This window comes from Pristiophorus japonicus, chromosome 13 (genome assembly GCF_044704955.1).
Source record: "Pristiophorus japonicus isolate sPriJap1 chromosome 13, sPriJap1.hap1, whole genome shotgun sequence".
Classification (NCBI taxonomy): Eukaryota; Metazoa; Chordata; class Chondrichthyes; family Pristiophoridae; genus Pristiophorus; species Pristiophorus japonicus.
Window position 1 is genome coordinate 152,455,204 of NC_091989.1, and position 72,089 is coordinate 152,527,292.

Genomic DNA, 72,089 nt, shown 5'->3' on the forward strand with positions numbered 1-72,089 from the left:
GTAAAGACATTTCTCTTGAATTCCCTATTGGATTTATTCGTGACTAACATATTTATGGCCTCTAGTTTTTGTCTCCCAACAAGTGAAAATATTTTTTCCATGTCTACCCTATCAAACCCTTTCATTATCTTAAAGACCTCTATCAGGCTACCACTCAGCCTTCTCTTTCTAGAGAAAAGCACTCCAGCCTGGTCAGTCATTCCTGATAGTTATACCTCCCATTTCTGTTATCATCCTTGTGCATCTTTTTTGCACCTTCTCCAGTGCCTCTACATCCTTTTTATAATATGGAGACCAGAACTCCAAGTGTGGTCTAACCAAGATTCTACCTCCTGTACACTTGTTACTGACCCTGCATGCTTTCTGCCACGTGTTGAGGTATTGGATAGAGTTGGCAGGAGGGTCTGCATGTATTGGAATCCTATGAGATATCAGCATGATCTGTGCCCATTCAAAACATGCCCCTGCTGCTGGGCACAGCCTCACTCTGCTCATTGAATGGTGTAATCGCACGAATAAGATCAGTGAGTCCCTGCTACACAATTCTGTCTAACTATCCCCAAGCATCTTGAAGCCGGAAGAGATAATGGTTTTCACACTGGAGCCCAGGGCTCAATCCGACCATCTGACTGCTCTTAGACCCTCTGATAGAGGGAAGGAGGTTCAACTGCAATGACCCCTGGAATTGCCACAAGCAAGGTGGACTGCATTGTTGCAACATCATTGTACAATTCTGAGCATTTATGACGAGTGAACTCATTCAACCAAGCCACCACCCTCTGCACAATACTTAACACAGTTCCCAAATGACTGCGTAGAAAGATTCATTAGTCGCATGAGGATGCAGCTGGCCCTCTGGACAGCAGGTTTCTCCTCTGCCACCTCCAGCTGATCCTTCTCATTTGTGAATATCTCACCCAGTGCATCCCTCTGTATCATGTCTAAATCTCAGGTGGATTTATCTCTGCTATCTTCAAATTAAACAATCCTAAAAGACCCAACCTCATTCAAAAAATTCAGATGCATGCCAACTATCTTGGAACTGTACCTCCACTCCCCATCAAACTCCAATAAATGCATTTCCACCCTCCTCCATGCTTGCCGCCAAGTCAAAGGGAACAGGATCTAGGTACCAGGCAGTCTGGAGATCTTTCTAAGCAGTCCCCATGCTCCAGACTATGTCCCAGGTCAGAATGGAACCACAAATTAAAGACTCCTCCCAGCATCCCACACAGTCTGGAAACCCTACCCTGAAGGTAGACAGAATCCTTGATAGTCGCCTAAACTAAACCTCAGCCAAACCCCAGGGGCTTGTGTGTTATTGTCAGTAAATGTGAAGCGGTACATTTTGGTTAAAAAATAAAAGTAATAATTATATTTTTCATTTTTTATTCATTCACAGGATGTGGCCATCACTGGCAAAGCCAGCATTTATTGCCCATCCCTAGTTACCCTTGAGAAATTGGTGGTGAGCTGCCTTCTTTAACTGCTGCAGTCCGTGTGGTGGAGGTACTCACATGGTGCTGTTAGGGAGCGAGTTTCAGGATTTTGACCCAGTGACAATATCAGGATGGTGTGTGCCTTGGAGGGAAGAAGAGTGGGTGATGCAGAAGAATTTGGGGGTTCACTTTCACATGACTTTAAAAGCAGTATCTCAAGTGGATAATGCCATGAAACATAGCTAATGGAATGCTGGGTTTCATGGCAAGAGGTACAGAATATAAAAGTTGAAATGGTATTGTGAATCTATATAAAAGCTCAATAAGCCCACAGTGAGAGCACTCTGTATAGTTTTGGCCACACAATGGGTTGAATATTGAGGCAATGGGAAGTTACATGCAGATTCACTATTATGTTGCCTGATATGAGGAAATACAAATAGAATGAAAGACTTGAAAAATACCATTTTGCTTTTGTTAGATCAGAGACGATTACAGGGTGATTTGATGGAGGTGTATCAGATTATGGCAGGATGCCAAAGGATAGATAGAAACAGATTGTTTCCAGTGATTGGTTGGTCTAGAATGAGGATATAAAGATGTAAGATTAAAGTAAGAAATTCAAGACAGAGAAAACGGGGAAGTTTCTTTACACAGAGGCTGCAAAATGCACTATTGGAGTTAGTGATTAAAGCAAAGGCCATGTCAGTATTTAAGAATAGATCAGATTGAAGGAAAGGGGAATAAAAGGATATTAACATGGACTATTTGGGCCAAAAAGCTTGTCTGAATGTTGCAATGTTTATATAATTCTATGAATCACGAAATAATCCTGACTCTTAAACAATATGTAGTTCCTAACCTTTACACAGACATACGCACAACCCGTTTAAGGCAAATTATGTTTAACCAACTTGACCGAGTTTTTTGATGAGGTAACAGAGAGGGTTGATCAGGACAATGCAGTTGACGTGGTGTACATGTATTTCCAAAAGGTGTTCGACAAAGTAATCTCTTTCAGCCTCACAACCCCACGAGATGTCGGCACTCCTCAAATTCTGCCCTCTTGAACATCCCTGATTGTAACTTCCCAACCATCGGTGGCCATGCCTTCAACTGTTTGGGCCCTAAGCTCTGGAACTCCCTCCCTAAATCTCTGTCTTTCTATCTCTCTTTCCTCCTTTAAGACGCTCCTTAAAACCTATCTCTTTAACCGAGCTTTGGGTCATCTGCTATAATTTCTTCTTATGTGGCTCGGTGACAAATTTATCAGTTTTGTCTTATAACACTGTTGTGAAACACCTTGAGATGTTTTACTACATTAAAGGTGCTATATAAATAAAAGTAGTTGTAAATATACCAATGTATTCATCTGTATATACTGTGTGACAGCGCTGCGCTATGGCTTTACAAAATATCATGTTTGTATTTTAAATTAAAAGGGAGAAAAGAAATGCCTGAATTTTTCTTAAGATACAAACTGTATCTCGGTTTGAAACCTTGAGCTTGAATTGGAAAATTCAGCTGACCTTTGGTGTTGGAATTCTAGGTCTTGTTGCATCATTCTCGGTGAAGGTTTGCATGTGAAAGAGAGATGCATGAAAGGAATTGTTCTCACCCTGCGCAAGTGGAACTATAATAAACAAAGGATATCAGGAAATCTTTGTCTGGGTAGAAAGGGTCAGAGAGTCTGGATCCTGTGACGACATTTTGTGTGCGCAAGAGGGAGAGAGAGTTGCGCAATAGAAGTTGCACTTTTCACTCTTGTGAAACTTCAATACCCAGAGTAACTGTGAGGTATGAGTAACAGGAAAAAAAACATTGTTTTCAGCTTTTATATAGTTTAAGCCATTAAATAAAACAGTCATTAGAAGCATCCAGATAATGGAAAGATACAGTGAAAAGGTCTAAGAATTGGACTTCCCACAGGGAATGCTGCAGAAATGGCCTAACCAGCCGTGTAAGCCTGTATCCATAGGATTTCTGCCAATGCTTTGGTAGGAGATCGGAAGAAACCCCATGGAAATTCTACCTCTAAATCTTTCTTTGTATTCAAATTGTCTTTTCTAGGTAGTTTCCATGCTTAGGGGCTGTCACTGTATCTTTATCATATTTAAATCTTACACTAATAAATAGTGTGCTAGGTAAACTAATGTGACAACTGTGGGCAATAGCACCAGTGGTGTTCCATTATTCGGATAGCCATAGCCAGTTCTGCATTGACTCTGAACCTGTTCAAAAGGAATGGGCTCATCGTTTCCAGGAGAGTTGAATTTAACCTAAAGAAAAAACAAACAGAAACAAATATATATTTTAGCTCCTCCAGTCCATTACCATGTAGAACTTACTCCTTGCTTAAAGTGTAACTCCAAACTAAAATACTAATGGAAACTTTAAAAAATGGTAGCATGTAATTACTTCCAATTGTTATGGTAATAAAATTCAGAGGGTTAACATATTGTATCTTCAATGTTATTGCCAAATTTATGTTGATATTCCTCTATCTTATGGACTGTTCTAGAGGCTATCATACTCATATATTCACAATCCTTTATATTACCCAGTGGGACGTCGAATATAAAAACAAAAAAGCGATATATATTTGACATTAACTTTGGAGGTAAGACTTGGAGTGAAGCAAATGAGTTATCTTGCTTAAAAGCTCTTGTCCATACACAAGCATTATGCTTTGGGGCCTTGACTGGCTGAAAAAATAGCATTTGGAACAGGTCCCATCTAATCAGAAACCAATTGTTGCAATGAGGGATGTTGGCACCTAAGAGACACAGAGAAAAAAATGAGTACATGAAGTTGCTTTAATGAAAGCTAAAGAAAATTAAAACAGGGTACTGAAATTAGAAATATTTGGCCCTGAAATTGCGGCCTCTCCATGTGTACGATGTGCGTACGTGACCGAAGAGGCCCAGCAAGTTCTGGGTTTAGGCGTGCAAAGAGCATGCACCGAAATCCGGCACTTGCGTTCTGTCAACATTTCTTTTGACAGTTCCAATGCATCCTCGGGTGAAGGGCCTTTGTGGGCAGAGATTTGGGCTATTTGCCCAACTCTTTCCCAGCGAATATCTTTAAAACTCTTACACCTGGTAAAAACAGGCATAAGGCTTGCTTCTACATAAGAACATAAGAAATAGGAGCAGGAGTAGGCCATACGGCCCCTCATGTTCCGCCATTCAATAAGATCATGGATGATCTGATCATGGACTCAGCTCCACTTCCCTGCCCGCTCCCCATAACCCCTTATCCCCCTATCGTTTAAGAAACTGTCTATTTCGGTCTTAAATTTATTCAATGTCCCAGCTTCCACAGTTCTCTGAGGCAGCGAATTCCACAGATTTACAACCCTTTGAGAGAAGAAATTTCTCCTCATCTCAGTTTTAAATGGGCAGCCCATTATTCTAAGATCATGTCCTCTAGTTCTAGTCTCCCCCATCAGTGGAAAATCCTCTCTGCATCCACCTTGTCAAGACTGCTCATAATCTTATACATTTTGATAAGATCTTATTCTTCTGAATTCCAATGAGTAGAGGCCCAACCTACTCAACCTTTCCTCATAAGTCAACCCCCTCATCTCCGGAATCAACCTAGTGAACCTTCTCTGAACTACCTCCAAAGCAAGTATACCCTTTCGTAAATATGGAAACAAAAACTGCACGCAGTATTCCAGGTGTGGCCTCACCAATAACCTGTATAGCTGTAGCAAGACTTCCCTGCTTTTATACTCTATCCCCTTTGCAATAAAGGCCAAGATTCCATTGGCCTTCCTGATCACTTGCTGTACCTGCATACTATCCTTTTGTGTTTCATGCACAAGTACCCCCAAGTCCCGCTGTACTGCAGCACTTTGCAATCTTTCTCCATTTACTCTTGCTCTTTGATTTTTTTCTGCCAAAGTGTATGACCTGACACTTTCCAACTCCAGCTGTTAAATTTTTGCCCACTCACTTAGCCTGTCTATGTCCCTTTGCAGAGTTTTAAAAGGCAGAAAAATAAAATGAGCAGTTTTTATATTAAAAGCCCTGTCCATTAAGGTAAGTTTATTTGTTACCCCTATTAAAACATATAAAAAAAACATTAAAAAAAAATAACATTTAGTCTAAATTCTTAAATTTTAAATATGTGAAATGTTTTTCTTATTTATTTAAAATGTTTGTGTTTTTGGGGGTAACCCCATTTATAGAAATGATGATCGAACTCACCATGACTGTGAATGGGGATACGCCATTTTCATTGTTTGGTCCAGCCAACATGATCCCAGGATGTACATACGCTCCTGGAATACGTGGGCTTCTGCGCTGGGCTGTGCATTTGGGCCTCGTAGCGTAAGTCTTCGTTCCTCCGGAACCACCAGGCACATTAATAAATATTTTTGTGGTCAGAAGCATCCGCCCGCGGGACGCCTCCGACTGCAATTCCTAAATAGAATACGGAAGCGAGAATAGGAAAAAGGAAGCCACGGTGAGTAGAAGTAAAGGGGCCGAAATCGGCCTCTTGTGCACCTGCCATTATCACCTCCAGGAGAGTGCCTCCAGGAGGCACTAACGGGACGCAAAATATTTCTCGCCCGGGCGCAGCGATAACAACGCACCCGCGGAATTAGGCGGGGTCTTTGCGGAGGCACTTTGCTGTGCACAGCGATAATGACATCATCACCGTGCGCAGCGCCCCGTTACCACCCTGGAAGTGAAATTCAGCTGCACACCCTCACTTACGACTTGGTGGTGACAACGACAGCTTCAGCTATCGAGTCGGCTGGAGCAGCGCTACTTAAAGGCGGCATCTTGAAAAAAATCTTTGCAGCTTGCTAACACATAGGCAGAGTGGCTGGTGGACAGATCACCGCGATTTTGACTTCAAGGACTGTTCTGTTTCTAAACTATTACCCTGTATCATTCAGGGCAAATGTCAAATCACATTTATCTCATTTCATGGCAATCGATGATCTCCTCGGACGTCACCATCGGAGGTTACTTAGGCAAAGACAAAGGTGGAGCCAAATGCATAGAGAAAGGCATCGAGAAAGACAGAGAGGCACAGGGAAAAGACAGTGAGAAAGGCAGCAAAATATGGACAGAGCAAAAAGTCTAACGGGACTGGCAACAGGAGACCTTAAAGGTGATGGTGTTCCCATGCGCCTGCTGCCCTGATCCTTCTAGGGGTACAGGTCGCGGATTTTTGCGGTGCTGCCGCCACAGTGCGCTGGCAGTGGAGGAAGTGAATGTTGACGGTGGTGGATGTGGTGCCAATCAAGCGGGCTGCTTTGTCCTGGATGGTGTCGAGTTTCTTGAGTGTTGCTGGAGCTGTACTCATCCAGGCAAGTGGGGAGTATTCCATCACACTCCTGACTTGTGCCTTGTGGATGGTGGAAAAGCTTTGGGGAGTCAGGAGGTGAGACACTCGCTGCAGAATACCCAGCCTCTGACCCGCTCTTATTGCCACAGTATTTATCTGACTGGTCCAGTTACATTTCCGGTCAAAATGGCCCCAGGATGTTGATAGTGGGGGATTCGGCAATGGTAATTCCTTTGAATATCAAGGGCAGGTGGTAAGACTTCTGCTTGTTGGTGATGGTCATTGCCTGGCACTTATGTGGCGCAAATGTCACTTGTCACTTATTAGCTCGAGCCGGAATGTCTTCCAGATCTCGCTGCATGTGGGCATGGACTGCTTCATTTTTTGAGGAGTTTCAAATGGAACTGAACATTGTGCAATCATCAGCAAACCATGTGACTGTAAGAGAGAAGCCTGAAATATTTGTGTTTATAAAAAGTTTATAAATGTTTTCAGCCAAAAGTACTGATTGGATGAGCCTAATTGGCCTCATTGCAAAGTTTCCATCATCAAAGGTACCAGTGTCCAACCAATTTGGTTCATTCCACGTGACAAGAAGAAGCAGCTGAGTGCACGAGTCACAGCAAAGAGTTTGAGCCCTGACAACATTCTCGCTGTAGTGCTGAAGACCTCTACAGCAGAGATAGCCAATTCTCTAGCCAAACTGATTCAGTTAAATTATGACAGTGGCATCTATGCAACAAACTGGAATACTGCTCAGTTATATCCTAATCACAAAAAAGATCAATCCCAACCGATCTACTTCCTCCCAATGAACAGCAAAATAATAGAACGAGTCATTAATAGTGCTGTTAAGTATCAAATAACTCCAGGAGGCTAAGTACGGTGAGCTAGTTCAGGCATGACCTTACTCCCGTTTATTTATTCTCAAAGTGAGGATTCAACATGACTGCCAACATTATATACACGGCTTGCACGTGTCTGCCAGTGACCATTAGGACTCCGACAATTGCACCCTCCAGTGGCAGATAAAACCCAGTTACTATACATGACATCATTCCCCCCCAAAGTCCTTGGTATATGTTATATTTACAAGTTGAGACAGTCCGGGGCCTTCCGCTCCCTGGTTGATCTCCTCAGTTCGCACCCAAGCTTGGGTGAGTTAGTGGGACTATTGCTGCATTGCAGAGCAGTCGGCCTGACAGGACTGTCGGGGATGATAGGTTCGAGGGTTAACTGATGGATGGATGTGTGTTGGTTGGTCGATGATGATGTCATCTTCAATTTGTTCTGGGTTGTCTGAATCGCAGTTTGGTTTGGTCGATGTGCCTCTTGCACGTTTGGCCATTTAACAGTTTGACTACAACACCCTGTTCCCCATCTTGGCCAAAACTGTGCCAGCAACCTACTTTGGACCATGACCATAATTCAGGACAAACAGAGGGTCATGAACAGCAATGTCACGTGATACGGCCGCACAATCGTGGTACTATTGCTGCCGTTGCCTTCTGGTTTTGACATGATCATCGAGATCCAGATGTACAAAGGAGAGCCTGGTTTTGAGGCCTCTCTTCATTAACAGCTCGGCAGGAGGGGCCCTGGTGAGCGAGTGGGGTCTTGTCCAGTAACTGAGCAGAATGCGGGACAAGTGGGTCTGTAGGGAGCCGTGGGTCACGTGGTTTAGGCTCTGCTTAATGGTTTGGACAGCCCGCTCCGCTTGACCATTAGACGCGGGTTTGAAAGGGACAGACCTGACATGCTTGATGCCATTACGGATCATAAACTCGTGGAACTCCGAACTGGTGAAACACGGTCCGTTGTCGCTGGGTGGCGAACATGGCCCGGAGGCTTTCAGTAGTGGCTGTGGATGTGCTGGATGACCTGATTACGCATTCAATCCATTTGGAGTAAGCGTCCACTACCACTAAAAATATTTTGCCGAGAAAGGGGCCGGCAAAGTTTATGTGGATCCTTGACCACTGTTTGGATGGCCATGACCACAGACTCAGCGGAGCCTCCACAGGTGCGTTACTCAGTTGCATGCAAGTGTTACACTGATGCATGCATGACTCCAAGTCCGAGTCAATGCCGAGCCATCAAACGTGAGACCTGGCAATGGCCTTCATCATGTAAATTTCGCAGAAAAGTTTCCCAGCCTTCTTTTGGCATAACAACATGATTACCCCACAACAGACAATCAGACTGAATAGACAATTCATCTTTGCGGTGGCTATAAGACTTAATTTCATCCTGCATTTCCCTGGGAATGGCAGACCAATTTCCATTTAGGACACCTTTTTTCGCTTGACAGTACAGGATCCTGGCTGGCCCAGGTCCTAATTTGGCAAGCCGTGACGGGTGACCCTCGCTCTCGAAGGCATCCATGACCAGCAGCAAGTCCATGGGCTGTGGCATTTCCACCCTGGTTGTGGGCAATGGTAGCCGGCTAAGTGCATCAGCACAGTTTTCAGTGCCTGGTCTGTGGCAGATGACATAATCATGCGGATAATGTCAGTGCCCATCTTTGGATGCGGGACGAGGCTTTTGTGTTTATACCTTTGCTCTCAGAAAACAATGAAATGAGCGGCTTGTGATCTGTCTCAAGCTCAAACAGGTATTGGTGCATTTTCCTAACCCCATATACACATGCTTTAAAGCCTCTTTCTCTACCATACTTTAGGCTCTTTCAGCCTTAGACAGACTTCTGGACGCGTATGCAACTGGTTGGAGTTTGGCTGATACATTGGCTTGCTGGAGCACGCAACTGACCCCATATGATGAGGTGTCGCAGGCCAGCATTAACAGCTTACATGGGTCATAGTGTTCCAGTAATTTATTGGAACATAGCAGATTCCTGGCCTTCTCAAAGGCTCTGTCTTGAGATTGTCCCCAAACCCAGTCGTTACCCTTGCTCAGCAACATGTGCAAGGGTTCTAGCAATGTGCTCAAACTGGGTAGAAAGTTACTGAAATAGTTGAGAAGACCCGGGAACGAACACAGCTCCGTCACACTCTGGGGTCTGGGTGCATTCTTGATGGCCTCTGTATTCGAGTCCGTAGGCCTGATGCCGTCTGCTGCAATCTTTCTCCCCAAGAATTCGACTTCTGGTGCCATGAAAACGCACTTGGAGCGTTTTAGCCTGACTCCCATTCTGTCCCGATGATGTAGAGCCTCTTCCAAGTTGTGCAGGTGTTCGGTGACGTCGCAACCGGTGATCAGGATGTCACCTTGGAACACGATGGTTCTCGGGACGGACTTCAGCAAACACTCCATGTTTTTCTGAAATATGGCTGCCGCCAAGCGAATTCCGAAAGGGCATCTGTGGTATATGAACAGTCCTTTGTGCGTGTTGATGCACATCAGTTTTTTCGAAGATTCGACCAGCTCCTGTGTCATGTAAGCGGAGGTCAGGTCCAATTTGGTGAACGACTTCCCCCCTCGCTAGCGTTGCAAACAGGTTGTCAGCCTTGGGTAACAGGTACTGATCCTATATCGGGACTCGGTTGATCGTTACCTTGTAGTCGCCGCAGATCCTGACCGTGCTATCACTTTTCAACACCGAGACAATTGGACTGGCCCATTCGCTGAACTCGACGGGTGATATGATTCCTTCCCATTGAAGTCTATCCAATTCGATCTCGACCTTCTCCCTCATCGTGTACGGAACCGCCCGAGCCTAGTGATGGACGGGTCTTGCATCCGGGCCTAGGTGGATCTGCACCACGAAGAAGATTCTTTTACCAAAAGTCCTCCGATAATGTTGGAAGTTAAATTAAATGGGATTCCAGTATCCATGGAATTGGACATGGGTGCGAGTCAGTCAATAATGAGCCAGAGGGCTTTCGAAAAGCTGTGGAACACTAAGGCAAAAAGACCCAAACTGAGCCCAATCAATGTGAAGCTGTGTACCTACACCAAAGAGCTCATACCAGTCATTGGCAGCGCGGCATAAAGGTATCGTACGATGGAGCTGTGCATGATTTATCGTTGTGGATTGTTCCAGGCAATGGCCCAATGCTGTTCGGCAAGAGTTGGCTTGAGAAAATTAAATGGAACTGGAATGATTTTAAAGCCCTCCAGTGGCAGGTAAAACCCAGTTAACATATATAACAAGTGCCATCAAGCAATAGTTACTCATTAATAATCTACTCATTGACACTCGGTTTAGGCTCCACCAGAACCACTTGGCTCTCGACATCATGACCAGACATAGACACAAAAGCTGAATGCCAGAGGGGAGCTGAGAATAGCTGTCTTTCGTATCAAGGCAGCATTTGACTGAGTACGGTACCGAGGAGCATTAGCAAAACTGAGGCTAATGAGAGTCAAAGGGAAAGTCCTCCAGCGTGACACAAGGGACGATGGCTGCACATTGCCGCAGGATATCGTCAAAAAAAGTGTCCTTGGCCTAACCATCTTCCGTTACTTCATCAAAGAATTTCTCTTCGTCATAATGTTTTAAAATCTAATATATATATAAATGCCAACCTCGAAGCCTACAAAGGTTGATGAGATTCAGTACTACTATCCACTGCCCCGCACTTCTCACGACTGTCAGTGAGTGTATCCTATTTTTTATTAGATAAAAGCTAAATATATATCTTATTTAGGTTGCAAATTATTATTTGATTCTCTCGAACCCTTGATCTACTACTGCAAAATAAATTGTAAGTCAAAAGCTATTATATTCCAAATCAACTGCACACTTTTGGTATCAACATGCTGGATAGTACTAGCACAGTCATGGACTATTGAATAGTTAATTCTCATGTCCTCTTCAAAAGGGTGACACATTGTTGAGAAGAGAATAGAGAGTGAGAAGTGGCTGGATAGGCAAATGAGACTTTTACAATCATCACCCTTGATTCTCTTCACAATCACACGGTTTCTTTAATTTCATCTAGACGTATCCAGCATTTCATCTCCGAGCTACAGGATGTGCTTGTTCATCAGCTCGTTTGCAAATGAGCTCTTTCAATGCAATTTTTGTCTTTGCTACTATTTGCTTTGGTGCATGAACAAATTGTTTTTCTTAATGTCTGGGGTGAAATTATCTATTTGGTTGCCGTACAAAAACAATGGATCTGTTGCTAAAATTTCTGTATTTGCAGTGGTGCTGTTCTTTTGAACTAACTACCATCTAAAATAGCAACCGAGATGAAGATGACAGATTTGCTGGTGTACGGTTTGTGGATGTGACTGACTCAGCTTGTGAAAGCAGCTGCACCAAAGGTGGCAACAAAATAATTGCAAAGTTTGCATGTTATTTCGGTTCTATAGCTCCCATTTTAACTGCAGTCAGCGTGGGCCAAGAGGACAAGCCTGATGCTCAGCCCCAGCTGGCCAACATGAGACTGAGACCATTTTAAAGACAAACTTCTCAAAATAAGGGCCATTAAATCACTTTTTGATATGGCATTTGTAAGGTAACCCTCACCTGTTCCACTTCGCGAAAGACCCGTAGAAAGTTATCTCCAAGAGCTGCTTTCACCTCTATGTCAGTCCAGTTTCTCCTCAATAGTTCAGCTACCAAATCTGGATAGAAGGACACATCATCCAAACCTACAGGAACTCTCCAAAATGAAAAAAATATAAACTGTAACCAGGTTATTTGATGGTGAGGCAGTCCAATCTTGCCCTTACCTGCTGTCCACATACATGTGTCCTTTCCAGAAGGGGCTACAAACAGAGACTCTGGCTGATTCTTCCCCTACCTAACCTGGGGGCTTGATTTTTTCCTACCAAGGTAGTAGAGAGGCAGGCTGCAAACCCGCTCCTGGCCCCACGACTTTCCTCTGATTGGGCTTGTTAAGCCCGCCCTGCAAGGTTCCTGGCCAATTAAAAGGAAGTGGGTCTGATGACGTCATCAGCCAGTTTCCTTAAAGGGACCATACCCACATACATTTTGACACTTGTACTGTCAGTGTGCTGCAGCATTGAGGTGCTGCAAACACTGACAAGCACTGCACAAAGGTGCATGACTGCAGCCAGGCTCTCCCATGACTCCCTCCATATGCTTTGGAGGGAATCAAAGCACACAGGGAGGTTCTGCTCCTTTCTCATGGGCGGACGAGTTCTCCCCAAGATACCCATGCAGCCTGACACAGCCTTGCACAGGAGGACACAAGCAGGGATGTCATCACGAGGACCTGGCTGCAATGGAGCAAACCTTTCAATGATCTCAGCAGATCACAAAACGTTACTGCAAAGCCACACTCAACCTCATCCTGCTGTGCCACTCATTACATCCACATCACTCTGCCTTCGCTACCCTACCCCTGCACATCCTTACACCAACTTACCTTGCACCTCCACCAATCCCTCTCTCTCTATCTGCATTATCACATTCCCATCTCACTAGCCATTCCTCACACTCTCCCTCCATCCTTGCCCAATCATACCAACTAACAACACACAAGGGTAGGCACTTGGGTGTTATCATCAATGCTGATGTAAATTTTCTGTCAATGTGTTGTCAAACATTGAAAGCTTTATTTTCAACACTTTGTGTTCTTGGACAGATCTGTGTGCACCTTTGGAAGTAGCTTAGTGAGTTGCAGTGAATGGTGAGACATAACGGACCCTCCCACCCCCCCCCCCCCCCCACCCCTTCCAATGGTGATGAGTGTGAAAGGAATGGCTTGGGTATTGTAGGAATGCTTTATGGTGTTGGTGTGGGGTGGTGCCAACCTTGCGCATCATGTAGCAGCCAGGGTGTACAGCATCAAGTGAAGTAAATGTGGCCATGGTGAGACCATCCCTGGTCTCCTGGGCAGCAATGTGGTCGGGTGCTGATGTCCTGTGCAGTATCAGGTGATTGCGGAGAAGGTTGGTGGTGTTGTTGGTGATGTTGCTGTTGGGGCTGATTGTGGTGAGATTCTGAGGACCAAGGTGAGATTTCTCCAAGAGCACCAATGCTGATGGAATAGATGGCAGCTGAAGTTGAAATGACAGAAGCAATCTGTCAATGGTGAGATAGATTGCACCAAGGAGGTGACATTGGATAGAGAGTTCACTGCAAACACTTCAAACCTGCATAAAGCTGAGAGGTTTATTGCAAATCCTGAAGACTCCAGCTTCTGAGATTGGAAATTGAACTGCTGTGAAATGATAGCTTTCATACCACATTTGCAGCTGTCTACTAGTCAAACCAATCCAGAGTGGTTGAGAACCTGACACACTTACTAGACATGATCCCCGAGGGAAGTGAACCTCATTAAAAAAAACTTGGTAAGATGGTTAGGACCTGGAAAACTGGCGCTTAAATACCTTTAACCAGCTTCTTAACTATCTTACTTGCCTGACACGTCGCTTAGTGCCAGGTCTGCAATCCGCAGGCAGAGTCGGCGATTAGGAAATTAACATGGAGACGGGTTCAGAGTGGACTTCCAGCTCCGCTGTCAATCATGACTATTTTGACTGCAGGTCTGCCTCCAAACTCGCATTGCAGTGCCAGGAAGATTCTAGCCGAGTGAGCCTACTGCTTATCACAGACTAGGAAATTGAATTGTGGTCTGTATGTCTCAGTAACATGCCAGAATGTGCGCTTACCCGCCAAGCCATAAGGGAGTTGTAAACTCATTAATTCAAGATTTACATTTTCCAACAATATATTCAGGAGATTTAATGACAAATAGGAACTTCTTATTTTCTTCTTGCCTCAGGGAGAAGCAATTTACACGTGGCCAAGCAAACCATCAGACACAGGATAACCATTCCTGGTACCATTCCAATGGCAGAAACCAATGCTACAGTAATGTCTTGACAACTACCCTTTGAAAAATAGAAAAAAGTCAAAGCTAAAGACACTTTTATATCTGAATGCGCGAAGCATCGCAACAAAATAGATGAATTAATAGCACAGATAGAAATGAGTCGGTTTGATCTAATAGCCATTACGGAGACGTGGTTGCAAAGTGACCAAGGTTGGGAACTAAATATTCCAGGATACTTAACATTTAGAAGAGATAGGCAAAATGGAAAAGGAGGAGGGGTAGCCCTGATATAAAGGATGGGATAAAGACAGTAGCGAGAAAGGATCTTAGCTTGGAAAATCAAGAAGTAGAATCAGTTCGGATGGAGCTAAGAAACAGCAAGGGGCAGACAACATTGGTGGGAGTTGTTTATAGACCCCCAAACAGTAGTGGTAATGTAGGGCATTAGTATAAATCAGGAAATTAGAGGTGCATGTAACAATGATAATACCATAATCATGGGGGACTTTAATCTACATACAGCAAATTTGGTTTGCCCGGTCTATAATAGTGTGGAGGACGAATTAATGGAATGTATGCAAGATGGTTTTCTAGATCAGTATGTTGAGGAACCAACTAGAGAGCAGGCTATTTTAGATCTAGTATTGTGCAATGAGAAACGGTTAATTAATAACCTTGTATTAAAAGGCCGTTAGGGAAGAGTGACCTAATGATAGAATTTTACGTTAAGTTTGAAAGTGATTTAGTTAAATCCGAAACCAAGGTCTTAAATCTAAACAAAGGACACTATGTAGGTATGGGGGAGAGTTGGCTAAGGTAGATTGGGAAACTACATTAAAAGGTATGACGGTAGAAAGCAATGGCTAGCATTTAAAGAATTAATACATAATTTACAACAAACATATATTCCTTAAGGCACAAAAACCCCACAAAAAAAGTGATCCAACTGTGACTAATAAGAGAAGTTAAAGTGAGTAGTATATCAAAGGAAGAGGCTTATAATGTTGCCAAAAAGAGCGGTAGGCCTGACGATTGGGACGATTTTAGAATTCAGCAAAGGAGGACCAAGAAATTCATAAAGAAAGGGAACATAAAAACAGGCTGTAAAAGCTTCTATAGGTATGTAAAAAGGAAAAGATTAGCGAAAGTAAATGTGAGTCCCCTACAGGCTGAGACAGGAGAAATTATAATGGGGAATAAGGAAATGGCAGAGAAATTAAACAAATACTTTGGGCCCACGTTTCCACATGATTTGCGCCTGATTTTTAGGAGCAACTGGTGGAGAACGGACTATCTTAGAAATCGCAATTCTCCACATTTTTTTTTTCGACAGTTCTAGTCAGGTAGAACAGTTCCACTTTGGAACAGAATTTTTTCTTCAAATTTTTTCCGGCCACTGACGCCTGATTTCAAAGTTTCCACAGTGAAAACGTACTCCAAACTAAAATAGAATGGAGCAAGTGAAGATTTTTGTAGAACTGAAAAAACCTGTTCTACACATTAAAAAATCAGGCGCAGGTTACAAATTAGGCGTCCAGAACGAGGTGGGGGGGGGGAGGGGGGGAAGTAATTAAATTCTATAATAAATCCTTATTTATACTTATACAAATATTATACAAATAAATCCAACCTGAATAAACATTTATAAGCAAAGAAAAGATTAAATAAACCATCTTCCTACCTGTGTGAAAGTGTTTCAGGCAGGCCTTTTGGGACCGAAGGCTGAACGGGCCGGCCCGAGACTTCGGGCAGGGCCCGTCCCCAGCACCAGATTTACAGGTAGGTGGCGTTGGGTCGGGTCGGAGAGGTTCGGTTCGGGGAGGGAGAGAGAGAGGAGGGAGAGGGAGGAGGGAGGGAGGGGGGGTCGGGGAGGGAGAGGGAGGGAGGGGGGGTCGGGGAGGTCAGGTCGCGGAGGGAGAGGTCGGGGAGCGGGAGGTCAGGTCGGATCCAGTCGGGGGGGCGGTGGGGGGAGCAGGAGCGCTGGTCGGGTCGGGTCCAGTCGGGGGGGGAGGGGAGCGGGAGCAGGAGCGCGGGTCGGGTCCAGTCGGGGGGGGGGAGGGGAGCAGGAGCGCAGGTTGGGTCCAGTCGTGGGGGCGGGGAAGCGGGAGCAGGAGTGCGGGTCGGGTCCAGTCGGGGGGGGGGGGGGGGGTGGAGCAGGAGCGCGGGTTGGGTCGGGTCCAGTCAGGGGAGCGGGAGCAGGAGCGCGGGTCGGGTCAGGTCCAGTCGGGGGGTGGGTCGGGTCGGGTCCGGAGGCAGGGGCGGGGGGGGGAGCGGGTGTCGGGTCTGGTCGGGGGTGGGGGAAGCAGGAGCTGGCCGTGGGAGGAGCCTTATTCACACAGCCCCAGTGAGGCCATTCGGCCAGGGCTAGGGGCTGCGTGCTTCGGGCGCCTGGAGCTACTGCACTTGCGTGCCCACTGTAGCACGCATGTGCAGAGGTCCCGGCACTGTTTTCAGCGCAGGGACCTGGTTCCGCCCCCCTACAGCTCGTGCTGGCTGCGCCGAGGGCCAGAGGACCTGCAGGTAGGTGGAGAATACGGAGGATTTTTTTAGGCGCACTTTGTGGCGCGAAAAATGGGCGTCCAGGTCGGGACTGCGCCGTTCTAGGCGCGTGTGGAAACTTGGGCCCTTTGTGTCTGTCTTCACGGAAAACCTCCCGGAAATAGTGGAGTATCAGGGGTCTAGCGAGAATGAGGAACTGAAAGAAATTAATATTAGTAAAAAATAGTACTGGAGAAATTAATGGGACTGAAAACCGATAAATCCCCTGGACCTGATGGCCTCCTTCCTAGGGTTTCGAAAGAGGTGGCTATAGAGATAGTGGATGCATTGGTTGTCATCTTCCAAAATTCCATAGATTCTACAACGGTTCCTGCAGATTGGAAGGTAGCAAATGTAACCCCCCTATTTAAGAAAGGAGGGAGAGAGAAAATGGGGAACTACAGACCAGTTAGCCTGACATTAGTAGTAGGAAAAATGCAAGAATCTATTATTAAGGATATGGTAACAAGGCACTTAGAAAAGAATAATAGATTGGGCAGAGTCAACACGGGTTTATGAAAGGTAAATCATGTTTGACAAATCTGTTAGAGTTTTTTGAGGTTGTAACTAGCAGAATAGATAAGAGGGAACCAGTGGATGTGGTGTATTTGGATTTTCAGAAGGCATTCGATAAGATGCCACACGAGGCTATTGAACAAAATTAGAGCTCATGGGATTGGGATAATATACTAGCATGGATTGAGGATTGGTTAATGGACGGAAAACAGAGTAGGAATAAACGGGTCATTTTCAGGTTGGCAGACTATAACAAGTGAAGTGCCGCAAGGATCGGTGCTTGGGTCCTAGCTATTCACAATCTACGTCAATCATTTGGATGAGGGGACCAAATGTAATGTATCCGAGTTTACTGATGATACAAAGCTAGATGGGAATGTAAGTTATGAGGAGGATGCAAAGAGACTTCAAGGGGATATAGACAAGCTAAGTGAATGGGCAACAACATGGCAAATGGAATACCATGTAGAGAAATGTGAAGTTATCCATTTTGGTAGGAAAAATAGAAAAGAAAAGTATTTTTTAAATGGTGAGAGATTGGGAAATGTTGGTGTTCTGAGGGACCTGGATGTCCTTGTACACGAATCACTGAAAGTTAACATGCAGATATAGCAAGCAATTAAGAAAGCAAATGGTATGTTGACCTTTATTACGAGGATTTGAGTACAAGAATACAGATGTTTTACTGCAACTATATAGGGCCCTGGTGAGACCACACCTGGAGTATTGTGTACAGTTTTGGTTTCCTTACCTAAGGAAGGATATACTTTCCATAGAGAGAGTGCAATGAAGGTTCGCCAGACTGATTCCTGGGATGGGGGGGGGTTGTCCTATGAGGAGAGATTGAGTAGACTCGGCCTATATTCTCTCGAGTTTAGAAGAATGAGGTGCTCTCATTGAAACATACAAAATTCTTACAGGGCTTGACAGGGTAGATGCACGGAGGATGTTTCCTCTGGCTGAGGAGTCGAGAACCAGGGGTCACAGTCTCAGAATAAGGGGCTGTCCATTTAGGACTGAGATGAGGAGATACTTCTTCACTCAGAGTGGTGAATCTCTGGAATTTTCTACTCCAGAAGGCTGTGGATGCTCAGTCTTTGAGTATATTCAAGACAGAGATCGATAAATTTTTGAATATATAGGGAATCAAGGGATATGGGGATATTGCGGTAAAGTGGAGTTGAGGTAGAAGATCGGCCATGATCTCAATGAATGGCAGAGCAGGCTTGAGGGGCCAAATGGCCGAATCCTGCTCCTAATTCTTATGTTCTTATGAATAGTGCAGGTGCCATTTTATATTAGACTTTTCTACCTGTTTAATAGCTGAAGGCATTAGAACTTAAGGAAAGGTAACTTCGATGGTATGAGACATGAATTGGCTAGAATAGACTGGCGAATGATACTTGAAGGGTTGATGGTGGATAGGCAATGGCAAACATTTAAAGATCACATGGATGAACTTCCACAATTGTACATCCCTGTCTGGCGTAAAAATAAAACGGGGAAGGTGGCTCAACCGTGGCTAACAAGGGAAATTAAGGATAGTGTTACATCCAAGGAAGAGGCATATAAATTGTCCAGAAAAAGCAGCAAACCTGAGGACTGGGAGAAATTTAGAATTCAGCAGAGGAGGACAAAGGGTTTAATTAGGAGGGGGAAAATAGAGTTCGAGAGGAAGCTTGCTGGGAACATAAAAACTGACTGCAAAAGCTTCTATAAATATGTGAAGAGAAAAAGATTAGTGAAGACAAACATAGGTTCCTTGCAGTCAGATTCAGGTGAATTTATAATGGGGAACAAAGAAATGGCAGGCCAGTTGAACAAATACTTTGGTTCTGTCTTCACGAAGGAAGACACAAATAACCTTCCGGAAATACTAGGGGACCGAGGGTCTAGAGAGAAGGAGGAACTGAAGGAAATCTTTATTAGGCGGGAAATTGTGTTAGGGAAATTGATGGGATTGAAGGCTGATAAATCCCTGGGGCCTGATAGTCTGCATCCCAGAGTACATAAGAAGTGGCCCTAGAAATAGTGGATGCATTGGTGATCATTTTCCAACAGTCTATCTACTCTGGATCAGTTCCTATGGACTGGAGGGTAGCTAATGTAACACCACTTTTTAAAAAAGGAGGGAGAGAGAAAATGGGTAATTATAGACCAGTTAGCCTGACATCAATAGTGGGGAAAATGTTGGAATCAATTATTAAAGATGAAATAGCAGCGCATTTGGAAAGCAGTGACAGGATCGATCCAAGTCAGCATGGATTTATAAAAGGAAACTCATCCTTGACAAATCTTCTAGAATTTTTTGAGGATGTAACTTGTAGAGTGGACAAGGGAGAACCAGTGGATGTGGTGTATTTGAGCTTTCAAAAGGTTTTTGATAAGGTCCCACACAAGAGATTGGTGTGCAAAATTAAAGCACATGGTATTGGGGGTAATGTACTGACGTGAATAAAGAACTGGTTGGCAGACAGGAAGCAGAGGGTTGGGATAAACGGGTCCTTTTCAGAATGGCAGGCAGTGACTAGTGGGGTGCCGCAGGGCTCAGTGCTGGGACCCCAGCTATTTACAATATAAATCAATGATTTAGATGAAGGAATTGAAGTAATATCTCCAAGAGTCGGAGGGTCTAGTAAGAAGGAGGAACTGAGGGAAATCCTTATTAGTCGGGAAATTGTGTTGGGGAAATTGATGGGATTGAAGGCCGATAAATCCCCAGGGCCTGATGGACTGCATCCCAGAGTACTTAAGGAGGTGGCCTTGGAAATAGTGGATGCATTGACAGTCATTTTCCAACATTCCATTGACTCTGGATCAGTTCCTATGGAGTGGAGGGTAGCCAATGTAACCCCACTTTTTAAAAAAGGAGGGAGAGAGAAAACAGGGAATTATAGACCAGTCAGCCTGACATCGGTAGTGGGTAAAATGATGGAATCAATTATTAAGGATGTCATCGCAGTGCATTTGGAAAGAGGTAATATGATAGGTCCAAGTCAGCATGGATTTGTGAAAGGGAAATCATGCTTGACAAATCTTCTGGAATTTTTTGAGGATGTTTCCAGTAGAGTGGACAAGGGAGAACCAGTTGATGTGGTATATTTGGACTTTCAGAAGGCTTTCGACAAGGTCCCACACAAGAGATTAATGTGCAAAGTTAAAGCACATGGGATTGGGGGTAGTGTGCTGACATGGATTGAGAACTGGTTGTCAGACAGGAAGCAAAGAGTAGGAGTAAATGGGGACTTTTCAGAATGGCAGGCAGTGACTAGTGGGGTACCGCAAGGTTCTGTGCTGGGGCCCCAGCTGTTTACACTGTACATTAATGATTTAGACGAGGGGATTAAATGTAGTATCTCCAAATTTGCGGATGACACTAAGTTGGGTGGCAGTGTGAGCTGCAAGGAGGATTCTATGAGGCTGCAGAGCGACTTGGATAGGTTAGGTGAGTGGGCAAATGCATGGCAGATGAAGTATAATGTGGATAAATGTGAGGTTATCCACTTTGGTGGTAAAAACAGAGAGACAGACTATTATCTGAATGGTGACAGATTAGGAAAAGGGGAGGTGCAAAGAGACCTGGGTGTCATGGTACATCAGTCATTGAAGGTTGGCATGCAGGTACAGCAGGCGGTTAAGAAAGCAAATGGCATGTTGGCCTTCATAGCAAGGGGATTTGAGTACAGGGGCAGGGAGGTGTTGCTACAATTGTACAGGGCCTTGGTGAGGCCACACCTGGAGTATTGTGTACAGTTTTGGTCTCCTAACCTGAGGAAGGACATTCTTGCTATTGAGGGAGTGCAGCGAAGGTTCACCAGACTGATTCCCGGGATGGCGGGACTGACCTATCAAGAAAGACTGGATCAACTGGGCTTGTATTCACTGGAGTTCAGAAGAATGAGAGGGGACCTCATAGAAACGTTTAAAATTCTGACGGGGTTAGACAGGTTAGATGCAGGAAGAATGTTCCCAATGTTGGGGAAGTCCAGAACCAGGGGTCACAGTCTAAGGATAAGGGGGAAGCCATTTAGGACCGAGATGAGGAGGAATTTCTTCACCCAGAGAGTGGTGAACCTATGGAATTCTCTACCACAGAAAGTTGTTGAGGCCAATTCACTAAATATATTCAAAAAGGAGTTAGATGAAGTCCTTACTACTAGGGGAATCAAGGGGTATGGTGAGAAAGTAGGAATGGGGTACTGAAGTTGCATGTTCAGCCATGAACTCATTGAATGGCGGTGCAGGCTAGAAGGGCCGAATGGCCTACTCCTGCACCTATTTTCTATGTTTCTAAGTTTGCAGTTGACACTAAGCTGGATGGCAGTGTGAGCTGTGAGGAGGATGCTAAGAGGCTGCAGGGTGACTTGGACAGGTTAGGTGAGTGGGCAAATGCATGGCAGATGCAGTATAATGTGGATAAATGTGAGGTTATCCACTTTGGTGGCCAAAACACGAAGGCAGAATATTATCTGAATGGCGGCAGATTAGGAAAAGGGGAGGTGCAACGAGACCTGGATGGCATGGTACATCAGTCATTGAAAGTTGGCATGCAGGTACAGCAGGCGGTGAAGAAGGCAAATAGTATGTTGGCCTTCATAGCTAGGGGATTTGAGTATAGGAGCAGGGCGGTCTTACTGCAGTTGTACAGGCCTCACCTGGAATATTGTGTTCAGTTTTGGTCTCCTAATCTGAGGAAGGACGTTCTTGCTATTGAGGGAGTGCAGCAAAGGTTCAAGACTGACATATGAGGAGAGACTGGGTCGACTGGGCCTGTATTCACTGGAGTTTAGAAGGATGAGAGGGGATCTCGTAGAAACATATAAAATTCTGACGGGACTGGACAGGTTAGATGCAGGAAGAATGTTCCTGATGTTGGGGATGTCCAGAACCAGGGGACACAGTCTAAAGATAAGTGGTAAGCCATTTAGGACTGAGATGAGAAGAAACTTTTTCACTCAGAGAGTTGTTAACCTGTGGAATTCCCTACCGCAGAGAGTTGTTGATGCCAATTCATTGGATATATTCAAGAGGGAGTTAGATATAGCCATTACGACTAAAGGGATCAAGGGGTATGGAGAGAAAGCAGGAAAGGGGTACTGAGGTGAATGATCAGCCATGATCATATTGAATGGTGGTGCAGGCTCAAAGGGCCGAATGGCCTACTCCTGCACCTATTTTCTCTGTTTTTATGTTTCTAATTGCACCATAAATGAAGATAAGTGAAAGTTTTAAGATAAAAATTAAAAACGTGAATGCTGTAACGTGAAATAAAAACAAAATACTACAAATTTTAATGAAGAGCCCTGATGAAGGGTGTCAGCCGAAACATCAAATGCAATCTCGCCCAATATGTATTTTCAGTTCTGTTTTTATTTCAGCGTTCTATGCCGATTCTCATTATATCTAATATTCTATTTATTTCCAAGATTGTACATGTTGAAAATTGAGACATGATATACTTTTTGAATGGTAGTGAAAGGGTTTCCTTACAGTGGTTTTACACGCCACTATGCAACCCTTGCAGCAGCCCAGGTTTAAATTTCAAACCAATTCTGCATTGAGCCTCCAAAGTGCAACAGAGTAGATTTCTCTAAGCGAATACAAATGAATTATAGATTCGTAGACAGAATAATAATTGGAAGCCAGTAGATATGGAATATTACCTGGAGACGCCATCATAATCTCCACCAAATCCTACAGCCTTGTAGCCAGCAATCTTTTTAATGTAGTCAAAATGATCTGTAGAAATGATTTGAAAAATATGACTTTTTTCAATCATGTTTGAATTTCATTACACTAAGCGCAATAGTTCAATTCAAAACCAGGAGGAAGCTGATAGTGGTATGTTAAAGCTCCTAGCCGGAGACCGGGGGTGGAGCCAGCTTAGAATCCTGCTCCACATAACTCCCGATCTGAACCATGTTGAGTGGTGGAAGGGCTGTGCAGAGTCAGCAGCACCTCCCAACAGAGGAAGAGTAGGGGGAAGAAGGGCAAGTGGAGGAATCACACCTGCGAACATACTTGGTAGCACCGAGAGGGCATTGCCAACGACCTGGGAGCCCATGCTCTTGACTGTGAATATGTCAGATCAAGCAGATGAAGAAAAGGGGTAGAAATTAGAAAAATAAATAGAAATCAACCAAAAAATCTGCACAGACAAATAAAGTTTTTTCAAAAAAACAGCAAATAACTTAATTACTGTTAACAGAAAAGAGTTTGCCACAAAACTGCACTCAATTTTTGCAAAGACATATTGATCAAAAATTTTAACTAGAATGAAGGGACCTTGTGTCAAAGAGGAACACTGTAATAATTGCAAAAGAAAATAAGATAAAATATTAGCCTTTTCAGTCTTTACTCAAAGCTCGTACGGTTCCAAAATCTTAATCGTGCAGTTTTAAAATATTTTTATTTACTACAATAGTTCATTTGGGGGTGAAATTGAATATAAGTGTGCCCATTAAGGTAAGTTAAAATTTAAAAAGGTACCTTTTAGTTAGTGGTCTGAAGCAATCCCTATCGGGACGGCTGGTTAGGCCACAGAAGTAACCGAAAAATATGGCCTGCCTGCCTGCCTGACCGAATTTCAAATCAAGGTCTTGAAACAGTAATTAGGTTCCATGTTGTCATATTCAAGGGGCCTTTTTCAAACAGCGTGCACGGGTGCCTATATATTGCCTGAGCTAATATGGTGTCAGACTTCCTTTAGGCATAGTTCTTGAGTGGGACATAGCCCCACAAAATTGCCTCCTTTTGCCCATTTCTGTGCCTGAAAAACAGATACAGGGTCCAATTTCACCCCCACTGCATTTACTTCTGCACGGCTGTGTTTCTGTGGTCTCATACAAAAACAACATTAGTTCCTGTCATTCAGGAAGTGGCATTGCCAGCCCGAAGTCACTGTAATTTTGAGATAAGAACTCATGAAAAATAAACATAGCTCTGAAAAGTTACATTAAAGGGAAGAAGTTATTTCCAATGTGATATTTGGACAATGGAATTTTTTTTAATATTATGAATTGAAACGCTCTTTGTTTTCTCTTTTTTGTTTGATTTTCACCTTTTTCCTTCAATTCTTTTCAGCAGCACTCTATTTCAAAGAAAAACCTCTCCTTTGAGATAAGTTCCACAGTGAAACAGTCTTGATACACTACACGTCTTTCCCCAGCAGTATATTGTGGCTATTCACATGTGTAAACTCCAAAGTTAGGACTTACATAATAAGCTAAGATGGAAGGTAACAGAAAAATCTAATTGAACATTAACAGTGTTCTGTGGATATAGTGGGCTAAACACATCTGGATTATTGTGCACAGTTCTGGGCACTTCAACTTAGAAAGGATATGCTGGCCTTGGAAGGAGTGCAGTGCAGATTCACCAGAAGGGTTAGATTATGAGGAGAGATTACATAAATTAGACTTGTATTCCCTGGAATATAGAAGGTCAAGGGGTGATTTGATTGAGGTTTTTAGGATTTTGAAAGGAATTGATAGGGTTGACACAGAGAAACTTTTTCCACTGGTGGGAGAATCTTGGACAAGGAGACATAACCTTGGAATCAGAGACAGACCATTCAGGAGAGAAGTTAGGAAACACTTCTTCACACAAAGGGTGATAGAAGTGTGAAACTCTCCCACAAAAATGCTAGCTCAATTAATAATTTTAAATCTGAGATGGATAGATTTTTGCTAGCCAAGGGCATTAAAGGATATGGAACCAAGGCGGATTAGAATACAGACCATGACCTCACTGAATGGTGGAACAGGCTTGAGGGGCTGACTGGCCTACTTCTGTTCCTATGTGAACCTGATCGAAAATGTTCTCTTTTACAATAGCAGAAATTTGTTTAAAAAAATAATTTGACTTGAGAGCACAGTGCAAACACTGACCTGCCACATTTGAAAGCTCAGCTGTAGGCTTGCAGGTAACGTACTCATTGTAGAAGTTCACCATCACAATACCTCTCTTTTCACTCTGTCAAGTGAATCCATTGATAGAAATGATTCAGCAGATTGATTGATATCCTCTGGACAAGTGAACAGCTGATATATACACATACATCTAGACACACCCAATTTCATATTCTAGAATTGTTTCAACTGCACAAAGCCCACGAAAATATCACATTGTGCCAAGTACAGGCTGTGTAGTATTTGCGTACAGGGGGAAAGAAAATCCTTGGGGCCAGTTATGTGAGGGCAGTCGCTGGTGTCTTGTGATGGCAAAGTGTAGGAACCGTTGATAATGGTCTTTAAGCAGGCCAATTGCCTGCTGTTTTATCAGCAGAGCTGACCAGGCTAGGCTGACTGAAAGTGAGGGGCAATCTACAAAGAAAGAAAATTACATTGAGAATTTATCGTCACAAGGTCAAGTGATTAAAGAAGGCGGCTCACTATCACCTTCTCCAGGGGAACTGAGAGGGGAAATCTTTTCACCCAGAGGGTGGTGGGGGCCTGGAACTCACTGCCTGAAAGGATGGTAGAGGCAGAGACTCGCATCGCATTTAAAAAGTACTTGGATATGCACTTGAGGTGCGGACCAAGAGCTAGAAAGTGGGATTAGTCTGGATAGCTCTTTTTCAGCCGCCACAGACACGATGGGCCAAATGGCCTCCTTCTGTGCCATAAACTTCTGTGATTCTAACTAGGGATGGGCAATCAATGCTGGCCTTGCTTATGACAGTCACATCCCGAGAAGGAATTTTGAAAAAGATGGTGAATGCATCCTGTGAAATGTAAATTTAGGATTCTTTGTCTATGTCCAGAGAATGGACAATTTCATGTCATTTTTTTCCAGACTGAAGCTCCTTTTTCTTCTGGGTCTTTTCACACCACAAATGTTTGGTGGAAGATAGGTAGATGACTTTCTCCCAGGCCTTCATTAACGCCACTGTGAAATTTTGGTTGGGAACTGTGTAAGTGCACCCTGTGGCAAGTCTCATTCTGGTTTTCATACCCTCTCTGTGGGGAAGTATCTGACCACCTCTTGACAATGGCATAGAAACAGGAGCTCAGCATATTTTAGATTGAGGTCACCATCCATACGATTACCACTCGGTAATGCAAGATCGTAGTGTAACCAAAAACTAAGGTTTCCTCATTAAATATAAGAAAAACATATTTAACACCAACATTAAAATTGCACCAATACATTCTCTTATGTATTGTAATTTTTGTAAATTGTCGGTCAGCTTCACTCAGCCTAGCCTTTGCTGTTAAAGAGCATCGGAACAGGAATAGACCATTCAACCTCTCCATCCATTCAGTTGATCATGACTGATCTGTAATTCAATTCCATTTAAATGAGACCAGCGAGCTGTGGACACCTGTTGGGCACCCCCAGCTCGCGGGCAAAGAGGAGAACTGATCGGGATGGGGAAGGGGGATCGAGGCGGTGATAGAGAGGGGGGGTCGAGGCAGTGATAGAGAGGAGGGGTCGGGATGGTGATAGAGAGGAGGGGTCGGGATGGTGATAGAGAGGAGGGGCCGGGATGGTGATAGAGAGGAGGGGCCGGGATGGTGATAGAGAGGAGGGGTCGGGATGGTGATAGAGAGGGGGAGGTCGAGGTTTTGATAGAGAGGGAGTCGGGGCAGTGTTAGAGAGGGGGCGCGGTGATAGAGAGGGGGGATCGGGGGGGGTCGAGGCGATAATGGGGGGGTGGTGATGGGGTGAGAGAGAGGGGGGGGTAGATGCAGTGCTGGAGAGGGGGGGGGTCGGGGTGGTGATAGAGAGGTGGGGTCGGGAGGTGATGGGTGGGTGGTCGAGGTGGTGATAGAGAAGGAGGGGTTGGGGTGATAGAGAGGAGGGGGGATGGGGTATTTATAGAGAGGAGGAGTCAAGGTGGTGATAGAGAGTGGGGTCCAGGCGGTGACAGAGACAGGCTGGTGATAGAGAGGTGGAGGTCAGGGCAGTGATAGAGGGGAGGGGAGGGGAGTGGCGGTGATAGAGGGGAGGGGAGGGGCGGTGATAGAGGGGAGGGGAGGGGCGGTGATCGAGGGGAGGGCCCGGGACAGTGATAGGGGGGAGGGGGGAGAGGCGGTGATAGAGGGGGGGGAGGTCGGGGCGGTAGAGAGGGGAGGTCGGGGCGGTGATAGAGAGGTGGAGGTCGGGGCGGTGATACAGGGGTGGGGGGGTTGGGGCGGTGATAGAGAGGGGGGGTCGGGGCGGTGATGGGGCGGGGCGGTGATAGGGGGGGGGGGCGGGGCGGTGATAGATGGGGGGGTCGGGGCGGTGATAGAGAGGTGGGGGTCGGGGCGGTGATGGGGGGGGGGGGAGGTCGGGGCGGTAGAGAGGGGAGGTCGGGGCGGTGATAGAGAGGTGGAGGTCGGGGCGGTGATACAGGGGTGGGGGGGTTGGGGCGGTGATAGGGGGGGGCGGGGCGGTGATAGAGAGGGGGGGTCGGGGCGGTGATGGGGGGGGGGCGGGGCGGTGATAGGGGGGGGGCGGGGCGGTGATAGATGGGGGGGGTGGGGCGGTGATAGAGAGGGGGGGTCGGGGCGGTGATGGGGGGGGGGCGGGGCGGTGATAGGGGCGGGGTGGTGATAGATGGGGGGGTCGGGGCGGTGATAGAGAGGTGGGGGTCGGGGCGGTGATAGAGGGGGGGGTCGGGGCAGTGATAGGGGGGGGGCTCGGGGCGGTGATAGAGAGGGAGGGGGTTGGGGCGGTGATGGAGGGGGGGGTCGGGGCGGTGATAGAGAGGAGGGGTCGGGGCGGTGATCGGGGGGGTGGGTCGGGGCGGTGATGGGGGGGGGTCGGGGCGGTGATAGGGGGGGGGGTCAGGGCGGTGATAGAGAGCGGGGGCGGGGTGGTGATAGAGAGGGGGGATGGGGTATTTATAGAGAGGAGGGGTCAAGGTGGTGATAGAGAGGGGGGGCCTGGGGCAGTGATAGAGATGAGGGGCCCGGGGCAGTGATAGAGATGAGGGGCCCGGGGCAGTGATAGAGATGAGGGGCCCGGGGCAGTGATAGAGATGAGGGGCCCGGGGCAGTGATAGAGATGAGGGGCCCGGGGCAGTGATAGAGATGAGGGGCCCGGGGCAGTGATAGAGATGAGGGGCCCGGGGCAGTGATAGAGATGAGGGGCCCGGGGCAGTGATAGAGATGAGGGGCCCGGGGCAGTGATAGAGATGAGGGGCCCGGGGCAGTGATAGAGATGAGGGGCCCGGGGCAGTGATAGAGATGAGGGGCCCGGGGCAGTGATAGAGATGAGGGGCCCGGGGCAGTGATAGAGATGAGGGGCCCGGGGCAGTGATATAGATGAGGGGCCCGGGGCAGTGATAGAGATGAGGGGCCCGGGGCAGTGATAGAGATGAGGGGCCCGGGGCAGTGATAGAGATGAGGGGCCCGGGGCAGTGATAGAGATGAGGGGCCCGGGGCAGTGATAGAGATGAGGGGCCCGGGGCAGTGATAGAGATGAGGGGCCCGGGGCAGTGATAGAGATGAGGGGCCCGGGGCAGTGATAGAGATGAGGGGCCCGGGGCAGTGATAGAGATGAGGGGTGATCGGATGTTTTATAGAGAGGGGGGGGGTTAAGGTGGTGATAGAAACAGGGGATGGGCCGGTGATAGAGAGGGGAGGTTGGGGCGGTGGTGGAGGTGGAGGTGGGGGGTGGGGCAGGGGGCGTCCCCTGGAACTTCGTGGGCCACCCTGACCTGCGAGAGAACACCACCGCAGGTCGGGAGGATAAAGAGCTGGAACATGCCACTCTCTATCACCACCTTGACCCCCCCCCCCCCCCCCCTCTCTATAAACAACCCATCCTCCCTCATCTTTAACACTACCCAGGTCGCCCCGCTCTATCTCTGCCCGGCACCCCCCTCTCTATCACCACCTCGCCCCCCCCCCGCCTCTACCCCCCCTCTCTCTCACCCCATCACCGCCCCCATCATTGCCTCAATCCCCGCTCTCTATCACCGCCCCGACTCCCCCCCTCTATCACCAGCGTGAGCTGACACAAATGTGCGGCGGCTTCGAGGTGGGCGACTGGGTGATGTCATCAGGACCCAGGACGCCGTTTGCAGTATGGGCAGGAACATCGGTGGGGCCCTGGTAAAGCAGAGGAGTGGGCAGATCGTGGCCGAATTGCGACGAGTGATCGGGGCGGAGGAGCGATGAGGGATCGTGGCTGAGATTTGGTGGGTGATCGCGGCGGAGGTTCGGCGAATGTTTGATGTGGAGGTGTGGCGACTTTTTTTTGTGGCGGAGGAGTGATGAGGGATTGTGGTGGAGGTGCGGCGAATGAGGGTACGGGGCCCAGAAGACCAGAGGGCCCGGGGCAGCATGGGCCAGCCCACACTGCGATATGTGTGCGCACTAGGTCCGTGCAGCAGAGCAGGTCTCCAGTCGTCCTGGTTAACCCTTGCCAATGGATAAAGACCTAGCTTTGTCAAGCCCATGTGGTGATTGAAGTACAACGGTCACCACACGTTAAAAAAAATCCACGCACAGGCATCTTCCACCCCCTCAATTGGAGTTCAGGACTGGAATATCGGATCCTTCATTGAAACATCTGTGATGTGGAAGCAAGTCATCCTCGTTCGAGGGAGGGGGGGGCGAGGGTTGGGGGGATGATAGAGAGGGGGGGTCGAGGCGGTGATAGAAAGGGGGGGGTCAAGGTGGTGATAGCGAGGCGGGTTGTTGGGGCGGTGATAGAGAGGGGGGTCAAGGTGTTGATAGAGGAGGGGTCGGGGGATGATAGAAAGGAGGGGTCAAGGTGTTGATAGAGAGGGGGGGTCGGTGCGGTAATAGGGGGGGTGGTCGGGGGTGATAGTGGGGGGGGTCGTGGCGATGTTCAAGAGGGGGGTCGGAGGTAATGGAGGGGGTCGAGGGTGAAAGACGGGGGAGTCAGGGCGGTGATAGAGAGGTGGGGGTCGGGGCGGTGATGGGGGGGGGGGGTTGAGGCAATGATGGGGAGACGATGGGGTGAGAGAGAGGGTGGGTAGAGGCAGAGCGAGGGGGTGATAGAGTGGGGGGCCTGGGCAGTGATAGAGAGGAGGGACCCCGGGCAGTGATAGAGAGGAGGGACCCCGGGCAGTGATAGAGAGGAGGGACCCTGGGCAGTGATAGAGAGGAGGGACCCCGGGCAGTGATAGAGAGGAGGGACCCCGGGCAGTGATAGAGAGGGGGGTGTCGAGGCAGTGATAGAGAGGGGGGTGTCGAGGCAGTGATAGAGAGGGGGGTGTCGAGGCAGTGATAGAGAGGGGGGTTGAGGCAGTGATAGAGAGGGGGAGGTCGAGGCAGTGATAGAGAGGGGACGGTCGAGGCAGTGATAGAGAGGGGACGGTCGAGGCAGTGATAGAGAGGGGGGGTTGAGGCAGTGATAGAGAGGGGGGGTTGAGGCAGTGATAGAGAGGGGGGGTGTCGAGGCAGTGATAGAGAGGGGGGGTTGAGGCAGTGATAGAGAGGGGGGGTTGAGGCAGTGATAGAGAGGGGGGGTTGAGGCAGTGATAGAGAGGGGGGTGTCGAGGCAGTGATAGAGAGGGGGGTTGAGGCAGTGATAGAGAGGGGGGGTTGAGGCAGTGATAGAGAGGGGGGGTTGAGGCAGTGATAGAGAGGGGGGGTTGAGGCAGTGATAGAGAGAGGGGGTTGAGGCAGTGATAGAGAGGGGGGTGTCGAGGCAGTGATAGAGAGGGGGTTCGGGGGTGATAGAGAGGGGGGTCGAGGCAGTGATAGAGGGAGGTGATGGAGAGGGGGTGGGGGTTGGGGCGATCAGTGAAGCAGTGACCAGCTCCAGCCCGTGGTTTTATTGTGGGTTTGGGAGGAACACACCTGGTCCTCCTGACTCCACACTGAGGTAAGTATATTTTACAAACTTACTATTTTTGTAGCAGCCTGCAAAAATACCTGTAATAGGCCGCATGTAGACCTGGAAATCCTGAATGCAGCCAGCCCCATGATATAAACCCACTCCAACTTAAAATCCACCTCATGGTTCTCCTGTCTTCTCTGACTGACCTTTTACTAATGTAGTACTGAACGAATGTTTTAGTGTTTTACCTACGCTTCTTTCCCAGGTCTCTCTCGTTCCTCTGGTCACCCTTACAACTCACTACAGCTCAGATTGGGAACTGAGAGGAGTAAAGTTAGGACTTATTCCCATGTAATTGTATATTTACCTGCACAACATCTATTGCATGGCTTTAAGTGTTCGGGCACCAGCCACATGTTCACTTTTAAAATGATATATGTGTATAACCTCTGCAAATGCCTCACTTTTTATTAACTTATGATTATGATGAAAACATTTAGACAGAACGTGAAAGCTGTCTTTTATCAAACAACTGATAAATGTTTAACTACTCCAAATAATTAATATTTGCAAAACACTTGCTAAAATTTCTGCACACTTGCGTCTGTTATGCCATGGGCATTTCTATTATGATTATTGTGCAGTTTTACAAATGCATTTTGCTAAATATGCAAAGGAATCCTTCAAAATCTCCACAAAATCTGATCAAGCAAAGAAATAAAGCATAAATTTATAACTGGGATTCTTACCACTTTCTTCAGAATTTCAACTGGCACATTGCGCTTATGATTACATATGGTATAGGCAGATGAGTGGCTAAATATGATGGGAGCCTTTGAAAGCTGCAGTACATCGTCCATCGTCTTGACAGAAGTGTGTGCTAAATCAACGATCATTCCCAGGCGGTTCATCTCTAGGACGATTTTCTTAGATTCAATAAAAAAAGAGTAACAATTCCATCATTTTATTCACATTACGGTGAAGCTCATTTATCAAATTATCTTTGAGATAATTTCACTCTGACTATTTGTAGTACTTCATTGTCTTAGTTCCCAGTCTCACTGTCTGCCACCAAACCGAAAGTGGATTCTGGCCCAGTTTAATGCGAATAATTAGAAGCGTTGTTAACTTAATAACTTCTACAGGTATTTTACTCTGTTAAAAATTGCTACTCCAGTTATTAACAAAATAATGAAGAAAGTTATATAATTTGGTTTATTTAGGAAGGACTGTATATTTGTATGGTTTCTATAACTTTATGTCCACTACTTCAGAATTGTAGGATTTGTTCAGTTATCGTTAAGCTCATTTAGGAGCAGCTCGAGCACAAAGACTGCCGCAGTTCAAGGAGAAAGCTCACCACCACACTCTCTGAGCAACTAAGGACAGGCAATAAATGCGGTCTTACCAGAGTCGTCCACATCCCAAGAACAAATTTAAAAAGTGAATGTTTTGAAAGTTGAAAATGTCTTTCAGAATTCCAGGAGTCAAAGAACAATATCTGCAGTTTCTGCAAACGAGCCTGTATTGTCCACATATGAACCTGATTGCTTACCTCGCTGTGCATACCAAAACATTCTATGTTGCACTGTTTACGAATAGGTCTAAAAGGAATTAATATCTAAATTCCACATGAACCATTTACAAAACTGCATTCTGACACAGGGCCTCGACTGCCAGGAGTGTGTGTCAGAAATTTGGGGTGCACCCCTCCCTCATGATTTTCTGCCCATTCATTTTAATTCTTGGAAAATCCAGGGAGGCACGCACCTGAATTCCCAACGGATGCTCCTCATAGACAAGACTCTGCGCCAGGAATGTGGTTCCATAAAATTGTCACTAGGTGTTTGACAGACCTTTTATGGTTTGTAATTTGGTAGGCAGAAGAGTCCGAAAAACCATGTATCATTTTGGTCATAATAATGGTGTCTTTCAATGAGATCGACACCCACATCTGTGCTTGCATGAAATGATAAAAGATGTTTGCCAAACAGATGGTCATTGAAGACTTTGCCCTTTGAAGTTTTGGAAAATTAATTCAATTAGATTAGTTCATAGAAGCCGTGTGTTCATAAAAAGAATACATTAACACATCAAGATTTCAAATTAAACACCTTTCAGCATTCGTGGCAAACACTAACCTTTCCGTACTCGGATAGTCCATTACTCTCAAGTGGGTCATCTCCAGTGTCCACAAGCCAGTTATCCACCCTGAAAGATTTGAAAAACTGGCCTTTTATCTCTTGGACATGAGTTCAAATCGAGCACAGATTGATGGGGTGAACGATTCCTGTCTTTGTTGGCTGTACGGGTCCTTTGTGGAATGTGTCTGTCAGTCTTAATCAGAATCATTTGTCATAGCTCCGAGTGGGTTTGGGCCAACAGCACAAAGCTGACTATAATCTTGCATTATACTGGGACTCAATGGGTGCATATTTGTGAGACTGCAGGGGCTGCAGCATGTGGGAATTAGCTGGTAATTATTGTGGGAATTAATCTGGGACTCATCTGAAACTCCAGATGGAAATGGAGGTGTGTGAACAATCAAGCTGAACTGATGCCCCATTCCATTCTGTGCTGCTAACACCACCATTGGAACTTCTGTTCGCCGATATCAATAGTTCAACATAGAACATATGTGGATCATCTTTTAAACAAAGAGAAAAAGTGTCTGAACTTTGTCTTACCATGGTGTGTTACAGCTATGTGTGAGGGTCATGTACCGTACGCCCAGCTGATAGAAAAGGCGTAGTGTAGCCATATTACTATCTATGGAGTGTCCACCCTCCACACCAATTAAACTGGCCACTTTACCATTGTTGAAAGCTGTATTGATCTCTGTAATAGAAAGGAATTATATAGGTTATATCCAGTCATTCACTTGGATTCAGATTGAGGTGACTTAGCACATTTATATTTGGCAAACAGCTTTCAGGAGATGTATATTTTTTATATTTGGTTCTACTCATTTTATTTAACTTCAAAACCTACTTTAGTATTTGGAAAATATGAATTGATTGAAAGGCTGGAGCATATATTCTTGTTGAACAGCTTTATATCTTTCAGGTAATAATTCCTTCTTCAAATACCTAAACACAATTATATTTTGCTCTGTTTGATAGCGAAAAACTAACCATGAGTGAAAAAGAAATGTAGTATCAGTGGAACGTGCTTAGGCTCTTTGGCCATAATCGGCGCGGTCCCAGCCTGCAAGACCATCAGCAGGCCGGGACCATTACAGGGAGCAGCGTGCGTTGGCAGACCACTGCAGGAAGCAGCGCGTGCTATTGCACAAGGGCGACGGCTGCGAAGCCAGGTCGCTGATTGCAGTGTGGGCAGGCACAGCAGGAGGGGCGAAGGAACAGCAAGAGTCCATAGAGGGAAGTGACCGAGGCCCAGGAGAGGTGTGAATCTGGGGCCCAGAAGAGGCGAGGGCGTAGGGGCAGCACGGGTCAGCCCACACTGCGATATGTGTGTTTTACAGTATACATTAATGATTTAGATGAGGGATTGAGTGTAATATCTCCAAGTTTGCAGTTGACACTAAGCTGGGTGGCAGTGTGAGCTGTGAGGAGGATGCTAATAGGCTGCTGGGTGACTTGGACAGGTTAGGTGATTGGGCAAACGCGTGGCAGATGCAGTATAATGTGGATAAATGTGAGGTTATCCACTTTGGTGGCAAAAACGCGAAGGCAGAATATTATCTGAATGGCGGCAGATTAGGATAAGGGGAGGTGCAACGAGACCTGGGTGGCATGGTACATCAGTCATTGAAAGTTGGCATGCAGATACAGCAGGCGGTGAAGAAGGCAAATAGTATGTTGGCCTTCATAGCGATGGGAATTTGAATATAGGAGCAAGGAAGTCTTACTGCAGTTGTACAGGGCCTTAGTGAGGCCTCACCTGGAATATTGTGTTCAGTTTTGGTCTCCTAATCTGAGGAAGGATGTTCTTGTTATTGAGGGAGTGCAGCGAAGGTTCACTAGACTGATTCCCGGGATAGCAGGACTGACATATGACATATGAGGAGAGACTGGATCGAGTGGGCCTGTATTCACTGGAGTTTAGAAGGATGAGAAGGGATCTCATAGAAACATATAAAATTCTTGACTGGACTGGTCAGATTAGATGCAGGAAGAATGTTCCCGATGTTGGGGAAGTCCAGAACCAGGAGACATAGTCTAAGGATAAGGGGTAAGCCATTTAGGACTGAGATGAGGAGAAACTTCTTCACTCAGAGAGTTGTTAACCTGTGGAATTCCCTGCCACAGAGAGTTGTTGATGCCAGTTCATTGGATATATTCAAGGGGGGAGTTAGATATGGCCCTTACGGCTAAAGGGATCAAGGGGTAGGAAGAGAAAGCAGGAAAGGGGTACTGAGGTGAATGATCAGCCATGATCTTATTGAATGGTGGTGCAGGTTCGAAGGGCCGAATGGCCTACTCCTGCACCTATTTTCTATGTTTCTATGTGTGCGTGCTCAGTCCGTGCAGCAGAGCTGATCCTCAGTTAGTCTTGGGTAATCCTTGCCACTGAACCAAGACCTAGCTCTGTCAAACCCGTGTGGTGGCTGGTGTGTAACGGCCATCACACGTTAAAAAAATCCACCTTCCATCTTTCAGGATGTAGTTCTGGATCTGGAATATTAGGTCCTTCATTGAAACACCTGTGAATTTATCCTTTTTTGCTTTGTAAGCAAGTCATCCTCGCTTCGAGGGACTGTCTATGATGATGATATTTAGTGCTTCTCTTGGCTTTCATATTCCTCCAAAAGTGGATAAACAATATTAGCAAACATAAAGAAGATTTTTTATTTTAAATCCTTAATGAAGAATTTGTATAGTATTCCGCATTTGACTTCTTTTCAGGACTGGAGTTGGTGGGAAGAACTGGTTGGGCCTTGCACGTAGATAGTGTTATTTGGACATCGCAGGGTGCACTGCTTGTGATTTTCTGTCTGCTGACTTTAAGACTGCTTGTGATTTTCTGTCCGCTGACATTAAGGGACGTAAGATTGTGTGGCAAGCACCCATGATTTTCTGATTGGCCGCCCATTGCATGCGAGGACCCACAGGGGGCGTGAAGCTTCAGCACATTCCATTGTATGAGATTAAAGAAGGGAAAGATTTTGAATTTCACTTTAGCAATACAGTACAATAAACTAATATTACACTGGGTTTTTTTTAACCTTGGAGTATGAGTTCAGGGGCCAGTGGTGGTTATATTGCAGTGGAGCAAGAGAAGGGGAGGAGAGGTTGGCTTGGGAATGCAGGGAGCGTAAAAGGCAAATGGCTTGCAGTTGATTCTAGGCCCGCTCCATCACATTGAAGTCAGCGACCTGAGCATGGTGGAGGAACAATGCATGAAGAGGCACAGGCCCAACAAAAAGGTTGTGACTAAAATATGTCTCCTGACCCTTGAAGATCTGCAGTTATAGTCGACCATTAGCTAAGCTCTATCGTGACAGAGATATTCACCACGGCCCTTAATTTTAATGCCACAGGGATCTTCCAAAGATTCACAAGTGGACATCACAGGAGTCAGTCACTTTGTTTACCGATTAAACATCTGAGCCCTGAAATTGTAATGTTGACATTTTCAGGCTTCATCCACTCACGGCACAGTCTCACTCATACTGGCAGCACTGAGAGTCTGGGAAACAGCTGCTCTGAGGTAGGCTAGAAGCGTAATATGGGAGGGGTGAGATTTAGGGTGAGTTAGCAATTCTCTCCCATCCTGCTCACCTCTTGTCTGTGTGTTTATTTTAAGTAAGATAAAAACAAGACTATAAAGATAACTAATGGTGACATATATGTCAGACATTGATCCTGCAAGTTGCAATTGTGCAATATCTGTTCTTATGGTGACTTTTGCCCAGCTAATAAACCTCCAAAAGGAATTAGACTGTATGTACTTCCCTGCTGGCCTGGGACCAGTACCTGCAGTATCACAGAGTGTGAAGGACAGCTGGGAAGACCCAGGTTATTACTGGTCATCGTGATCACACTCTGTCCACAAAGCAAAATCTCTGCTGTTATTTTAAAGTTAGAAGAGTGCAGGTGGAAACATTGCTTTCTGGTAATATTAAATAGAATCTGGAGTAATTTGATCGTTACCAGGAGATCCAATGGGCCACCTGAGAGCTTTTAAAACCTGGTTCCAATCTATGCTTCACATAATGTCAAACACCTGGAGGAGGTCTCACACTCCTTGGCTTTAATTCATTCTGGAGTCAGATGGATGCAAACGTGACAATATAGCTGCAAATCTCAAAAATGACCCTGTTGGAAAGAAGCATACTTCAACCGTTAGGAAGGTATGTGGTCTAAAATTTATCAGGATTCTAACTGTTTCCCACTAAGACGCCTCTGGTTCCAGGAGTTTCCTATTTGTCTGGTAGGGGACGGAACTTCCATCTGCTCTTACAAAGCCAATAAAAGCAAGGGGGCAGAGCAAAGCAGCGGGGACTCCTGTGCCATCCGATGTACCATGCACAAATTTCACCTGAAAAGAGCTGAATATCAGGTAATTGTTGATATCACTCCATAACACCCGAGGAGCTCCTACTCATTTAGTTCAGTCAGCAGTTGCCATATGAGTGCGCTGAGTGAGTTGAGACATATCCAGAAGAGTGAATGTAGACTCTAACAATGGGGTTCATAATAGGAAAAGAGTGTAGACCCCCCGCCCCCCACCAAAGAAAAGAATGTAAAAAATAGTAAACATCGTCTCCATTACACAGAGGCTAGATGTGGCTGCCCCATTGTTCCGTAAGACTGCGTGGGTGCAGAACTTCCAGCCATCATGGTCAGACAGAGACCACAGATACGCCCAGAGTGGCACTTGTGCGAGTCTATCCTTTGGTAATAAAATGCTCTCCTGCTGATCCGGCAAACTCCGCTGGGGTCAACGCTAGAAGACACTGTGGATTTTCAAGCCGCAAGTGTTTTTATTGCTTAACCGACTGTGGAAACATGCAGTTTTGAAGTGCTTCCTGAGAATGAGTGCTACACTGGTCCAACATATTAGTATGCTAAAGCCTGCAGCACTGAATGGCAGGATATGAGTTCATGCTCGTGAAGCACTAGGTACTGAGCGCGTTCCTAATCATAGTTGCCCATCGGAGGATGTGGTGAGCAACAGTGTTAAGCACAGTTTTAGTAGGCCACGAGGCAAGCAAACAAAACATTGGTACATTAATTGTGACTGTTGACAGCAAATATTAGAAATGGATTACTCACCTGTGCTTGAACCTACACACTGGAAAGTTTGAGGGTATTTCTGACACATCCGGTGTATGACATCTATCTGCTCCAGGGTCTGTCTCACAGCATCCTTGTACTGGGTGTCACATGGCGTATATGCTACCCAAAACTGGAAGAAGAGACTATGCATCATATTCCAATTTAGAACTTTAACAAACTAAAGTAAGTAAATATTGGTGTGCAAGAATCAATCTTATAGACTGGGCATTAGGGAGTAATGTCAATAATATAATTAGGATATTCAGTTCCTTTCAGGGGCACATTGTGCATGGTACATTGGAAGAAACAGGCTAGGTGGGCTGAATGGTCTTTTCTCACTCTATTACATCTATATTATTACAGAAGAATTATGTTTTATTTACTTCTGTGTAATGCTCCATGAGTGACAACCGATTGAGAGGTGGATGGCCAGGATATTTCCATAGACAGTGGGGATAGAAATTTGTCTCAGTGATCCTAACGTCACTGAAGAACCTGCCTTGGCTACGTTTCTCCTCTGATTGCAAGGGGAGCCTGGCCCAGGCCTAAAGATCCCTTATGTGCTGGTGGTAGAGGGGATTGGAAGGATGCAGCTTTATTGTAACTATCCTGAGACACACAGATATCTGTTACCACATTTTGCAGCCCACTGGTAGGGGGCAAGAGAACAAGTCATGTATCTGTCCCAGAATGCCTATGGAATGGTCCTGCTAAGGTTGTTGTGCAAGGCATCTATTGAAGCTGCCACTTCATAAGTCACTACTGTCCTCAGTAACTTTTGACACCTTGTTGCAGATACTGCCCAGACTGCTACATTTTCAAGAGTGTTCTGCATGGCCTAACATATGTCCTGCATAGCGTTGCAGATGCAGATAGTGGATTCCTCCAACATATCCAAACCTGCAGCACATGCATGGTAACCATCCCCACTGCTTACGAGGTTGATACTCCCAAATCATTGCTCTTTTGAAGAATGGGTCCCTGAGATTGGAGTCCCTTGAATCCACAGCTTGTTCATGAGATTTCTCTTGGGGGGGGGGGGGGGGGGGAAAGAAAGGACATTTGTTTCAGAAATATGACTATCATATTTCACTTTGAAGATGTTGCAGTTCAGTAATGCACCAGCTATAAACTTTGAATACCTGGAAATTGCAACAAGCCAGTGTACTACACCGTGTTCCTGTGCTTACCAATCTATTCTTTGCAGCTCACCTCTTGCTTTCCCATCTCCCACTGCCTCCCCTGTGTGTCTTCTGAGGGCTTGCATTTCTTTCTCCTCATGCACACTTAACGTTCTTATTCTGACTGATTCTCCCATCCTGGCTGTACTATAGTGCTGATTGTGGACAACCGTTCTCTTTGCAAACAGAAAAAACACAAGTCGGCAAATCTGATTAGCAACTACATTTGCTTTCACCCAGGTGTCTGCATCCATACCATGGCGATAATGCTTTTAGGTGCAGGCTGGTTTTAATAATTTCTCATTTGACACTGGCACTACCACTCTTGTGTCAGGCTCTGAGAGAATACTCAGTGGTTATGGTGAGAAAGAGGTATGTGAGGCGTTTATGAGGTTTCTTGTGAATATTAAAATGTGACGTTCACCTATTTATTTACTCTGAGGTTTATGGTAGGTATGGAGGTGAATCATGTCTCTATCGTTCTTACAGGAGGTGCATGGGGACTTGCGTCTTTACTTACCTTGGCCAATCTTGTGAGGTCATTAAATCTTTTCTGGCACTGTGTTACAGTGCATGGGGTGATGGAGAAACCACTGACTGCCACCATCACTTCCCTTTATAACACCTTTTATTCCAAAAACTCACACAAATGAAAGTCGTTTCTGGCCAATTACACTCCAGTTCAGGCAAAACTCCATTTGTTCATTCACCTACCTTCTCACTCTGCTGGTATCTTGAAACCTCCTTCCAATAACTTTTATATATGTTCATGCAGAAATCAGTATGAGCAAATTCAAATGCCATTGCTACAAATTTTAGTCAAACTCCTAAAAAAAAATCCAAATAGCTTGGTGGCTCTTAAGATTGTGAGATGTTTTTCTATGTTTTAAAAATGTTATATAAATGCAAGTTGTTGTTGTCTTCAGGCAGCTAGTTGGAGTGAAACGTGGCAGCAGAATGTTCATCTTGAGCTAGTGGGACAAGAAGGAAAAATGCCAGCACCAGTTGTGGCTGACAGAAGTGCTCTTCATGTCAACTGATCACAGGTGGTATTGAGAATGATAGAAATGTCCAAGTCTCTGGCATTAGGAAGGCCACACAGAAAATGGCGACTTTAAGCATTATGGGTGAATACTATGAGAATTTTCAGCCGCATTGTTTATAAAATGTAGCCAGTGTGCTTCTGTGTGATGTCAGTTTGATGAAAATGTGCTTGACTCTTTACCGTCCTCCCTGCCTGGCATAAAGTTCAGTGCTCCTTTCAAATGAAAGTTAGTAATACATAAAGTTACATCTCGGAAACAGGCCACTCACCCCAACTAGTCCATGTTGCCAATTATTTTCCATGCGAGCAATCACATTTACCCACCCTGTTCCCTTATCCCTTCAATCCATTTTCCTTCATCCACTCATCCAATCCAATCTTGAATGTTGAATATTGATGCACAAATCAATTAATAAGCAAACTGGATACCTGTCCTCCTACAAGACCAGCTTTCAGCTTGGGGATGTTGGTGTGGGTTCCATTCAGCTTGTTCAGATCCACCTTGCTCAGTTGGTTGTGGTAACGTAGCAGAAGTTGCCAGGGGAGGTCATTGTGTCTGATTATGGAAAAAATGGTATCAAAGTTCAAATGTCAAGATGGGTTGTGACAAGTTAGTTTGTATACACTTTCTTAGAGTTTCTCGTAAATCGGGAAAGGTACAAAACTATTTAATTTCCAGTGTATTTCAAATAAACTATTGTAATTTTATTCGGGTGTTGAAAATGTTATATATACAGACTATAGATATGCTCTCTGTGTAGTCACTGTATAGTTGCATAAGATGGAGACTTGTTACCTGATGTACTATCAATAAGGTTTACACTGTGTATATACTATGCTGGCACCACTAGAGGGTGCAACTGGTGGAGACCTGGGTTTCCTACCCCTGTGGCAGAGGCTGTCCACCAGAGGACACTGCGGTGGGAGACCTGAGGGTCACCTGCATAGGTGTGCAGGGTCCAGTATAAAAGGCTGCTCACCATGCTTGTGCCTTACTCTGGAGTTACGAATAAAGGACCAAGATCACTACAGTTTGAGTACAACACATTGCCTCGTGGAGTCATTCATAAGCATATTACAGACATAACAGAAAATCTCTTCAATATTCAAAAAATTAAAAGTTGCGAATGAATCATGACTCTTATTGTGCAAGTGACTTTTCTTTCCCATTGACCTTCATGTTCGAATTGAAATAAAGGGGGGAATTTTAACATGGAGTAGTGCATGGGTTTAGATGCAGGTGGAGGATTAAAACCAGCAAAAATGTGAGTGCATGGGAAAGCTGCCTCCAACCCACAATTGAGGAGACTGAATAAAACTCATTCAAATACTGCAATAAGTACGCAGTACTCACTGTTGCTTTCTTACCCATTAGTGGAAAAGGGTTTGTTCACAGTACTTTTACTGAGAGTTTACTTTCCACACTTTGGAGATTTCCTGAATCAGATCAGGATGGGTGGCATCTTGGCTGCCTTGGATAGAGCCTTGGACCTAGGAGCAATATGGCCATCAGCAGCAGCATCAGGCTGCTGTTGACAGATCTGGAACTGGACATCAGAGAGGGGAGCAGCAGAGAGGAGAGCAGTGAAGGGGTGCTGCTCACAGGGTGTACAAGCAAATGCTGAGCTTCCTTGAATGTCACAACAGCTGTGTTTCCGGAGGCTCAGGTTGTCGTGGCAGGTGGTGGCAGACATCTTCAGTATTCTGGAAGACCTGCTCCCTGCTGGACCTGTGGCCAAGTGTTACAAGTGGTTGTCAAAGTCACCACTGCCCTCAACTTTTTTGCCTTCGAATGGTTCCAGGGTTCTGCTGCAGACATGTCCAGGATCTCCCAGTCAGCGGCCCACAAATGCATAAGACAGGTGACTGATGAGTTGTTTGCCAGAGCCCCCAATTTTATGAATTTTGTCTGTGATGACACCAGCGGGCACTCTGGTTTGTGTCTCTGGCTGGCTTCCCACAGGTGCAGTTATTGACTGCACACACATGGCAATTCTTGCATCCCCAGATCAACCAGGGGTATTCGTGAACCAGAAGGTCTTCCACACCAGCAATCTTCTCTTCTTAGGTGGTCCCTCGTATCGAGGATGACTTGCTTCCACACCAAAAAGGGATCCGTTCATACAATGAAGGACCAGATATTCCAGGTCCTGAACTATATATTGAAAGGTGGAAGATGCCTGTGCGTGGATTTTTTTAACGTGTGGTGGCCGTTGCACACCAGCCACCACACGCGCTTGACAGAGTTAGATTTTGATCCAGTGGCAAGGATTAACCAAGACGACTGGAGACCAGCTCTGCTGCACGGACCTAGTGCGCATGTTGGCCTTCATAGCTAGGGGATTTGAGTATAGGAGCAGGGAGGTCTTGCTGCAGCTGTACAGGGCCTTGGTGAGGCGTCACCTGGAATATTGTGTTCAGTTTTGGTCTCCTAATCTGAGGAAGGACGTTCTTGCTATTGAGGGAGTGCAGTGAAGGTTCACCAGACTGATTCCCGGGATGGCAGGACTGACAAATGAGGAGAGACTGGATCGACTGGGCCTATATTCACTGGAGTTTAGAGTTTCTATGAGAGGGGATCTCATAGAAACAAATAAAATTCTGATGGGACTGGACAGGTTAGATGCAGGAAGAATGTTCCTGATGTTGGGGAAGTCCAGAACCAGGAGTCACAGTTTAAGGATAAGGGGTAAGCCATTTAGGACTGAGATGAGGAGAAACTTCTTCACTCAAAGTTGTTAACCTGTGGAATTCTCTTCCGCAGAGAGTTCTTGATGCCAGTTCGTTAGATATATCCAAGGGGGAGTTGGATGTGGCCCTTACGGCTAAAGGGATCAAGGGGTATGGAGGGAGAGCAGGAAAGGGGTGAATGATCAGCCATGATCTAATTGAATGGTGGTGCAGGCTCGAGGGGCCGAATGGCCTACTCCTGCACCTATTTTCTATGTTGCTATGTTTCTATGCACACATATCACAATGTAGGCTGACCAGTGCTGCCCCTGGGCCCACGCCTCTCCTGGGCCCCGATCACGTCGCTCTACAATCTCTTGCCGCTCCTTCGCCCCGACCTCGCCGCTCCTGCTGTACCTGCCCACACTCCAATCAATGATCTGGATTATGGTGGTGGACCTGGAGCAGCGTGGCTGCCCCGATCTGCGAGAGACTATCAGTGGCAGATCGGAGTCATAAAAGGAGCGGCGTGTGGCGGCCCTGGAGCAGTGTGACGGCATGCCACAGCAAGGTGCAGCGTGAGCCGGACCGGGAGGGCGGCGGCTGTGAAGAGAGTGACTGGATTGGACGTCACCAAAAAGGAATGAGTTCACCGGTGTTACAATGAAGGACCAGATATTGCATGTTGAAGGGTGGAAGATGCCTGTGCATGGATTTTTTTAACGTGTGATGGCCGTTGCACACCCGTCACCACACGGGCTGATCTACAATGCCAGTGGATCATTGGAGTTTCCCCACTTAATGGGCCCAAGTTTCCACATGATTTGCGCCTGATTTTTAGGAGCAACTGGTGGAGAACGGACTATCTTAGAAATCGCAATTCTCCACATTTTTTTTTCTGCAGTTCTAGTCAGGTAGAACAGTTCTACTTTGGAACAGAATTTTTTCTTCAAAAGGGGGCGTGTCCGGCCACTGACGCCTGATTTCAAAGTTTCCACAGTGAAAACGGACTCCAAACTAAAGTAGAATGGAGCAAGTGAAGATTTTTGTAGAACTGAAAAAACCTGTTCTACACATTAAAAAATCAGGCGCAGGTTACAAATTAGGCGTCCAGAACGAGGTGGGGGGTGGGGGGAGGGGAGGGGAAGTCATTAAATTCTACAATCAATCCTTATTTATACTTCTACAAATATTATACAAATAAATCCAACCTGAATAAACATTTATAAGCAAAGAAAAGATTAAATAAACCATCTTCCTACCTGTGTGAAAGTGCTTCAGCCATCGTTCGTGCCCGCGGGGGGTGGGGAAGGAAACCGCCCTTTGTTGCCGCGGAGGGGAGGGAGGAGAAGGAGACAGCGGTTTGTTGCCGCCGCGGAGGGGAGGGAGGGGAAGGAGACAATGAGAAGGGTAGCCTCAGTGCTGATGTGCTGATGGCAATGTGCTTTTATTAAAAAATGTTCAAAGAAGTACAAAAATGGCCGAGTGCCAATGTTTTTTAACACTGCGCGTGCGCGAACGCTCCAACGCGCACGCGCAGCGTTGCCGGCAGGAAAAAAACTAATTTAAATAGTACCCGCCCCCTCCCACTTACAAAATCGGCGCGAGTGTAGGCTCCGCCCCCCTGGGCGCCGCGCCAAACAGACAAGGAGCTGCAAAGCCCTCAAGAATAGCGCGTTTTTTTTCTGGCGCCGTTTTAGGCGCGAAAAACGGGCGCCCAGCTCAGAGGAGCGCCCGTTTTTTATCCTGTGGAAACTTGGGCCCACAATTACAGACTGCCACTGACAGCTGGAAAAATCCACATGTGCAATACACAGCACACTCTGAAGGAAAAGATACAGTTAGAAGGTGGTCATTGTGGAGCATCAATCTAGATGACTCCAGCAATGTGCAGCTGGTGTGCAACCACACAGCGATATTTCTACGGGTGTGCGTAAGATTCTCCGGGAGCTGCCATGATGCTTTTATCCTGCGTCGGTCCAAGCTCCCTGACATCTTTGGACTTGGAAGCAGATTTAGGGGTAGCTGCTAGGAGACAAGGGATACCCTCTTTAAACTTGGCTGATTATATACATGAGAAACCCAACCAATGTAGTCCAAGAGCACTACAATGAAAGCTAGATGACCACCAGATATGCAATTGAGCAAGCAATCGGCATGCTCAAGATGCGCTTCAGGTGCCTGGACAGATCTGGAGGTGCCGTTCAGCATGCACCAGCCAGGATGTCCAGAATGGTCGTGGTGTGTTGCACTCTGCATAACATGGTGCACCAGTGAGGTTTGGAGCTACAGGAGGAAAACGACACAGAGCACACATCGTCTGCGGATGAATCCAAGGAGGTGGAGGAGGGGGAGGACCTGCCAAAGTCTGCTCCACCTGTAACTGTGCAGGGGCAGACTTGGCCATTGGGACAGGAGGCAGCATGCCGGGTACTGAGTGTGGGTGTGGGATGGGGGGGGGGGGGGGAACGGGGGTTGTCAACGGGTGAGAAATGGAAGTGGTTTGAGTTCACTCGATGGATGGAGTGCATTTGGTGAGAGTGACTATCAGGGAGAGGTATAAAATTGCATAAGGATGAGTATGAGTTCCAGTGGTTTATGGATAGATGGAGATGTGAGGCAGTGGATAGAAAGAAAAGAATGGGTACATTTGCAAGTTAAGTGTGTTTGAGGAGTAATGTGATGGATTAGGCTTGATAAGGCAGAGTGGGGTTGGGGGGGCAGGCGGTGGTTGATGCTCACAGCAGTATGTAGGTGAATGTGTAACTGTACTCACCTTTCCTGACCTTCCTAGGTCATTAAAGAGCTTCCTGCACTGAATCCATGAGCGTGGCACAATGCTCCTGCTGCTGACCTCCCAGGCCACCTCCAGCCACCCCTTCTTTGCAGCAGCAGCAGCGTTCTTCCTCCAATTGCTGAGGAAGAATATCTCCTCACAGCCCCCAGCCCGTACATCGAGGGAGGCATCAATAAAGCAGGTGCAGCCCTTGATCGCCCTGAATCCATTGTCAAAGTAATGGAGGAACTATTACATTTGTGCCCAGTCTCACCCAACCCAACAAAACAAGAACTGAAGACCAAGGGCACCGGGATGAAAGGGACACGGTCTTCATGAAGGAAATGGCAAACCTTTCTAACATTTGTTTATAAGCAAAAAGCGCAATCCTATAAATTGTATTGAACTGTATCAAGTAATAAGAGAAATTATCAGGAATATGCTACACTGACAACAGCACTTTACCACCCTAGCTGAATGTATTATGTCTAATTTGGAGATAAATCTTCCAAAGAAGCTAATTTGGCTCCATCGCAATTATGATTTGTTGGGGGTAGGTGATTTTCATGTTGAGCATTATTCAGATAGGGTGTAGCAATCATCATGGGACCCAACCAATGATGTTCCTGGATCCTCATTATATTGCAGTTAGCAAGGTATCATCATAAAACACATGCCTCAACAGACAGCTTGCTGACGTGGGGCTGGGAAGTTGAGCAGGACACCAGGTTTTGACGGGCCTGGAGCAACACCATAAAGGGGAGGGATATTAGCATCATCAATAAAAAGAAGCAGGACTTTGGAACAGCAAGCAACACATGTGCAGACTTTTAACATTGTTGTCGGCAATTTAAGTGTATCTAAGGGTTAAGTCATGGCAGGACAGCTCGGTCACGTGATATGCTCCTCCTGTACCATGTGGGAACACGGGGACAACACCAGTGTCCCTGACGACTACATGTGCGGGAAGTGTGTCCACCTCCAGCTACTGACGGTCCGCGTTGCGGAGTTGGAGCTGAAGGTGGATTCACTCTGGAGCATCCACGATGCTGAGAATGACGTGAGTATCACGTGTAGCGAGTTGGTCTTACCGCAGGAGAAGGGTCCACAGCCAGCGAGGGAATGGAAGACCAGCAGGAAGAGTAGTGCAAGGAAGGTAGTGCAGGGGTCCCCTGTGGTCATCCCACTGCAAAACAGATACACTGCTTTGAGTGCTGTTGAGGGGGATGACTCATCAGGAGCGGGCAGCAGCAGCCAAGTTCATGGCACCATGGCTGGCTCTGTTGCACAGGAGGGCAGGAAAAAGAGTGGGCGAGCGATAGTGATAGGGGATTCAATTGTAAGGGGAATAGATAGGCGTTTCTGCGGCCGCAACCGAGACTCCAGGATGGTATGTTGCCTCCCTGGTGCAAGGGTCAAGGATGTCTCGGAGCGGGTGCAGGACATTCTAAAAAGGGAGGGAGAACAGCCAGTTGTCGTGGTGCACGTTGGTACCAATGACATAGGTAAAAAAAGGGATGAGTTCCTACGAAATGAATTTAAGGAGCTAGGAGCTAAATTAAAAAGTAGGACCTCAAAAGTAGTAATCTCGGGATTGCTACCAGTGCCACGTGCTAGTCAGAGTAGGAATCGCAGGATAGCTCAGATGAATACGTGGCTTGAGCAATGGTGCAGCAGGAAGGGATTCAAATTCCTGGGGCATTGGAACTGGTTCTGGGGGAGGTGGGACCAGTACAATCCGGACGGTCTGCACCTGGGCAGAATCGGAACCAATGTCCTCGGGGGAGTGTTTGCTAGTGCTGTTGGGGAGGAGTTAAACTAATATGGCAGGGGGATGGGAACCAATGCAGGGAGATAGAGGGAAACAAAAAGGAGGCAAAAACAAAAGACAGAAAGGAGATGAGGAAAAGTGGAGGGCAGAGAAACCCAAGGCAAAGAACAAAAAGGGCCATTGTACAGCAAAATTCTAAAAGGACAGAGGGTGTTAAAAAAACAAGCCTAAAGGCTTTGTGGCTTAATGCAAGGAGTATCCGCAATAAGGTGGATGAATTAACTGTGCAAATAGATGTTAACAAATATGATGTGATTGGGATTACGGAGACGTGGCTCCAGGATGATCAGGGCTGGGAACTCAACATCCAGGGGTATTCAACATTCAGGAAGGATAGAATAAAAGGAAAAGGAGGTGGGGTAGCATTGCTGGTTAAGGAGGAGATTAAGGCAATAGTTAGGAAGGACATTAGCTTGGATGATGTGGAATCTATATGGGTAGAGCTGCAGAACACCAAAGGGCAAAAAACGTTAGTGGGAGTTGTGTACAGACCTCCAAACAGTAGTAGTGATGTTGGGGAGGGCATCAAACAGGAAATTAGGGGTGCGTGCAATAAAGGTGCAGCAGTTATAATGGGTGACTTTAATATGCACATAGATTGGGCTAACCAAACTGGAAGCAATACAGTGGAGGAGGATTTTCTGGAGTGCATAAGGGATGGTTTTTTAGATCAATATGTCGAGGAACCAACTAGGGGGGAGGCCATCTTAGACTGGGTGTTATGTAATGAGAGAGGATTAATTAGCAATCTTGTTGTGCGAGGCCCCTTGGGGAAGAGTGACCATAATATGGTGGAATTCTGCATTGGGATGGAGAATGAAACAGTTAATTCAGAGACCATGGTCCAGAACTTAAAGAAGGCTAACTTTGAAGGTATGAGGCGTGAATTGGCTGGGATGGATTGGCGAATGATACTTAAGGGGTTGACTGTGGATGGGCAATGGCAGACATTTAGAGACCGCATGGATGAACTACAACAATTGTACATTCCTGTCTGGCATAAAAATAAAAAAGGGAAGGTGGCTCAACCGTGGCTATCAAGGGAAATCAGGGATAGTATTAAAGCCAAGGAAGTGGCATACAAATTGGCCAGAAATAGCAGCGAACCTGGGGACTGGGAGAAATTTAGAACTCAGCAGAGGAGGACAAAGGGTTTGATTAGGGCAGGGAAAATGGAGTATGAGAAGAAGCTTGCAGGGAACATTAAGACGGATTGCAAAAGTTTCTATCGATATGTAAAGAGAAAAAGGTTAGTAAAGACAAACATAGGTCCTCTGCAGTCAGAATCAGGGGAAGTCATAACGGGGAACAAAGAAATGGCAGACCAATTGAACAAGTACTTTGGTTCGGTATTCACGAAGGAGGACACGAACAACCTTCCGGTTATAAAAGGGGTCGGGGGATCTAGTAAGGAGGAGGAACTGAGGGAAATCCTTATTAGCCGGGAAATTGTGTTGGGGAAATTGATGGGATTGAAGGCCGATAAATCCCCAGGGCCTGATGGACTGCATCCCAGAGTACTTAAGGAGGTGGCCTTGGAAATAGTGGATGCGTTGACAGTCATTTTCCAACATTCCATTGACTCTGGATCAGTTCCTATGGAGTGGAGGGTAGCCAATGTAACCCCACTTTTTAAAAAAGGAGGGAGAGAGAAAACAGGGAATTATAGACCGGTCAGCCTGACATCGGTAGTGGGTAAAATGATGGAATCAATTATTAAGGATGTCATCGCAGTGCATTTGGAAAGAGGTGACATGATAGGTCCAAGTCAGCATGGATTTGTGAAAGGGAAATCATGCTTGACAAATCTTCTGGAATTTTTTGAGGATGTTTCCAGTAGAGTGGATAAGGGAGAACCAGTTGATGTGGTATATTTGGACTTTCAGAAGGCTTTCGACAAGGTCCCACACAAGAGATTGATGTGCAAAGTTAGAGCACATGGGATTGGGGGTAGTGTGCTGACATGGATTGAGAACTGGTTGTCAGACAGGAAGCAAAGAGTAGGAGTAAATGGGTACTTTTCAGAATGGCAGGCAGTGACTAGTGGGGTACCGCAAGGTTCTGTGCTGGGGCCCCAGCTGTTTACACTGTACATTAATGATTTAGATGAGGGGATTAAATGTAGTATCTCCAAATTTGCGGATGACACTAAGTTGGGTGGCAGTGTGAGCTGCGAGGAGGATGCTGTGAGGCTGCAGAGCGACTTGGATAGGTTAGGTGAGTGGGCAAATGCATGGCAGATGAAGTATAATGTGGATAAATGTGAGGTTATCCACTTTGGTGGTAAAAACAGAGAGACAGACTATTATCTGAATGGTGACAGATTAGGAAAAGGGGAGGTGCAAAGAGACCTGGGTGTCATGGTACACATCAGTCATTGAAGGTTGGCATGCAGGTGCAGCAGGCGGTTAAGAAAGCAAATGGCATGTTGGCCTTCATAGCAAGGGGATTTGAGTACAGGGGCAGGGAGGTGTTGCTACAGTTGTACAGGGCATTGGTGAGGCCACACCTGGAGTATTGTGTACAGTTTTGGTCTCCTAACCTGAGGAAGGACATTCTTGCTATTGAGGGAGTGCAGCGAAGGTTCACCAGACTGATTCCCGGGATGGTGGGACTGACCTATCAAGAAAGACTGGATCAACTGGGCTTGTATTCACTGGAGTTCAGAAGAATGAGAGGGGACCTCATAGAAACATATAAAATTCTGACGGGGTTAGACAGGTTAGATGCAGGAAGAATGTTCCCAATGTTGGGGAAGTCCAGAACCAGAGGTCACAATCTAAGGATAAGGGGTAAGCCATTTAGGATCGAGATGCAGAGGAACTTCTTCACCCAGAGAGTGGTGAACCTGTGGAATTCTCTACCACAGAAAGTTGTTGAGGCCAATTCACTAAATATATTCAAAAGGGAGTTAGATGAGGTCCTTACTACTAGGGGGATCAAGGGGTATGGCGAGAAAGCAGGAATGGGGTACTGAAGTTGAATGTTCAGCTATGAACTCATTGAATGGCGGTGCAGGCTAGAAGGGCCGAATGGTCTACTCCTGCACCTATTTTCTATGTTCTATGTTTCTACAACACCAAACGCGATAAATTTGAAAGTCTTTAACATGCAATCCCCACATGCAACTTCCATAAAAATATCTCCCAAAGCAGAATTCAGCTATCACTGACTGCAGCCGAAGTTCCTTCGAATTATTGTTGTAAATGACCATCGCCTGACTTGTAGCGCCCATGGTTGGTGGGTGACAACAAGAACTGTGGTAGTCATCCAGACTGAGACAAAAATAGCATTGGCCATTTGACCCCAATATGTATGAGCCTCCTGCCTGTTTCTGACAAGAGCTCCGGCCAACTGGATTGAAGTCATCTGAAAATCAGGATGGACAGCAACGTAATGATAAGTTGGCACGACTACCCACCGCAAGATTTTGATTTCACTGCTGCCCCATTCGTAAGCATTATAAAAGCTGGAAGTGACACAAAAATGGCCCCCAGGCTCTTTGCCTAGACTAAAGACATTTCTAATGGACAAGTCAGCTTCCATAGGCAAGCACGTAGTTCACATTAGGCATTAAGCTTATCACTGTAAAATTCAGCCAGTGAGGTACGCATTTCCGCTTTGTACAGTACAGCTTCTCTGAACCCACCGAGGAGCAGACAGAGGGTCGACATCAGAACCTCTCCTATCAAATCACTGGCTGTTGATGTTAGTTAAGGAAAATCTATGGTGTAACCACTGGCATTGGAATTATTTGATCAATTTTTATTACATTTTGTGACACTATTGAGAACCTGGTGCGCTGATATAAATACATATATCAAGAAAAGAAATACAAACTTGGGTAATATGACCAAGAATTTTCAGCTAAATGAATATCATTGTCTTCATCGATGGTTTCACTGCAAGTCCAGCTTGATGACTTTCAAGAAAGTTTATATAGGACACTTTTGTAACTTTACATATAAATTTGTTTCACTCACCCATCTATAAGAGGAGTTTCTTTCATCAGTTTCTCTGCCCGTTGTCTGTACTGATCTGCAGAACAGAGTGTGTAAACACACAAAAGGAAAAGAAAAATCCACATCTTCTTTACCACGGGTATCTGTGGCTGAGACATAACTTTAGTTGAACTTCCTGTTTTCTTCCTCTCATTTTATATCAGAGAGATAAGATTAATCTTTAACTTCTAGGCTTTTAAATTCACTTGGCAGTCATTAGAAAGACTGCTAATCGCTAATCAGGGTGAGGTGACATTTGGAAGCGAGAAAACTAGGAGTGTTCCGGATTAGATTCTTTTTTCCATGATCTTTGATGGCGAGTATGAAAATTGTTGCAATGTGTTATTTAAATTTTTCCATTTCTATTAGGCCGCAATCGAACAGCCCGGCCCTCTGCTGGAGTGAATGAGGCTGATCGGGCCGGATCGTGGCTGCCGTCGGGGACCAGCTCGCTGGTCCCAATGCAGAGCCTGCAGCGAAGGCCCTTCTCTGTAAGGGAGGGAAGGAGCCGCCGATCTCGGCAGCGCTATGGAACATTGTGCAATGCTGCATCACTACCGCCCCGCCTGCGTCCTTTAGCGCTCCAGGAAGGAAGTGGAGTGCTTGATTTAGCACTCCAGTTCCTTCCTGGAGCGCTAATACCGAATTTACAGAAAGATGAAAATCATTAGCGCCTGCCACTAAGCTTTCAAAAGTTGGCGCTCTCGAATTTCTCCTTCAAAGTTCCTGGATCTTTTCGGCCATTTAGAGAATCCACCCACTGGAGGATCGTGGCCGGCCTCATCGTCATCGTTGGGGGGTGAGGCTTGGCTGGGGGTGGGGGGGAGGCCTGGTGAGGTAATCATAGGCCTCGTGGGGGGAGGATTCCGATGGCATTGGGTGGGTGTGGTTGGGACCCTGAATCCAGGAGGTAGGTATAAAGCCACTTACCTCCTGGATACAGCAATCCCCGCCTCGGTTTAACTGCCGGGTTTCACAAATTCTGTGAAACCCGTCCACAGGCAGCTAAATTCAAAATGGAAGGGAAAGCGTCAGCCTCATTACAATATTTAAATTGAGCGAATGGGCTAAGGTTTGGCAGATGGAATACAATGTCGGAAAATGTGAGGTCATCCACCTTGGAAAAAAAACAGTAAAAGGGAATATTATTTGAATGGGGAGAAATTACAACATGCTGCGGTGCAGAGGGACCTGGGGGGTCCTTGTGCATGAATCCCAAAAAGTTAGTTTGCAGGTGCAGCAGGTAATCAGGAAGGGGAATGGAATGTTGACCTTCATTGCGAGAGGGATGGAGTACAAAAGCAGGGAGGTCCTGCTGCAACTGTACAGGGTATTGGTGAGGCTGCACCTGGAGTACTGCGTGCAGTTTTGGTCACCTTACTTAAGGAAGGATATACTAGCTTTGGAGGGGGTACAGAGACGATTCACTAGGCTGTTTCCGGAGATGAGAGAGTTACCTTATGATGATAGATTGAGTAGACTGGATCTTTACTCGTTGGAGTTCAGAAGGATGAGGGGTGATCTTATAGAAACATTTAAAATAATGAAAGGGATAGACAGGATTGAGGCAGAGAGGTTGTTTCCACTGGTCGGGGAGACTAGAACTAGGGGGCACAGCCTCAAAATATGGGGGAGCCAATTTAAAACCGAGTTGAGAAGGAATTTCTTCTCCCAGAGGGTTGTGAATCTGTGGAATTCTCTGCCCAAGGAAGCAGTTGAGGCTAGCTCATTGAATGTATTCAAATCACAGATCGATAGATTTTTAACCAATAAGGGAATTAAGGGTTACGGGGAGCGGGCGGGTAAGTGGAGCTCAGTCCACGGCCAGATCAGCCATGATCTTGTTGAATGGCGGAGCAGGCTCGAGGGGCTAGATGGCCTACTCCTGTTCCTAATTCTTATGTTCTTATGTTCTTATGAGGTAATGCCTCTCCTGGCAGCATGTTGGTCACCCATCCCCCCACCCCCCACCTCCCCACCCAGCCTGCCTCCGGCAAAACCGGAAGTGGGCGGGTTGAAAGCGATTTCAGGTCAAGATTCATATTTTTAATAATTTAACTGCCCCCACACTCCAAACCCACCCATTTTCTGATGGGAAATAAATGTTTCAGATCTGTGACCTTTCATTTGAACTGGAAAATGTTACAGGTGTTACAGATTTTAAGCAAGTATAGAGGCAGGGAAAGGGAGGAGGGGAAGAAAGAACAAAAGGGAAGGTCTGTGATAGGGTGGAAGACAGGAGACATTTGATGACCACAGAGCAAGGCAAAAGGGGGCGGTAATGGAACAAGTAAAGAAACAAAAGATGGGTCTAGAGGAGCTGTAAATGTAAACAGCAGAACCATTACCAGCACCTAATACAAAAGCAAAATACTGCGGATGCTGGCATCTGAAATAAAAAATAAAATGCTGGAAATCTCAGCAAGTCAGGCAGCATCTGTGGAGAAAAAAAACAGAGTTAATGTTTCAGTTCGATGAGCATTCCCCCCCAAAAATATGGGGTATTTTTGACCAAATATTAATCTAACACCGGTGGTATTAATCCTTACTTCAAATGCAACTTAGACTGCCTTTGTTTAATAGAAACAAGAATGTGCAAAATGACAGTTTGGCTTATACTAAGGAGGGAAACCTACTTATAAATTACACAATTAGGGTTTTAGTCAATGTTCAATCCTTCATTATAGCTCGATTTAATAGCATGTAAAGTATATGAAATACCACTATTTACACAGGTTGCCAACACGCACTCACACAGATACAGAAGCCTGGGTGCTGTCCTCACTGACACTGACTCCCCATGGCTATTCCTGCCACCAGCTCCTGCTCACTTGTGAATCACCAGGTGAAAACCCAACTAATTTTCTAAGTAGACCCTCTGAGGTGTGAGTATCTGCGCTGGTGTATGGCTGTACATTCTGTGATGGTGCACCCTCAGAATGAATGAGGTCCTGTGAAGAATTGGCCTCATGCATCTCCAGCGACGCTTGCTGTACCCGTGAAGGCCCTGGAAGACAAAAGAAAGGGACTTGATTTAATTGTGGCATCGTAACTATCTTGACAATTACTCAGTCTTCTCCCAGTTCAGTCGTTGGTGAAATAAAGTCCGCATATGTGTGTCAGATATTTTAAATTCTATCACCAGGCATTTGTGATCTCCCACTCTCTCCATCTCCAACTGAGAGGGATGCAGATGTCCCTCTTATCTCCATGGCCTCCACCTCTGTAAGCTGGACTATATTAGATGGCCCACCTCCAATCCTGTCCCTCTCCCTTGCTTTTTGCGCTTTCTTTGTCTACAAGAAGCAAAACAACAAGCCTGTGACTGAATGGTCAGCTGTGCATTCAGCGAGGGTGACGATCAGACAGGTAAATCACTTTACACAAATATTGGGGTTTGTGGCAGCAGTGGAAGGATACATTGGAATGCGTTGGAAAATGAAGCATGGATGCTGCTGAAACTCAAGTGGGTGTGAGGAATGATGTGATGGATTACACTTTGCATGACAGAGTGAGGGGGTGTTTAAACCACAGGATGTAGGTGAATCAGCAAATCTACTCATTTTTCCTGACTTGCTTAACTCATAAACCACTTCCTGCATTGCACCCAAGAAATTGCTCCTGTTGCTCCCCTCCTCAGCCACCTCCAACCACCCCTTCGTGGTGAGAGCAGCAGGGGTTTTCCTCCCATTGCTGGGGAAAAGTATGTCCCACCTGCACCTGACTGCCTCCAGCAGTAATTTAATCCGTGTGCTGCCCTTGACCTTGTGAGTCCATCGTAAACACCCCCTAACTCCTCCAAATTCCATTTCTGCTTTGGCCCTTTAAACAGAGGGTGCGGCATACGGGTGCATGTCACGCCACTGCGCGGCTTGGAGATGTGAAACCCAGAAATAAAAACCTAACGATTACATCAAGCCGAAATTGGAGAATCCGACCTGCTGACTTTACGTCCGGGTTTTGTGCACGCAATTCCCCCTCCTGCACGAAACCCACCTTTGCGTCAATATCGGGGCCTTCGTACGAGCGCCTCTGACCCGAAAGAAAGTACCTGGTGGTCCCGGAGGAACGTAGGATTCCTGTAGGAGGCCTAGATTCGCTGCACAGCGCATGGGAAGATGGCTTTCAGGTACGTACGGACATGCTGGAGTCACGTGGGCCTGGACCACCAATCACTATGTAGTACTGGTTGTACCGCTCCATTCCAGGACTCTCTCATCCGGTAACATCCATGGTTTAACATTAGTTGGGCCTGAGGAAATGGCGGGTTTATTTTTTTTTTTAAGTTTTCATCGGCTGCAATGGCTGCCATCAGTGTGTTCGGCGATTGGCTGGGAGCGGCTGTCAGTGAGTGAGTGCGTGTACGGGTGCTGAGGGAGCCCCCCACAGGTTGCCAACACGCACTCACACAGATACAGAAGCCTGGGTGCTGTCCACCGGTACTGGTAAGTGAGATCTCCCGTGGTTCGGGAAATTCTCTGTTCCGGCACCAGTTAGGTCCCGAGCGTGCCGGACTGGAGATGTACAACTGTATTCTCATTGATAAAAATGGGAACTCCGTTTGTACGGGTTCCCATTACTATCAATGAGAATAACCCCCTAAAATACTGAAACACAGCATAATAAATAAATGAAACATCTCACATATTTAAAATTAATTGAAATTAAATGTAATTAAATGTTTTTTTTAAAAAAGCCCAAAAACCAGCTTTGGTGAGGCCTGGCCGGGTCCTTGCGCACTTCGTACGGACCTGGGGAAACTGGAATTTGGGGCCCAATAAAATCCCGCAAAACCCATAATATAGGACGTTTAACAGAACTTTGACTTATACGTAAAAGAAATTGTGTTTGGCATGACCTTGTTCTCTTATTTGGAAAGGAGCACCTCCAATTACCTGTGAGAACTGGTTCGTGCAGAAATTCCTACTTCTACTTCATAGAAGGTGGAAGGAAGCGGATCACAAAACACAGACCACATTGGTAGAGTGTCTGTTTCTCCCACCAATACCTGTCAGCACACCAGACATGTCTCTGATAAGAGGATCTGAAATGTTTAGGAAAATTGCCTACCCCGTTGCTTGATTGTTTGTCATGTGCTACAGTTCCTGTTTTACAGGGCACTGACCTTTTTCAGTTTAGCCAAAGCTTGATTTTACTTCCTCAAAGCTGCACCATACATCACTCCCTTGGCGGGAGAATGGGGAGGTAACCTGATCTGAGGCCTGTGTCAATGCTGATCTGGAGCTGGCACCATTTTGTATATGAAAGCAGCAGGGATAATTTGTTTCTGACTTTCGATTCTTCCTTGCGGAGAATGCTAGTTAGGGTTTGGGCTTTTACCAACACTCGAGTTGGTGGGTAAGAGGTGAGGCAGTACTTCTGTCCACTCACCTAATTCTGAGGCTAATCTGCTGGAGTTTCCTGGACTGACCATCATCAGTTACGTAGTAAAACTGCCGCCTTCTAGTTTACCACCAAAGGAAGCGAAGGACACTAAGGGACTGAGCACAAGAAGCTTCATAAAATCGAGGTCCAATGAGTAAGGAGCGAGCTGGCAGAGGCTCTGAGCACAACCTCCCACAATCTGCCACACAGTTCAGGAAAAGGTTAATAAGAACATAAGAAATAGGAGCAGGAATAGACCATACGGCCCCTCGAGCCTGCTCCGCCATTCAATAAGATCATGGCTGATCTGATCATGGACTCAGCTCGACTTCCCCGCCCGCTCCCCATAACCCCTTATCCCCTTATCATTTAAGAAACTGTCTATCTCTGTCTTAAATTTATTCAATGTCCCAGCTTCCAAAGCTCTCTGAGGCAGCGAATTCCACAGATTTACAACCCTCCGAGAGAAGAAATATTTCCTTATCTCATTATTAAATGGGAAGCCCCTTATTCTAAGATCATGTCCTCTAGTTCTAGTCTCCCCCATCAGTGGAAACAACCTATCTGCATCCACCTTGTCAAGCCCCCTCATAATCTTATACGTTTCGATAAGATCACCTCTCATTCTTCTGAATTCCAATGAGTAGAGGCCCAACCTACTCAACGTTTCCTCATAAGTCAACCCCCTCATCCCCGGAATCAACCTAGTGAACCTTCACTGAACTGCCTCCAAAGCAAGTATAGCCTTTCGTAAATATGGAACCCAAAACTACACGCAGTATTCCAGGTGTGGCCTCATCAATACCTTACATAGCTGTAGCAAGACTTCCCTGCTTTTATACTCCATCCCTTTTGTCATGTATTTATGTTTGGAGTTACTAGCCACCAGCTGGCGCGACTGTCGGAGGTCATTGGGCGGTACGCATATGTGTGCGGCCCAGGTATAAAAGGCAAGCCATCATGTAATGTATTCACTTTGTGTCCGAATAAAGCAGAGCCAGGTTCGTACCTGTGTTAGTTTACAGTATTCAGTCTATCGAATTATTACATACATAACATTTGGTGACGAGGTAACTTAAGAACCTTCGCATGCAAAAATGAGCACAATTGGAATTCTGGAGAGATTTGTGGAGGGAGAGGACTGGGCAGATTTTGTACCTCGCCTGGACCAGTACTTCGTGGCCAACAAAATGGAGAAACCCACTGACGCAGTTAGGTGCAGGGCGGTCTTCCTCACGGTTTGCGGTCCAAAAATCTATGGACTCAAAGAATCTTCTCTTACCTGCAAGTCCAACGGAGAAGGACTATGAGGAATGGTGTGCTCTGGTAAGTGACCATCTCAAACCAGAAGGCGCATCATCTCATGATATCGATTCTACAATCACGTTCGTTCTGAGGGCCAGGATGTGTCAGAATTCGTTGCCGACCTAAGACGTCTAGCTGGACCGTGGAAGTTTGAAAACGCGTTGGGAGACATGTTGCGGGACCTCTTTGAAATCAGCATCAACCACGAGGTGATCCTGCGTAAGCTACTGGCGGCGGAGACGCTGGATTTGAGCAAGGCCATCACGATTGCCCAGGCATGCATGACGACGGATAAAAACTTAAAGCAGATATCATCGAAAAATCAAAACTCGGCAAGTACTGTAAACAAGATTGTATCGTCGTTTGGCAGAGCTGTGTATGGCAGGGCCTACTCGACTGCGTATGCGAAATCAGTGGCTGCCCAAAGTCCGCCAACGGGAATGAATCCGATTTCACTGTGTTGGCATTGTGGGGGTAATCATTGGCTTCATCAGTTTAAACAGTACATTTGTAAAGGCTATTCGAGACGGGGGCATCTCCAGCGCATGTGTCCGCAACTGAGCAAGCGTGCTGCGACACACCACATGGAGGATGATGACCAGTATAGCACGGATCCGGATATGCAATCCGAGATACCAGAGGAGGAAGTCAATCAATAATGAGCCACAGGACATTCAACAAACTATGGGATACTAAGGCTGTGAGGCCTAAGCTGAGTCCAGTCAATGCCAAGTTGTGTACTTACACTAAAGAACTCATAACGGTGATTGGCAGTGCAGTAGTCAAGGTGCCGTATGATGGTGCGGTTCATGATTTACCATTATGGATTGTTCCAGGCAGTGGTCCAACGCTGTTCGGCAGGAATTGGCTAGAAAAAATCAAATGGAATTGGAACGATATCAAAGCGTTGTCGTCGGAGGATGATACTCCATGTGCTCAAGTGCTGAGCAAGTTCCCCTCGCTGTTTGAAACAGGCATCAGCAAATTCACGGGAGCCAAGGTGCAGATGGATGCAAGACCCTTCCATCATAAAGCTCGGGCAGTTCCATACATGATGAGGGAGAAGGTTGAAATGGAACTGGACAGACTCCAGGTGAAGGGGTCATATCATCGGTCGAATTTAACGAATGGGCCAGCTCCATTGTTCCTGTGTTGAAGAATGATGATACTGTCAGGATTTCTGGAGACTACAAGGTTACGATCAACCAAGTTTTGAAACAGGATCAATACCCGTTACCAAAGGCTGATGACCTGTTTGCAATGCTAGCCGGGGGAAGTCGTTCACGAAACTGGATTTGACATCGGCCTACATGACACAGGAGCTGGTCGAGTTGTCGAAGAAACTTACGTGCATCAACACTCATAAAGGACTGTTCATCTATAACAGGTGTCCTTTCGGAATTCGCTCGTTTGCAGCCATATTTGAGAGGAACATGGTGAGTCTATTAAAGTCCATCCCGAGAACCGTTTTGTTCCAAGATGACATCCTGGTCACAGGTCGTGACACCACCGAACATCTGAACAACCTGGAAGATATTCCACATCATTTGGACAAAGTGGGACTCAGACTGAAACGTTCGAAGTGCGTCTTCATGGCACCGGAAGTCGAATTCCTGGGGAGGAAAATTGCTGCTGACGGCATCAGGCCTACGGACTCGAAAACCAAGGCCATCAAAAATGCACCCAAGCCTCAGAACGTGACGGAGCTGTGTTCGTTCCTTGGTCTACTCAACTACTTTGATGATTTCCTACCTAGATTGAGCACTTTATTAGAGCTACTGCACATGCTGCTAAGAAAAGGCGACAACTGGGTTTGGGGTGCGTCTCAAGACAAAGCTTTTGAGAAAGCTACTAATCTGCTTTGCTCTAATAAGCTGCTGGTACATTATGATCCTGTGATGCTTCGTATATGGAGTTGGTTACGTGCTCCAACAAGCTAATGAGTCGGGTAAACTACAACCTGTTGCGTATGCTTCTAAAAGTTTGTCAAAGGTGGAAAGAGCCTACAGCATGGTAGGAAAAGAAGCATTAACCTATGTGTATGGGGTTAGATGCATCAGTACCTGTTTGGTCTTTGGTTTGAACTGGAAACAGATCACAAGCCACTCATTTCATTGTTTTTGGAAAACAGAAGTATCAGTACCAATGTATTGTTCCACATCCAGAGGTGGGCGCTGACATTATCTGCCTATGGTTATGTCATTCACCATAGACCTAGCACTGAGAATTGTGCCGATGCACTGAGCCGTCTGCCGTTGCTGGAGATGGAGACGCCACAATCTGCAGACCTACTGTTAGTTATGGATGCTTTTGAAAGTGAAGGAACCCCTGTCACGGCTCAACAAGTTAAGACCTGGAACAGCCAGGACCCGATATTATCGATTGTGAAATGTTGTGCCCTTAGTGGTGATTGGTCTGCCATACCCAAGCAAATGGGTGATGAGACCAAACCTTACAACTGTCTCAAAGACGAACTATCCATTCAGTCAGATTGTTTACTGTGGGGCAATCGTACTGTTATGTCTAAGAAAGGCAGAGAGAAATTTGTACATGATCTACATAGCACTCATCCCGGTATTGTCATGATGAAAGCCATTGCCAGGTCTCATGTATGGTGGCCTGGAATTGACTCTGATCTGGAATCATGTGTGCATCAGTGCAAAACTTGCATGCAGCTAAGTAAAGCACCAGTGGAATCGCTGCTGAGTCTGTGGTCGTGGCCATCTAAACCATGGTCCAGGATCCACATCAACTTTGCAGATCCCTTCCTGGGAAAGATATTTTTAGTTGTGGTGGATGCATATTCTAAATGGATAGAGTGTATAATCATGTCATCCAGTACATCCTCAGTTACCATTGAGAGTTTTCGTGTCATGTTTCCCATTACTAATTCCCCGGTCTCGTCCTCTAAGGGACCAACATTTACTTTAGCCACCCTTTTCTTTTTTATATACCTATAGAAACTCTTGCTATCTGTTTTTATATTTTGCATTAGTTTACTTTCAGAGTCTATCTTCCCTTTCGTAATCATTTTTTTAGTCGTTCTTTGCTGGCTTTTAAAAGCTTTCCAGTCTTCTCTCCTCCCACTAGTTTTGGCCACTTTGTATGCCCTTGTTTTTAATTGGATGTCACAAGATTGGCCAAAGTAAGTGAAATTACTGTGCCCCTGTACATCCTACAGGAATGATTTAGGTGTGACTCCCCTCCTTACCTCTCATGCCCTCTTGGTCTCATTACCTGGGTGATAGGGAACCTATGGAAACAATAATACACCATGTTAACTCTAAGAACTCACATTGCCTGCCACAATGGGATTTTCCAGCTGAGAAGGAGATATGTTTAAAGTGGGCTTCAGCTGCAATTTTGATAACATGCAGATATGTGGTTGATAAGACGTGTCCTTGTCAGTCAAAATCCTTGAATTCATTGTTTGTTCAATGTAAAGGAAAAGGTAGTGTATGACCAGCACTAAAGAATTGCTACTAGAGGAGGAATAGCAAATTTCAACTTAAGAACATAAGAAATAGGAGCAGGAGTAGGCAATTTGGCCCCTCGAGCCTGCTCCGCCATTCAATAAGATCATGGCTGATCTGATCATGGGCTCAACTCCACTTTCATGCCTGTTCCCCATAAACCTTGTGTAAAGTCCTGTCCCCTCAGTACAGATTCACACGAGGCATATAGTGAAGTCAAGGTCACTCTGGACTTGCACGTTTATTTCACAGCTCTGGAATGCTGCACTTGCCTGAGACCTGTCCTTATATACCTGTCTCTTGTAAGTGCACCCCTGGTGGTAAGGTATGCTGGTGGTTACAGGTCATATCTTATTATAGTCATGTATAGCATGTTAGGATACAGTTATATATAATAATGTAAGATACATGACATCACCCTCCCCCAAGGTCTTATTGTCTTCATAGGTTCAGTCTCTGAGCGTCTGAGTTGTGGTTCAGTTGTTTGCCTTGGTGTCTGTTTTTCTTTGGGTGTGGTTGCTGGTATCTCGCCTGGGCTGTCTGTTTCGATTGGTGTGATTGTTGTTGACTCACCTGGGCTGTCTGTTGGGATTACCCTTTCCTCAGGTTGTTCCCTCTGTCTGTCCATCAGGTGTGGTGCGAGTTCCACATTGTAGTCTGCCTCTGGTTCCGCAGTGTTGTTGGTAAATCTGCTTTTGACTTGGTCTACATGCCTCTGGCAGATTTTGCCATTGTCCATTTGTACTACCAGTAGCCTGTTTCCTTCCTTGCCCGTTACTGTCCCTGCAAGCCATTTGGGACCCCTGCCATAGTTTAGTACAAACACTTTGTTCCCTATCTCATTCCATCTCACCCTCGAATTTCTGTCATGGTACTCAGTCAGCTTACGGCGCTTTGCCTCAACAATTTCGTGCATGTCTGGGAGGATTAATGAGAGCCTTGTTTTTAAAGTCCTTTTCATCAACAGTTGCGCAGGGGGGATCCCAGTCAGTGAGTGCGGACGAGATCTGTATGCCAGCAGCAGTCGTGACAGGCAACCCTGCAGCGTGGGACCTTGGATTTTAAGCATGCCTTGTTTAATGATTTGCACTGCTCTCTCCGCCTGGCCGTTGGAGGCCGGCTTGAACGGTGCCGTCTTGACGTGATTTATGCCGTGGTCAATTCTAAAGTCTTGGAATTCTGCGCTGGTGAAGCACGGACCATTGTCACTGACCAATATGTCAGGGATTCCATGCGTTGCAAACATGGTTGCGAGGCTCTCCACAGTGTTGGAGGTTGTGCTCGAGTTTAAAATGGTGCATTCGATCCACTTTGAAAATGCATCTACAACTACGAGGAACATTTTGCCCATGAATGGGCCCGCATAGTCTACGTGCACCTGCGACCACGGTTTGGTAGGCCAGGGCCAGGGGCTCAGGGGTGCCTCCCTGGGGGCATTGCTGAGTTGGGCACAAATGGTGCACCTTCGGACGCAGAGCTCCAAGTCCGCGTCAATAGCAGGCCACCAGACGTGGGATCTGGCTATGGCCTTCATGAGAACGATTCCTGGGTGCTCACGGTGGAGCTCCCACTCGGCTGCCCCACATCAGGCAGTCTGCATGTAGTGATAGCTCATGCATGCGCCTGTGAAAGGGTTTTAATTCCTCGGGGCAGGCATCGCGAGCTTCTGCCCAGTCACCGGTTAGGACACATCTTTTTACTAAGGATAACGTGGGGTCGCTGGCCCTCCAGGCTCTGATTTGGCGAGCCATCATGGGCGAACCTGTGGACTCAAAGGCATTGATTGCCATGACTATCTCACAGTCCTGTTCATCAGACCCTTCTGTGGTTGCCAGGGATAGCCTGCTGAGCGCATCAGCACAGTTGTCTGTGCCTGGTCTGTGCCTTATGGTATACTCGTACGACGCCAGCATGAGTGCCCACCGTTGAATTCGCGCCGAGGCGTTGGCGTTTATTGCCTTGCTCTCGGATAGGAGGGACGTGAGGGGCTTTGGTCGGTTTCTAACATGAACTTGGCCCCGAAAAGGTACTGGTGCAACTTTTTGACACCGTACACGCACGCGAGCGCCTCCTTCTCTACCATTCCGTACCCGCGCTCCGCCCGCGAAAGTGACCTGGAGGCATAAGCTATGGGTTGTAATTTGCCCGCACTATTGACATTTTGAAAAACGCACCCGACCCCATACGCTGACGCATCACATGTGAGAACTAACTTTTTACCTGGGTCAAAGAAAGTCAAAACACTGTTGGAACATAGAAGGTTGCGTGCCTTATTGAAGGCACGTTCCTGGGCATCCCCCCAAAACCAATCGCACCCCTTCCTGAGTAGCACGTGGAGAGGCTCCAGCAGCGTGCTTAAGTTCTGCATAAAGTTCCCAAAGTAATTGAGTAGCCCGAGAAAGGCGAGCAGTTCTGAGACATTCCGGGGCCTGGGTGCCAGGCGAATTGCTTCTGTTTTGGACTCTGTTGGGCGGATTCCATCAGCGGCAATCCTTCTGCCCAAAAATTCAACCTCGGGTGCGAGAAACAGGCACTTGGATTTCGTGACTTGTAGACCTACCCGATCCAACCGCTTTAGCACTTCCTCCAAATTACGGAGATGGGAGTCGGTGTCCCTGCCCGTGATAAGTATGTCGTCTTGAAATACAACCGTCCCTGGGATGGACTTGAGCAGACTCTCCATGTTGCGCTGGAATATGGCAGCTGCCGACCTGATGCCGAATGGGCATCGATTGTACATGAAAAGGCCTCGATGTGTGTTGATGGTGGTGAGTAGCTTGGATTCCTCGGTCAATTCTTGCGTCATATACGCAGATGTGAGGTCTAATTTTGAGAAAAGTTTTCCTCCAGCCAATGTGGCAAATAAGTCCTCCGCTCTGGGCAGCGGGTACTGGTCCTGTAGGGAGACTCTGTTTATGGTAAATTTGTAGTTCCCACAGATTCGTACGGATCCATCAGGCTTCATGACTGGGATGATGGGACTTGCCCAGTCGCTATATTCCACAGGTGATATAATGCCTTCCCGCAGAAGCCTATCTAGTTCGTGTTCAATCTTTTTCCTCATCACATAGGTTACAGCTCTGGCCTTGTGATGGACCGGTCTAGCATCCTGTGTGATGTAGATTTTGACTTTGACCCCTTTGAAAGTGCCCACACCTGGCTGAAAGAGATGTTCAAATCGCTTTATAACTGTTGAGCAGGAGGTCCATTCCTCTAATGACATGGCATGGACATCATCCCATTTCCAGTTTAGTTTTGCCAGCCAGCTTCTCCCCAGCAGTGCTGGGGGGTTTCCAGGGACAATCCACAGCGAAAGTCGGTTCACTGTCCCTTTGTGTGTGACAGAGAGCATGGTGTTGCCGAGGACTGGTACAATTTCTTTGGTATAGGTCCTTAGTTTGGTGTCGACCCTTGTGAGTTTTGGTCTGTCTCTTTTATGCGGCCACAGTTGTTCAAATTGTTGAGCGGCCATGAGAGACTGACTCGCTCCCATATCCAGCTCCATGTTGACAGATATCCCATTGAGTAGGACCCTCATCATTATAGGAGGCATCCTGTTGTAGGAGCAGCGGCCATTGATCGTGTTGACCCGCTGTACATCGGTGTCCCGGGTACTGTCCCCAGCATCTTCTGGTCCGCTTTCCGACCCATCGATTCGTATACCAGCCGAGCTGCCATTTTATTGCACCTGTGGGCCAAATGCCCTGTATAGTCACAATTTCTGCAAACAGCCTGCTGAAATCGACATCCCCTTGATGAGTGCCCACCCCCACACCTCCAGCACAGACCTGTTCCATTGTTCAAAGTGTTTCCAAAGAATGAGCTGCGTCTGGCTGATCTCTCTTGAGCTTCTCTCAGTTTGGAGTTGATTGCTCGCATTGTGGGTTGATGAGGTGTGAACGGCCATTCCTGTGGCCCTTGATGGCTTCTGGCGCCACTGCCTGCTGTTGAGAGCCTGTTCTCCCGGTTTTGTCTGTGTGTGGGGGTAGCAGCTTGTTTAGTGCTGTGAACGTCTTGTTCCAATATTTCGTTAGTTGTCGTACCTGCATTGTAAATCAACCTCGTTTCTTCTTCCCCTACCAAGAATGTCTGTGCAACCAGTGCTACTGCCTCTAAGGTCAGGTTCTTGGTCTCTATGAGCTTTCGGAATATGCCTGCGTGGCCTATTCCTTCAATGAAAAAGTCTCTCAGCACTTCTCTCCTCAGTTCATCGGAGAACTCACATAAACTAGCCAACCTCCGAAGTTCCGCCACGAAGTCGGGTATGCTCTGGCCCACACAGCATCTGTAGTTGTAAAACCTGTGTCTGGCCATATGTAGGCTGCTCGCTGGCTTCAGGTGGTCTCTTACCAGTGTGCTCAATTCTTCAAACGACTTGCTTGCTGGTTTCTCGGGTGCCAACAGATCCTTCATTAAAGCGTATATTTTCGAGCTACAGCTGGTCAAGAGATGGGCTGTTCTCTTGTCTGCCTTATCGTCGCCTAACCAGTCTTTGGTTACAAAGCTTTGCTGGAGCCTTTCTATAAAGTCCTCCCAATTGTACTTTTCATCTGATCCGTTGTTCGCCATTCTGTGGATTCTGTAATCCCGTAACTCGTCGCCACTGTAAAATCCTATCCCCTCAGTACAGATTCACATGAGGCATGTAGTGAAGTCAAGGTCACTCTGGACCTGCACCTTTATTTCACAGCTCTGGAATGCTGCACTTGCCTGAGACCTGTCCTAATATAACTGTCTCTTGCAAGTGCACCCCTGGTGGTAAGGTAGGCTGGTGGTTACAGGTCATATCTTATTACAGTCATGTATCGCATGTTAGGATACAGTTATATATAGTAATGTAAGGTACATGACACCTTGATTCCCCTGTAGTTCAAAAATCTGTATCTCCGCCTTGAATATATTAATGACTCAGCCTCCACAACTCTCTGGGGTAGGGAATTCCAAAGATTTACGACCCTCTGAGAGAAGAAATTCCTTCTCATCTCTGTCTTAAATGGGCGACCCCTTATTCTGAAATTATGCCCCCTAGTTCTCGATTCCCCCACGAGGGGAAGCATCCTCTCAGCATCTACCCTGTCAAGCCCCCTCAGAATCTTATATGTTTCAATAAGATCACCTCATTCTTCTAAACTCCAATGAGAATATGCTCAACCTTTCCTCAGAAGGGAATCCTTTCATCTCAGGAATCAGCCTAGTGAACCTCCTCTGAACTGTTTCCACTGCAAGTATATCCCTCCTTAAATAAGGAGACCAAAACTGTACGCAGTACTCTAGGGGCTAGAAATTCAGGATTTAGCAATTTCGCCCGTTTTTGGCTGATAATCGTGGCAGAATTTTTTTTTTACCGCGGGGGTATTGCTATCACTGGACGTTGCAAAATTCGCCAAACGGTGACCAGCGATAGCGGTAAATCCAACTTTGCATGATGGAATTTGTGCGCCGGGGCTGAAATTTGTGATTAAAAAACCGGATCTTCTGCGCATGTCCGAATTTTTTTTTTGCAATTTATTTTTTCCGATTTTTTTCTTCAGCGATTCTGGTCAGCTGTCAGGGTACGCCCGCACATGCACAGTACATCCAGGTCTGAATCATCTATTTTTCACAAAGCAAGCAGCCACAATGCAAGGGGACTTCAGCAGGCAGAGAGCCAAACAGTTCAGTTATGAGGCAAACGAGGTCCTCATTGCAAAGTAGATGGGGGGATTTTAATAGGAGGGGTACCAGTAAACCCCTCCCAGCTATGGACCAGCATGGCCGAGGAGGTTTCCGCAGTGGATTACATCAGGAGGGACCACAAGCAGTGTCGGATAAGGTTCAAAGACCATACAGGGTTGTCAGAGTAAGTAATATTTGTATTCATGCACTCCTTCATTACTTAAATTGAAACATGTTGGTATAGGTAGGCATAATAGTGTTGCATCTTATATGCCATGAATGATCGTTACACATTAGTAAGACTGCTTTTTGACATCTTAGAAGATGTTTCTGCACTTCGATGTCTTCCTCATGAACCACGTGCAACTACCAGGGCCATTAAATGCACGCAGTATGGTATAAGTGCTTTGATGGCTATCTGTGTGTGCTGCAAGAGCAGAAGGGCCCTCTGGTAACTATTCCAATTGTCATTTTTGCAGGGAAAGTTGTTGCACAACCGCTCGGAGCAGCGACGGACCGGCCGCAGTCCACCCCAGACACTGCCATTAACGGACTTGGAGGAGAGAGTGGCAGCTCTGATGTGGTGCCTCAAGGAGGTCAACTACCCGTGGGGGTGCTGAACCCCTGTTCAAAACTGAGGGTAAGTCCTACAAAATCCCTGGGCTGGGTTGGGGCAATGTGATATCGTGACTGTGGGCTAGGGTTCGGGCAATGTGATGCAGTGACTGTGGGCTAGAGTTGGGCAATGTGATATAGTGTCTATGGGCTAGGGTTGGGACAATGTGATATAATGTCTGTGGGCTAGGGTTGGGCAATGTGATATAGTGTCTATGGGCTAGAGTTGGGCAATGTGATATAGTGTCTATGGGCTAGGGTTGGGACAATGTGATATAATGTCTGTGGGCTAGGGTTCGGGCAATGTGATGCAGTATCTGTGGGCTACATATAATGCAGTAGCGCCGGTCCTTCAAATGAGTCTGTGTTACGTGACCTTCCTCAAATCACCCGGTCCCCTCCCCTGCTGCTAGCCACTCGTCTGTGGTTTTATATTTCCAGATGAGGAGGTGCCACATCCGCCAATGGAAGCCTTCACCTCAGCCCATTATGTGCGTGTGGAGGAGGGGGATAACAAAGACACCAAGGATGAGGAACTTCCACTGGAGGAGGAACTGATGAAGCTATTCTGGGGGTGCTGTGGGTGTGGGGGGGGGAGGGCCGATGCAATTGGCAACTCTTTTTGCTGCGGCCAGTAGCTCTGACGAGGAAGAAACATTCTCGGGCTTTGACCAATCCAAGGCCCCGGGTACAAGTGGCGTGCAACAACGCACCACTGGGGTTGAATCCCGTATGCCGTCTCTCCGGAGGGTGAGTTGGCAAAGTCGCTCTGCTGACAGACAGGCGGACGCACACCTGGACACCTGAACACCTGGTCACCAGGGAGAGCGTCCAGCTCAACCGACAGCTCCTAGAGGTCTTGGGTAGTATTCCTGCAAGCATTGTGACACTATCCGCAGACATGACGGAGGTCATGTCGCAGATTGTCGATGCGAGCCGCGAAACCGCTGAGGCTGTCACTGCCCACGTGCAATTGATGGTCTCGACCTTTGACACTACAGTCCTCAGTGTCACACCCAGACCGACACTACCTGTGAGTAGCGAGGCCGAGCAAGAGCCTTGTCATACCCCGAGCTTCTCCAGGGGATCCATACATGGCGTCTCCATTGTCTATCCCCCTTTTACAGCAGGACTCTGGCCACGTCGACGTCTTGGTGCCACCTTGGGTCGGGTCACGACGCGAGGGGGGGGGGTTAGTGAGGGGAGGGCGCAGGTAAATGACGTTCGGTGCAGGAGTGTGTTCTTTCATTGCTGTTTTGTTGTTGTTGATATTTTATAAAAGTTTGCCAATTCACAATAATGTTTGATAAATTTTGTTTCACTTTTGAGATGTTTAAATTTTATTCAAGTTAAAATCTTATTCCAGTTACAATGTTTATCAAGTTACTGTATGTTTAATAAATTATTTTGTTTACCGTAACCATTCCTGTGTAGTGTCTCATTTGCAGAATAAGAGGGGGAATAGTCAACATGGTGGGATAGAATGGCCAGGCAACGATGAAACGTGCCATTCACAGTTCGAGCAAAGCGATGGATTATGAGCTGCTGACGTAAGGCTTTTGCAGTGGCGAAATCTCCACAAGGCCTCCCCTGTGGTGATGGTGGGGGTGGCATGGGTTCATCATCAGGCTCCTCGTCCTCGTCCTTCTCCTCATCCTCCTCCTCATCCTCCTCAGCCTCCTCCTTCCCCCCCCCCCCACCTCTCTCCTGAGGTGGCCCTGCAATCCCCATTGGCAAATCCTGTCCCCTCATGATGGCTAAGTTGTGTAGCATGCAGCACACCACAATGAACTCAGAGACCTGCTGAGGAGAGTATTGTAGTCAGTCTCCAGAGTGGTCCAAGCATCGGAAGCGCAGCTTTGAGCACTCCAATTGTCTGTTTGACGATATTGCATGTGCCTATATGGCTTTCATTATAGCAATGCTCGGCTTCTGTCTGAGGGTTCTGGAGGGGGGTCATGAGCCAGGTGGCGAGGCCGTAACCTTTGTCCCCCAGCATCCAGCTCTGGCCTTGTGGCTGACACTCGAACAGTTATGAGACACTGCTCTCACGCAAGATGAAAGCATCATAGATGCTCCCTGGAAATTGGGCATTGACTGCCATGATGCGCTGAGTATGGTCGCAGACGATCTGTACATTCATGGAGTGGAATCCCTTTCGGTTTTGGTAAACCTCTGGATCCTCTAAAGGTGCTCGCAGGGTAATGTGCTGACAGTCAATGGCAGCCTGAACCATGGGGAAGCCAACAATTAGTGCATAACTTATAGCCCTCTCACTCTGTGCCTCCTTGGTCATTGGGAACTTTATAAAGTCCATCCTGCATGTGTATAGTGCAGTAGTCACCTGGCGAATGTAGTGATGTGCAGCATGCTGCGAGATGGAACATATGTCCCCTGCTGATGCCTGAAAGGAGCCTGAGGCATAGAAGGCAAGTGCAGCAGTCACCTTCACCTCGACAGGCAGTGCAGTCCTGTTGCTGCTGGCAGGCTGTAGGTCTGCCTTTATGAGCTGGCATATCTCTGTGACCACCTCTTTTCAGAAGCGCAGCCTTCAAATGCACTGTGCCTCAGAGAGCTGCAGGTATGAGCGCTGTTCCATATAAACTCATGGGGGGTGAAGCCTCCTTCCTTTGCATCTGTGAGTTCTTAGATTATGCTCAAAATGCTCTTAAATAAGCCTTCTTCCAGCTCGATGCTGCATAGAAAAAGCAGCCAGGAATAATGGCAGAGGTATTTTAGCCCCCATTCTTTTCAATGTCCTTAAATATCCTTAAAAACAAACTATAAACTCACATAAAGCTCACTGTGTAAAGCCCTCCAAATCCTTTTCTGCACTGAACTTCTGCTCCGTTTTTCAAGATGGCGCTATTAGTGCCGAGTGCCTGGTAAGACTTCATTTTACCAGGCGTGTTTTTGGGCGGGTGGTAAATTGCCGATATCGGCAAATTTTCCGCCCCTGGTGATAGCGCAGCATTGCCGGGGCGGAGAAAAAAAAAATGACGTCATAAAAACAGCTAAAAAAATGGACGGGCAATCATTTTTAGCGTCATCGCAAAACTGCTGCCGAATTTTCCACCTTGGCGCTAAATCTTGTGCGACTCGTTTAGCGCCACAAAAAATTAATTTTTCCGCTTTGCCATGGCGATAAATGGGCGCCAACCTGCCGAATTTCTAGCCCTAGGTGTGATCCCACCAAGGCTCGATACAGGTTTAGCATAACGTCCCTACTTTTCAATTCTATATCTCTAGAAATAAACCTTAATGCTTGGTTTGCTTTTTATATGGCTTTGCTAACCTCTGTCGCAACTTTTAGTGATTTGTCCATTTTTAATCCCATATCCTTTTGTTCCTCTACCCCATCCTCCAAGTAATAAATTACCTCCCTATTCTTTCTATCAAAATATAATACTTCACATTTAACTATGTTGAACTTCATTTGCCAATTATATGCCCATTCTCCTGTAATTTGTTGCAATCCTCCTCAGTATTGACTATCACACCTAATTTAGTATCATCCGCAAATTTAGAAATTGTATTTTTGATTTGAAAGTCGAAATCGTTAATATAAATTGTGAACAGCAGTGGTCCCAGTACTGACCCTTGTGGAACACCACTACCCACCTTCTGCCACTGTGAATAGCTACCCT

The 72,089-nt window shown here is 46.4% G+C and overlaps 1 protein-coding gene across 1 annotated transcript; it reads right to left on the bottom strand.

The window, feature by feature from the left end:
- Window positions 1-3,320: 3,320 nt before the first annotated feature.
- On the bottom strand, window positions 3,321-52,128 carry dpep1 (dipeptidase 1). Its single transcript, XM_070896979.1, has 10 exons — window positions 51,992-52,128; window positions 41,161-41,287; window positions 38,503-38,635; window positions 33,949-34,099; window positions 33,403-33,472; window positions 32,011-32,187; window positions 25,405-25,489; window positions 23,179-23,254; window positions 12,184-12,319; window positions 3,321-3,718 (listed from the first exon to the last, which is right to left on the bottom strand). Exons 1-10 carry the CDS (start codon window positions 52,126-52,128, stop codon window positions 3,560-3,562), a joined length of 1,251 nt encoding a protein of 416 aa, XP_070753080.1. The 3' UTR covers window positions 3,321-3,559.
- Between the last annotated feature and the right edge of the window lie 19,961 nt (window positions 52,129-72,089).

Coding starts and splice junctions, on each gene's coding strand:
- dpep1 (XM_070896979.1), bottom strand. CDS start 52,128: ATGTCTCAGCCACAGATACCCGTGGTAAAGAAGATGTGGATTTTTCTT. Junction 32,188..33,402: donor GACTATCCGAGTACGGAAAG/GTTAGTGTTTGC, acceptor ATTGAATCTAAG/AAAATCGTCCTAGAGATGAA. Junction 12,320..23,178: donor GATTATGATGGCGTCTCCAG/GTAATATTCCAT, acceptor TTCATTTTGGAG/AGTTCCTGTAGGTTTGGATG.